The following is a 72,089-nucleotide window of genomic DNA, read 5'->3' as shown; positions in this document are numbered from 1 at the left end:
CTCCGATGTTATCACAGTCGTCGAGTTCGGAAACGCTCCTTTATGGCAGGAGATCTGGTCCTCCGCCTTCGACAGGTGAAAGACCATAAGCTGCAATCTCCATGGGAAGGACCCTTCGTCGTTAGCAAAGTGCTTCATAACGGGTCGTACTACCTTGTTGATTTCCGCGAGCTAAGGGATAGACCTGCTAACTGGCACCGGAAACGCAAGCGTGAGGATCCGGATGACATCTACGATGAAACAGATCGCCCTTGGAATATCGCACAGCTACGTCCTTTCTACACTTAGCATATATTTTTTCCGAGTTCTAAACTCTGTAATAGTTATACATGATCAATGAAATAAAGCTTATGGTTCACTCTTATGAGTCTTTTACCTCCTTTACTTGTTCATTTTAGATCGTGTATGTTTTTTCGACTAAAACCGCAGAGCTGGATATTTCCGCCTAGGCGTGTATGAAAGTTGTGATTTTCAAAATCGTCCTTTAGGACGTAAGCTTAAGTTTTCTGATTAAGTTGTTATCTGTTGCGAACTCGTGGATTCCTAGTAGCGATTTCCGGCACCTATGCCTGGGGGCTTGTTTCCGCGGTTATGGACGGACTGCCATTGGGCTTCGTCGCCGCTGGCGAGCGTTTCCGGCTAAGGTTTTCCGGCTCGTGGAAGGTCAAGCGGGCAAGTCGGAAAATAACGAAGTCAGCACTTGCTTTCCGACATAAAACGAAACATGCACATAATACTTAACGGATAGCAGGATAAGTGTTTCCGCCCCATGCATAATCGTTTCGTTCCTAGCTACTTAAGAATTTAAAGTCTTGTTACAAACCCTCGCTGGGGCCAAAATGATGCAACTTGTTTCATTGTTTCAAACAGGAACTCTACTCGGAGTCCTCCTCTTCAGATTGCTGGTAGCTGGAGCCGTCGTCGCTGCCGCCAGATCCGGCTTCAGAGTCGTCTCCAGAGTTTTCTCCGGAGTGCTCGCTGCTGGACCCGGATCCTTCCCCATAATACTCTGGCTCGCCTGCTTCCTCTGCATCGGAAAAACCTTCGGGCAGATTGTGCTGCTTGTACCAGAACGAGTGATCCACTCGCCTGACAAACAGCTCTTCATAGCCTTCAGTTTCCGCGAGGAGGGCGCTCATGTCGGAACTCTCGGGGGCTCCGCGTGCAACTTGCGCCAGGTTGAGTGAGGGGAAGAAAGCCTTGCAGGTGGCCAAGACTAAGGAGGCGGCTCCGCGTGCTGAAGACTTCTGCCAGTCCTTGATGAACTCCGGCACCTGTCGCATGAGTTTGGTCATCGTGTCGATGACACTGGTTTTGGCCTTCTTCAGCGACAGAGCCGTGGCGATTCCGCGACAGGCTCCAAACAACGCATCAATTGAGATCCGCGCTTCATCGTACGCCTCCGTCCTCGTCAGGTTTGAGTCCTTTGTCCACTCAAAGCCGAGGCTTGCTGTGAAAGAGAGAGGTTCAGTTCCGTCAGAGAAAACATGCAAGGTGGTCGGAGCAACGACGCGGAAAAATGCTTACGAAAGATAAGCTTGTCAATGGCTTCCGCCTCCGCTTCTAGGGCTTTGTTCTTGGCAATTATGGAGATCACGCGGCCTTGGCTTTTCTCCAGCTTGTCGATCAGTTCCGCCTTCTCACGGGCATGCTTCTCGGAGAGCTCCTTCCTCGCCTCAGTCTCTTTGCTTGAAGATTCTTTCATGAAGTTTTGAAGGGACTCGTTCTCCGCCTCAAGCACCTTGACCTTGGCGGATAGTTCATCAAGCGAGGAATGCTTGGCAGTTTCTTCTGAAAGCAGAATTGAACATGTTATGCACCCTGAACAACTGACAGCACAAAAAAAAAGTAAAGATCCGGATCTCGTACCTTGAAGTCGGGTCTCAAGCAGCTGGATAGCCTTTCGGCTATTTTCCGCGTGTTCGCGCAGTCCCTCGATCTCCTTGATTTGCTCCAGCACGTGAATGCGCAAATCTTCGTGCAGTTTCCGCGTGGACTGAGAAGCAGCAGATAGTTAGTCGGATATTAAAATCTGGGGGGCTGGCGAAGATTTCAAAGGCTTGGATAAACATTTCAAATTTCCGCCTAACAGTACATTTGGAGAAAGCATCGGCTAATACATGTTACACGGAACTATATCACCCAATGCTTGGGGGCTAGTATTACCTGCCGCACTTCCTTGTGCTTGGCGAAAAATTCCTTCAGGCTGTCCTCCAGTTCCGCGAGATAACCCACCTCCTCTTCCGGCTTCCCCCATATCTTATTCAGCATGGCGGAAACTTCCGCGTGACGCTCGGCGAGGGAAAGTTTTTGGAGGGATGGAGTTGGCTCGAGGCTGACTCGGGTCGCATTGGTAACTTGGAGGAGCTTGACCTTTTGCTCTTGCTCTTCCTCAGTAGGTCCCGCGAAAGTGGAACTTGGTTGATCTGGTGGAGGAGTGGGTGAGGTCCCCTGGGCGGAGTCGCCATGGTGGGCAGGGTCTTCCGGAAGGTCATCAAGGTCAATGATGTCCTTCGGATCCGGCTTGCTGGCAGATGAAGCTTTAGGCGGAACTTCCACCTCAGGAGTGATAGGGAAGGAAGCCGGAGATGGTTTGGTTTTCTTCTTAAGGACCCTTGGGGCCTTGGGAGGCTGGCTTCCGGAACTTCAGGAAAACATACAAATATAAGAGCGAGTGTTAAACCAGAACTTGGGTCTCGGAAGAAGACGCTTACCCGGAAGGCTTGAAAAAGTGCTGGATGGCAGGCTGCCCCTTGTTGCTGGTATTAATCAGCGCGAGGCGCTTCTTTTCCGCCTCAGCTTTCCGGGTAGCCGCGATGCTGAGCGTTTCGCGGGGGCGTTTCGCGTGAGGGCTGGAAGGGGCTGGCTTCTTCCTCTTCGCGGGACGTGGAGCTTCAGGAGCTTTCGCCTCTGACGTGGCTTCCGGATCCGCGTGGCCGGTGGATGGGACTCGGAGGAGAGTTCCGAGTTGATTTTCCTCAAGCGCCTCGAGCTAGTTCAAAATTACACTTAGCCAAAAGTTTGAAGAAAAGCGATAAACCAAAGTCAAGACGACGTACCGCAGTTCCGGATCCCTCCGTGTGGATGTCTTTGTTGCATACGTGAACGTGTAGTTCACGTGGGATTTTGATGAGGACCCGGATCCTCTTGTCGATGGCGTCGGCGGAGAGATTATCCTTGGTGGCGCGCATCGGATCGTCGCGCCCTGTGTATTCAAACATCAGGCGGTCCCAATGTTGCAGCGGCTGGATCCGCTTCGTGAACCAGGAAAGGGTTAAGTCTTTCCCTGTCAGCCCCTCCTCCGTAAGCTTGCAGATCCGCCTGACAGCGCGGGTCAGCTGAGACGAGTCGGAGAAGTGGGGGCAGTGCGTCCATGACGGAAGCTCGGTGGCGGGGCAGTTTTTGAATGGCGGCAGTTTCCTATCGCTCGCGGGGTCGGAGACGTCTTTCAAGTAGAAGAAACCCCCAGACCAGTACCTCGCGGATTCATGGCGGTCGGTAGGGGGGTAGACGCGACCCGGGCGGATTATGAAGGTGACGGATCCGCAAGTCGCCAATTCGGAAGTTTGGCGGATCTTCTCTTTCTTGACAGAAAAGTAGTATTGGAAGAGAGGAAGCTCTGGAGTTACCCGGAGGTGGCCTTCGCAGAGAGCGACGTGGTTGCTGATGGCGAGCAAGCTATTCGGAGATATGTTATGGGGTTGGAGCCCATACGTCTTCAGAATCTCCCGGAAGAAGTCTGAAGGCGGAAATGAAAATCCGCGCTCCACCAGTGCCTTCGTCAGCACCATCTCGTCGTCCCTTGGAGCCGGAGCTGGTTCGTTTGGAACTGACCTCCAGCTTCCGGGTTGCAGGAAACCTTCCGCCTCGAGGTTCTTCAATTCCATCTCGGTGGTGGTACAGGGCCACCACTTTCCCTTAGCTTCGGAGTCGCGCTTCCGAGCTTTCGATTTCTTGGCAGCCTCTTCCGCCTGCTGCTCCGTCTGACCCGCCCCGGAGGTTTTTTCCGGGTGAGCTGAGGTCCCCTCAGTCTCCTTGCCGGAATCCTTTGAAGGATCCAGCCTCACTGGAGCGAAGGGAGGAGGGGCGGAGGAGATTGGCGTCGCCATGATCGGTTCCGAGGTCGGAGGCGGAGTTGTTGAAGACATCTGAAGAAAAAGAGTTTGGCGGAAACTTTCCTCAGTCGGATCCCACATCGTCTTCCCCAGGTTCACCCCTACCAACTACGGCGCAAAAGTGAAGCTCGAAGCTTACCGTAATGGCGTGTGCGGCGGTCGGAGTTGCTGGCGGCGAGTTTTTCCGCGCGGTGGCTCGCCGGAGTTAAGAACACGAAGAACACTGCGGCGGAGGGCTCGCTCCGGCGATGCTCCGGTGACTTTCCGGCAGGTTTCGGCGCGGCGGAGGAAGGGCTCACGGGCGGCGCTCGGAAGAGAGGTGAGAAGGGGGTGAATGAGGGGTAAAGGGGTCGACGGCTGATATTTATAGGCTGATGGGATAAGATTCGTGTTCCGCATCCTGTGGTCGGAACGCAAGCGTCGCGCCGTTGGATGCGTGACACGTGTCCCAAACCCTAGCGGTAAATATGGCTAGAGATAAGTTACCGCGCGAATCGCGCGAAAATGGCGCCAGAATTGGCGGAACCGTTTGAGTCTTTTAAGATTCCGGGTAACTGCGTGAAGATAAGTTGGCTCTCGTTCGCGAGCAGGGAGTAACCCGGAAATGTTCTTTGGAACGTCGATGGATGAAGTCCCGCAGGATGAGAGCATTTTCCGGCTGTAAGTTGGAAAAAGAAGAAAATGCAAAGTTGGAGCTCTTCAAGTTTCTCCGCGTTGCCGACGATGCCGGAAACCTAAGGAGCAAGCATGGCGGAAACTGCAGGCGAAACTCGGAGAACTCTGGGGGCTACTGTTGTGGGTATACTTCATGGGTGTACCATCGACAGTGCCTAGATCCGGCAAGCCCGGGTGGCCCACAGACGGTGATGAGGCATGTGGCCCATCGGGCGGCCCAGTTGCTGTTGATCATGAAGGAAGAAGTCCAGCCCAGGATCAGTAGGCCGGATCCGCACCGACGTAGGAGTGACCCGGATCCATGGAGGCCCATGAGGGACCCGGATCCAGGACGACGAGTATGGAAGGCGGATCCGTGGCGTGCACGGCAAGATATTGTACCGTAGCTAGGCTATCTGTAATCCGGCTAGGACTCTCCATGTAAACCCTAGATCCGTGCGCCTTTATAAGCCGGATCCTGGGAGCCCTAGAGGCACAACCACAACTCATTGTAACAACGCGAAAGCGCCCAGATAATTCCAGACAAGCAGCAGTAGGCCCTGTCATCGTGCAGGTGTTCCGAAGCTGGGTAACTCGCGTACCACCGTCCCGAGAGCACTCCGCCCTATGGCCCCTACTTCTTCTCCCCCTCGTGAGGATCCCTCCTCCGAGGTACCGTCGATTAGGCAACGACATTATGTTTCTGCTGACAACATCCCTTCCACATCCAGTCTAAGGCAGGCATTGCTCCCACATCACCCATGAGCTTCTTATAAAATTTTGAAACTTGGAATGAAGAATTGCCAAACATGGTCCATGAATCATTTCCTGCATGTGGGGTTAAATCTTGCAGCAGTGCTTGGAACAAGTTTAGCTGCACCAATGCTTCCTCAGAGATGGGTAGATGAAATAAATCTGGAATGTGTGGAGAAGCAAGAGCCTCTTTGATGGAGATAGACTCATTCTTAACAAAGGAGAATAAATGAGGCCACTTAAGTTTCAATGGGATATCTGACCAAGAATCCTGCCATAGGAGAATTGAGTTCCCCTGCACAAAGGAACAGATAGCCAGGTTTTTATATGTGGGCAATTTCTTCAGACAATCTCTCCACCAGAAAGAGACATCCCTGAATCTTGCTGGAGGCAAAGCAGAGGTATAATAGAGCTCCCAAGCAAGATGGACCCAAGGCAGATCAGCATGATTGTAGAATTTGTGTACATGTTTCATAAGAAGGCAGTCATTCTGGACAGTCAAGTTAAGAACTCCAAGACCTCCCTGTTTTTTAGGCTTACAAACAAGATCCCAAGCTGCTAGAGGAGGGTTTTTCTTCTGTAGATCCTTATCTCTCCATAGACAATGCCTCATATATTTTTCCACTTCAGCTAACACCCATTGGTAGAGTTTGAGGGAGCAAAGGTAGAACATAGGCAAAGAGGAGAGAACTGAGTTAAGCATTCTGAGCTTACTGCCATAATTAAGATACATGGTACAAGCAGGTAACCTCCTTTGAATACATTGGATCAGGGGCATAAAAAATTCCTTCCTTGGCTTGGTAGTACTCAAAGGAAGCCCCAAATATGTGAAGGGCAGAGAACCCAGCTGACAGTTCAGGGTAGAGGTGAAGAGATGAACCCTGTTATCTGGTATATTAATAGGAATAAGATTAGACTTTGTATAGTTCACTCTCAGGCCAGTGGCATTTCCAAAAGTCTGTAGAATCTCAGTGAGGTGTTGTAGCTGTGCAACATCTGCTTCCATAATAACAAGGGTGTCATCAGCATATTGAAGTATGGGGAAGGAGTGTGAGCTTTTGCTTTGGCTGAGCTGATTAAGTACCATTGTGTTATACTCCGCTACTCTAGTAAGTATTACTTGATCATGATGTCTTTACTAGTGTTGGTCTTCACCTATATCAGTAAATTAAACATGCACTTGAGATTTCACGGGAACTAACAGATCACGATTTGAATGAGCATCCGGTCAAACTTCCAAAAGCTCTGTTTTTTATACGCCCATTTGACCCTCTAAACTATCTTCCGTAACCTTGTTTTGTTGGCCGGTTTAAGGAGTTTTGCACCGTTTGAGGGTTTAGATATGCCACAAATCACATCGACATGGAATATTGGAATGTAGGGATTAAGGTGGGCTTTAGGAGTTGAAGCATCACCTTTCTCGGTCTCTCCGACACCACCCCTCCTCAATCTCTGGCTTCGCCTCATCCTGCGAGGGAACATAGACGTGAAATTTGACTGGGGTTGAGGGTTATCGGAGTCGACCACACTCATCTCTCTTGTAAGACATTTGTCATCCGATTTCCCACCAATTTCTCATGTAATTTGTTACTAATTAAGCCTGTGGTTTTTAAGTTTTTTTGTATTATGTTAATTAAGTTATAAAAAAGGGCGTGCACTTCTAAACTCTCGAACCGGTGCAGAATCAGCTAAACCATTTGACAAAGCATACTTGGGGGAGATACATGTTTTGCTTCAGTTAAGTTTAGGGGTTCAAGTAAAAAAAGAGTTTAGGGGTTACTTATATATATTTTATAATGAGTCTACGTTCGCTCAGTTGACAACCCAATCTCAGTCCTTTATGTTTTCTTCTTTCTCATCTATAACATTAGATTTCACTATGTGCACACACAAAGTAAAAGAGAAAGTGTTATGTGCACACACAAAGTAAAAGAGAAAGTGTTATGTGCACACTGGAAAAACCAAGCAAACTAAAACCAGCACACTGCGAACTAGTTTCGGCAATATGAAACGATCTGTAGGTCAAACCATTTGCCCGATTTGCAGTCTGTATTCAAGCTTGTCTTCATAGCGACAAGGCTTCAAAATTAGATGGCATGTCCTAAAAAAAGATTGAAACGTGCCAACATGAGTGTCTAGTTTTGAAGATCACATAGAGACAAAGCAAACGGTACATTTGATCGATAAAACATTTTAAATACTCAGGGCATCTCCAGCGGCGCGACGCATTTTAGCGTCTGCGCGCGTCCGTTTGCGTCAGCCGAAATGGTCGAAATCGACCGCGCGTCCGTTTGCGCCGGGGGTGGCTCCAGCGGCACGACACATTTTTTTTGGCAGAATCATTTTTTTAATACATGAAACATAATTTACATAGCTAAAACATGAAAAAAAAGACCCTAACGCCTACTGCTACTCCTCGTCGCTGTCGAGCACGATGAGCTTCGGTATCACCCACGGCCAATTGCCATCCGGGGGAGCGTACGCCGGGCGCGCCGGAGGTGCTGGAGGTGGAGGCGCCCAGAGTTGCGGTTGTGGTGGCGGTGGAGGCGCCCAGAGCTGCGGCTGTGGCGGCTGTGGAGGCGCCCAGGGATATGGTTGTGGCGGCGGTGGAGGAGGTGTGAGTGGAGGTGTGGGGGAAGGAGGAACGCGGCCGGTGGTCTTTTAAGGGCGGCCGCGCGCGGGATACGATGCCATTGAAGGCGGCGCAGAAGCCCAGCCGCCGCCCGCCAGTGCGCGTGCAGAACAGGCAGCCGCGCCATTGATGGCGAAGGCTGCGGTGCAGACGCGGAAGCGCTGACCGCCGAAGCGATGCCCTCGATGCAGACTCGCTGCCAGGCGGGCCCGATGGGGAAGTGAGCGGACACTTTGCGTGTCCTCCGAGCGTCCGCAGAGACGCAAACCTGGCGCATATTTGCGGCAGGTTTGTGTCTCCGTGGACGGTCCGGTCACTTTGCGTCCGCTGGAGAGGGTGCCAGACGCATTTCCGGTCCATGCGGACGCAAACGGTCGGAGATGCCCTCAGTTTTGCAAATGAAACTTGACAACATCACCACCGCGCTAAATAGAAAATGTCAGCATGTCGGCTCCCTATTAGCCTAGTATAATATAGGAGGTTATGAGGAGAACCGACCTAGCAACAAGCACGTGATTTTCGGCCCATATCGTAAACACACAATGATTGTTAGTCATCTAGGTTGTAGAAAGATTGCTTCATAAAGCATGTGTTGTGGAGATCAAACAACACATGGGCGGTCACAGGCTGCGGCCAAACGTTAGATATTTGTAACTACACCCTCCATTTTAAATTTAGTACTGTAGAACATTTAGTTGTAGTAGCTCAGCTCATGTCAAAATGCTTTGTCCTACAGAGCTAGCTCTTCAAAACTTGGAACTTACAAAACTTTGTACTGCTCAGTGTGATCTAGTTCCTTGTTCAAAACAAAAGGCAGCGACGGAGCACGGCAAGATTTCAGGATAGTACCCAAACTCGAGAGATTTTACCTATCACCACTTACTCCTGCCACTGTCATCATACTGTTGCTTCTATATGCATATGATTTGAGTGTACACACTGTTAGGACTTATTTATTACATAAATAAGATCCTCCGCTTGTAATTAGCAATACGGTTGCTCTTTCGACAACCGTCGCGTGTGTTTCTTCATCGCGTTTACACGCTCCCGACCCCCATGATCGGACGCGTCTGTTACTCGGGTCCGCTCACCTTGTATTTATACCTTGATCATCGATGGAATAGATCATCTATTGGAATCATTTGTTCGATTTCCCGATTCAACTCTAAGCACACACAACTTCTGTTCGTATACGATGCCTCTGATCAAACTGGCGTCGTTTTGTTTCCATTGTGAGTCCACATCGGCAAATAATGGAGACCATATTAGTGAATGGTCAAATATCAAGTGAGTCAATGCCCCAACAAAAATAAATAAAAACCATAGCTAGTACCAAAAGGGACCTTACTGACGTAATAAATTCCAGGCCCACTCAACTACTCATGCAAATTCGGGAAAAAATAAAACTCAACTACTCATGCTAATTATGCGACTAGTCGGGTTTTCAGCTTAAGATACAACACAAAATGTGAACCACAAAACTTTGATACAATTTATGTGGGTCACAAAAAGAAGTCTTACTGTGCTAATAAATTTAAGCATGACTCAGATACTTGTGCCTTGTACCTGTGGCGCAACGAATCATCTGGTGACCAGAATCAATGTGTTGGCAGGATTTGCACAACCCTTAAATTGTCATGCAAAAGTTTTCATAGAGGCTAACAATCTCTCACCACGAAAATTCTTCATCACAATTTGCGATAACAGCAAATGCATCACTTTGCAATAACATGTCTATCGACATTCGAGTTGCAATTTAATATGGACTACTATATTGTTGTTGGGAAATTCAATTTATGACACCCCATGTATTCAAGTCACAAAAAGGTTACATACACATATAGGTTGCACGCAACCAAACAGACCCTAACATAGCACATATAGGTTTATTTATTTCCCAAAATCTTAGTTAGGAATTTTATAATTTGGAAGAAAAAAGTATGTAGCCCCGAATTTCCGGCAACTTCGACACATATTTTTTGCTCTCATTTAGCTTGGCCCGCCAAGGAATTTCTTTGTATCTCTGCCCCTTCTTGCAAGGTGAATGAGGTGACGGATTTTTTTATTGATTGCATATGTAGTATTTTATGTGTGTCGATCCACCCGTTGCAACTTCACATTTGGTATGTTTTAACCATGATTAATAGACATATTATTTGTGTTATTGTTGATCTTTTATCAACATTTTTATTTGTTGTACAGGCTCATCCATCCCTCTGCATGTACTATCGTTGGATTGAAACGCAGATGCTGGATTGGTCAACGTGTGGCATTCGTGAAAGGAGACACCATGCATACAAAAATCATATACATGTAGGAGGGTGGGGGGAAAGTAGGCCATTCTACAGGGTGATTCGGAAATTGCGGAAGCTTTGCAACGCTGGAGAAAGCGGAGCAAGAGACGGTTCAAAAAGATAGTGATGAGCAATAATGGCGTTTCTTTCATGAGTTATCAAGGAAAAACGTGGAAATTAGGCTCCCCACGAAGGAGGAGGAACGTAAGCGCGAGGAGCTCCATGTGGCAGATAAAGAAGTAAAAGGCTCGTGAGGCCAATGCAAAGAAGCTGATGATGGAAACAAGAACACTAGTGGAAAACAGGGCTTTTGTCGCGGGTCGTAAGGACCTTTTGTCGCGGGCGGCCATCCGCGACAAGGAAGGCGCGATAAAAGGTCCATCTTTTGTCGAGGGTCGCTTACCACCCGCGACATATAGTCCACCACGTGGCAGGCGCGAGGCGCGCAGGGGACAGCCCTGAATGGATCGTAGCGAACAAGAGGGGGGTGAATGGTTGCTACGTCAAGTTTTAATCTTTTTCAATTTTAGTGCAACGGAAGGTAAAGGTGATTGCTTTAGTGGTGTTGGTGATCCTACAATGATCCTAGAACAAGTGCAACAAGCAAAGGAACAATCACAAGATAGTAAGAGTAAGGAGCGGGACAACCGGAGGGCGCGGAGACGAGGCGAGGTTTGTTTCCCGCAGTTCCTCCCACAAAAGGGAGTACGTTTGCGTTGAGGAGGTGCTAGCCTCACACAAGAGGCTAGACGGCCACACCACGAAGGAACGCCTCACCTTCTTCCTCGAGAGAGCTCCACGAAGGTGCTCCCCCTTCTCCATTAAGACACCGGTCGAGGCGGTGATTCCTTCACAAGGTTGGGGCGAGCTCCACACCACAAGGAGGCTCCCAACAACCCATGGAGCTAGTACAACACCAAGCTAGCCTCCATGGATGCACTTCCTCCAATGTCCCACAATAGGAACCCTAACACCAAGATCCACTAAGGAATAGCAAGTATTGGTGAAATCTCTCTTGGTAGAAATATAGATCGGGGTCTCCTCCACCACTCCTCAAAATTTGAGCAAGATTGGTTGGATGGTTGGGGAGATCCTCGAGGATTAAGCTCAGCAACAATGGAGGAGAGAGAGAGAAGAGATAAAAACGAGTTGGGGAAGAAGGGGCCCTTATATAGGCTCCTCCAAATCCAACCGTTATGTCCAGTTTTCGCCTAAGCGGTACTACCGCTTTTGGGAAGCGGTACTACCGCTCTGAGTTCGAATTCCCCAGATCTGGTCCACGTGGACGCAGAGCGGTACTACCGCTAGAGGTACCGCTCGAGGTACCGCAATGGGGTCCAAACCTTACTGGATCCAAAGCGGTGCCGGAGCGGTACCAGAGCGGTACTGCCGTAACTAGTTACGGTACCTGGGCGGTACCATGGGCGGTACTACCGCTCCAGGTACCGCAGAGGTACCACAACTCGTACTGTGGGACAATTTCAGCGCAGAACTCAGAGCGGTACCATGGGGCGGTACCTATAGGGGTAGCGGTACTACCGCTACAGGTACCGGTAGTACTGGCCTGGCTAAAACTGGTTTTCTCCCCTTTTTCTCTCCAGCCATGTCTCCTCGCGATACACACACAAAACCAAAAAACCTATAACTACGCTTCAGTCCTCCGATCTTGACGTGTCCAGCGAGGTCACCGTGCACTTGCAAATCTAGCAATGATACTCTAGGCACACGGTGAGATAACTTAAGTGTTGTCATCAAAACACGGGGTTTAGACTTTGCTCTTTCAATCTCCCCCTTTTTGGTGTTTGATGACAACACAAGACTTTTCAAAAGCATATGATATTATGATGAGATTCTTAGATTTGCAAAAGCTTGACGGAGCTCCCCCTAAACGTGTGCATATTTTGAATATGTATTTGAATACAAATACACACGTCTTAGAGGCATAACTCCCCCTAGATTTTACAAACCAAGCACACATGCAACAAGGATACAAGATCATGTTCAAATAACATATGCGCAATATGGAGGCAACATAAGATCATGTAAGGAGATTTGGGTGAAGTTATCATACCATAGCCTTGAGAATACCCAAACTCACCGTAAGATACCTCCATAGAGTTTTTGATGTAGCCACAAGACAAGATAAGCAACCAGGATCACAAGGCTACAAACAACAAAGGTCCCCATCCACATAGGAACTACTCCCCCTTTGGCATCGGAACACCAAAAAGGAGGGTAAAGAAACTAGAAGGATGGAGAAAAAAGAACATACAACCAAGCTTGCAAAAACCAAAAGGGAAAACAAGCTTGAATGAGGTTCTCCAAAAACATGAAGAAAAAGATAGCAAAGAAGAAGGACAAAAAGAAGATCACAAAGAAACACAAAGAACCAAAAAACTCCTCAAAGAGGAGGTTGGTGGCCGAAGCCACCGTGTAAGAGTGTAGTAGTGTGAGGTCGCGTAGATGTATCTAGGACTCACGGACTACAACTCAACATGAAGCTCATAAGTCACTCAATTGACGAATAGCATATGTTTTGGATTTCTTTATGCATTATGGGGGGAGGATAGCTCAATAGATTTAAACCGCACTCCCCCTATGTTCATGCGTGCCTTTCATCTAGATATATAGTTTGAGAGTGGTGTGTGCGCACGATGGTCAAGCAAAGTTCGACGGATCAATGATATTTAGCTCATGCCTCAACTCAATGAAACGCTTCTCGTCCAAGGGCTTCGTGAAGATGTCCGCCAATTGCTCCTTGGTGCCAATGAAGGATAGAACAATATATATCTCCACGTGCAATATGGTCCCAGATGAAGTGGTTCCTTATCTCAATGTGCTTCATCTTGCCATGAAGAACCGGATTGTAGGCGATCTTGATTGCGCTCTAATTGTCACACAAAAGAGGCACCTTGCTATACTTGAGTCCATAATCCCGCAAGGTTTGCCTCATCCACAAGATTTGAGCACAACTACTTGCCGCGGCAATATACTCGGCTTCCGCGGTGGAGACGGAGACACAATTTTGCTTCTCCGAGGACCAACACACCAAGGATCTTCCAAGAAAGTGACAAGCTCCGGATGTAGACTTCCTATCAACCTTGTCGCCCGCCCAATCGGAGTCGGTGAAGCCAACCAAAGCAAAGTCCGTGTCCCTTGGGTACCATAGTCCGAAATGTGGGGTATCAACTAAATATCGAAAGATCCTTTTGACCGCCACAACGTGGCTTTCCTTCGGGCTTGCTTGAAATCGTGCACACATACCAACGCTTAACATTATATCCGGGCGAGAGGCACAAAGGTAAAGAAGCGAACCTATCATTGAACGGTAGAGCTTGGGATCCACCACCTTGCCGGTCTCGTCATGAGAGAGTTGACACTTGAGATGCATTGGAGTTCCAATCCCCTTGGCGACCTTCATGTCGAAGCGCTTGAGCATGTCTTGGAGATACTTTGCTTGATTGATGAAGGTGCCTTGTCCCATTTGCTTGATCTCAAACCCAAGGAAGTACTTGAGTTCACCCATCATTGACATCTCAAACCTATTTGTCATCAACATAGCAAACTCATCATTGAATTTTGTGTTAGTCGAGCCAAATATGATGTCATCTACATAGAGTTGGCATACGAAAAGCTCCCCATTGACTTTCTTAGTAAAAAGAGTGGGATCGATTTTCCCCACTTCGAAACCACGGTCTTCAAGAAACTCCTTTAGATGCTCATACCAAGCTCTAGGAGCTTGTTTGAGTCCATATAGGGACTTTTTGAGCTTGAAGACATGGTCCGGGAAATGGGGATCCTCGAATCCCGGGGGTTGCTTCACATACACCTCCTCATGTAGAGGACCATTAAGAAAAGCACTCTTAACATCCATTTGTTGCAACTTGAAGCCATGATGAGAGGCAAAGGCCAAAAGGATACGGATGGACTCAAGCCTTGCAACGGGTGCAAAGGTTTCACCAAAGTCCACGCCTTCGACTTGAGAATAGCCTTGTGCCACCAATCTTGCTTTGTTGCGGATGACCATGCCATGTTCATCTTGCTTGTTCTTGAAGACCCATTTGGTGCCGATAACATTGCGGCAATGATCGGGTCGTTTCATGAGAGTCCACACATCATTCCTCTTGAAGTTGTTGAGTTCCTCTTGCATTGCATTCAACCAATCGGGATCTTCAAGAGCTTCATTAACTTTGAGTGGTTCCACCATAGAGACAAAGGCGTGGTGCTCACAAATGTTTTCTAGTTGCCTCCAGGTGGTTACTTTGCTCTTTAGATCACCAATGACATTACTCAAAGAATGGGACTTGAGGCGCAAGTGTCTTGCAATAGGATCTTCACGGCAAGTGACGGCTAAAGGAGTAGATTCTTGTGGGTCCTCTTGGCTTTCATCACGGTTTAGGTCCTCGCCTCGACCTTCATTGTTGTTGAAGTTGGCATCATCATCATGAGATCCGGATGACTCGGGGGTACTAGGAATGGTATTGTCCATAAAGATCATCCCCGAACCATTCAGAGAAGAACTTGAAGCTTGGCCTTGGTCACTTGATGTCGGTTGTTGTTGTAGATGAGCTTGTGGTGAGTGTTGTTCTTGAGCTTGTGGTAGATGTTGTTCTTGAGCTTGTTGAGGTGAGCTTGTACTTGATTGTTGTTGTAGATGTTGAGGTTGGACTTGAGGTTGTGGTAGAGGTTGGCTTGCATTTGTAAGATCAACGGAAGAAGCTTGGCCTTGTGGTGTAGATGGCTTCACTTGGGTGGAACTTGGTCCTTCCCCGGTACTCATAGAAGGTAGCTCTTGAGGTCGGCGAATGCCAACACCCATCCTTCCTATGGCATCCGGGGGAATTGCATCTCCTTTCTCACAAGAAGCACTTCGCTCCTCCAAAGACCTATCATCTTCATCGAATGTCACGTCACAAGATTCTACAACCCGCCCATTTGACTTTTTGAAGACTCTATAGGCGTGAGAATCCGTAGCATAGCCAACGAAAATTCCTTCTTGAGCTCTTGAATCAAACTTGGATAGACGTGTGTCCTTGACAAGCACATAGCATTTGCATCCGAAAACCTTGAAGTATGACACATTGGGCTTGTTGCCGGTGAGAATCTCATATGGTGTCTTCTCTAGGCCTTTGTGAAAGTAGAGACGATTAGTAGCATGGCATGCGGTAGAGATAGCTTCCGCCCAAAAATTGTAGTTAGACTTGTACTCCATCATCATGGTTCGAGCTGCTTCGATCAAGGTTCGATTCTTACTTTCGGAGACCCCATTTTGTTGGGGAGTATATGGCGTGGAGTATTGGTGTTGGATTCCTTCTTCGCCGAGGAAGTCATCCAAAGTATAGTTCTTGAACTCCGTTCCATTGTCGCTCCTTATTGTGAGGATCTTGTTGTCGTACTTGCGTTGAACTTGATTGGAAAACTCCATCATGGTCCGTTGAGTCTCACTCTTGTACTTGAAGAAGAATACCCAACAATAGCGTGAATAGTCATCAACAATGATGAGGCAATACTTATTTCCTCCAAGACTTTCATGAGACGGTGGACCGAAGAGATCAACATGTAAGAGCTCCAAGCATCTTGTGGTAGAGATGATAGTCTTGGCCTTGTGAGGAGCTCCATGCATTTTTCCTTGTACGCAAGCCCTACAAACACGATCTTTACAAAAAGAGACATCTTCTTTTAGTCCGAGAATGTGGCCACCCTTGTGGAGACTTTGCAAAGTCCTCATGTTGACATGGGCTAGTCGGCGATGCCATAACCAACCCTTGTCACCTTTGGCGAATAGGCAAAGAGCGGAAGATGTTGTCTTTCAGGGGAAGTCAACAACATATAATCCGTTCTCTACATATCCAACAAAAGCTACACGGAGTGTCTTGCTCCACAAGAGGACCACCATATGTTCATCAAAGAAAGTACATAGACCCATGCGAGCAATTTGATGGGCGGAGAGTAAGTTGTAACCAAGGGTCTCGACAAGGAGGTGATGCGTGCAGTTAACACACGTCCGTTGGGAACCCCAAGAGGAAGGTGTGATGCGTACAATAGCAAGTTTTCCCTCAGTAAGAAACCAAGGTTATCGAACCAGTAGGAGTCAAGGAACACGTGAAGGTTGTTGGTGACGGAGTGTAGTGCGGCGCAACACCAGGGATTCCGGCACCAACGTGGAACCTGCACAACACAATCAAAGTACTTTGCCCCAACGTAACAGTGAGGTTGTCAATCTCACCGGCTTGCTGAAAACAAAGGATTAACCGTATAGTGTGGAAGATGATGTTTGTTTGCGAAGAACAGTAAAGAACAAGTATTGCAGTAGATTGTATTTCAGATGTAAAGAATGGACCGTGGTCCACAGTTCACTAGTGGTGTCTCTCCCATAAGATAAATAGCATGTTGGGTGAACGAATTACAGTTGGGCAATTGACAAATAAAGAAGGCATAACAATGCACCTACATATATCATGATGAGTACTATGAGATTTAATCAGGGCATTACGACAAAGTACATAGACCGCTATCCAGCATGCATCTATGCCTAAAAAGTCCACTTTCAGGTTATCATCCGAACCCCTTCCGGTATTAAGTTGCAAACAACAGACAATTGCATTAAGTATGGTGCGTAATGTAATCAACATAAATATCCTTAGACAAAGCATTGATGTTTTATCCCTAGTGGCAACAACACATCCACAACCTTAGAACTTTCTGTCACTGTCCCAGATTCAATGGAGGCATGAACCCACTATCGAGCATAAATACTCCCTCTTGGAGTTACAAGTATCAACTTGGCCAGAGCCTCTACTAGCAACGGAGAGCATGCAAGAACATAAACAACATATATGATAGATTGATAATCAACTTGACATAGTATTCAATATTCATCGGATCCCAACAAACACAACATGTAGCATTACAAATAGATGATCTTGATCATGATAGGCAGCTCACAAGATCTAACATGATAGCACAATGAGGAGAAGACAACCATCTAGCTACTGCTATGGACCCATAGTCCAGGGGTGAACTACTCACACATCGATCCGGAGGCGCTCATGGCGATGAAGAGCCCTCCGGGAGATGATTCCCCTCTCCGGTAGGGTGCCGGAGGCGATCTCCTGAATCCCCCGAGATGGGATTGGCGGCGGCTGCGTCTCTGGAAGGTTTTCCGTATCGTGGCTCTCGGTACAGAGGGTTTCACGACGAAGGCTTTAAGTAGGCAGAAGGGCGGAGTCGGAGGGCTGACAGGGGCCCCACACGCTAGGGCAGCGCGGGCCCCCCTTAGGCCGCGCGGCCCTAGTGTGGCGGCGCCTCGTCTCCCCACTTCGTGATCCTTTCGGTCTTCTGGAAGCTTCGTGGAAAAATAAGACCCTGGGCGTTGATTTCGTCCAATTCTGACAATATTTCCTTTGTAGGATTTCTGAAACCAAAAACAGCAGAAAACAGCAACTGGCTCTTCGGCATCTCGTCAATAGGTTAGTGCCGGAAAATGCATAATAATGACATATAATGTGTATAAAACATGTGAGTATCATCATAAGAGTAGCATGGAACATAAGAAATTATAGATACGTTTGAGACGTATCAAGCATCCCCAAGCTTAGTTCCTACTCGCCCTCGAGTAGGTAAACGATAACAAGGATAATTTCTAAAGTGACATGCTATCATAATCTTGATCAATACTATTGTAAAGCACATGAGATGAATGCAGCGATTCGAAGCAATGATGAAGACAATGAGTAAACAACTGAATCATATAGCAAAGACTTTTCATGAATAGTACTTTCAAGACAAGTATCAATAAGACTTGCATAACAGTTAACTCATAAGCAATAAATTCTTAGTAGAAAGCTTTGAAGTAACACAAAGGAAGATATAAGTTTCAGCGGTTGCTTTCAACTTCAACATGTTTATCTCATGGATAATTGTCAATACAAAGTAATATAACAAGTGCAATAGGTAAACATGTAAGAATCAATGCACACAGTTGACACAAGTGTTTGCTTCTGAGATAGAAAGAAGTAGGTAAACTGACTCAACAATAAAGTAAAAGAATGGCCCTTCACAGAGGGAAGCATGGATTACTATTTTTGTGCTAGAGCTTCTCATTTTGAAAACATAGAAACAATTTTGTCAACGGTAGTAATAAATCATATGTGTTATGTATAAGACATCCTATAAGTTGCAAGCCTCATGCATAGTATACTAATAGTGCTCGCACCTTGTCCTAATTAGCTTGGATTAACACGGATTATCATTGCATAACATATGTTTCAACCAAGTGTCACAAAGGGGTACCTCTATGCCGCCTGTACAAAGGTCTAAGGAGAAAGTTCGCATTGGATTTCTCGCTTTTGATTATTCTCAACTTAGACATCCATACCGGGACAACATAGACAACAGATAATGGACTCCTCTTTTAATGCTTAAACATTCAACAACAGATAATATTCTCATAAGAGATTGAGGATTGATTGTCCAAACTGAAACTTCCACCATGGATCATGGCTTTAGTTAGCGGCCCAATGTTCTTCTCTAACAATATGCATACTCAAACCATTTGATCATGAAAATCGCCCTTACTTCAGACAAGACGAACATGCATAGCAACTCACATGATATTCAACAAAGGTAAAAGTTGATGGCGTCCCCAGAAACATGGTTACCGCTCAACAAGCAACTTATTAAGAAATAAGATACATAAGTACATATTCTTCACCACAATAGTTTTTAAGGCTATTTTCCCATGAGCTATGTATTGTAAAGGCAAAGAATGGAATTTTAAAGGTATCACTCAAGTAATGTACTTTGGAATGGCGGAGAAATACCATGTAGTGGGTAGGTATGGTGGACACAAATGGCATAGTTTTTGGCTCAAGGATTTGGATGCACGAGAAGAATCCCTCTCAATACAAGGCTAGGCTAGCAAGGTTGTTTGAAGCAAACTCAAGTATAAAATGGTGCAGCAAGACTCACATATGAACATATTGTAAGCATTATAAGACTCTACATTGTCTCCTTGTTGTTCAAACACCTTAACCAGAAAATATCTAGACTTAGAGAAACCAATCATGCAAACCAAATTTTAACAAGCTCTATGTAGTTCTTCATTAATAAGTGCAAAGTACATGATGCAAGAGCTTAAACATGATCTATATGAGCACAACAATTGCCAAGTATCAAATTATTCAAGACATTATACCAATTACCACATGAAGCATTTTCCGTTTCCAACCATATATCGATGAACGAAGTAGTTCAACCTTCGCAATGAACATTAAGAATAAAGCTAAGAACACATGTGTTCATATGCAACAGCGGAGCGTGTCTCTCTCTCATACAAAGAATGCTAGGATCCGATTTTATTCAAACAAAAATAAAAAATAAAAACAAACAGACGCTCCAAGTAAAGCACATAAGATGTGACTGAATAAAAATATAGTTTCACTAGAAGTGACCTGATAAGTTGTCGATGAAGAAGGGGATGCCTTGGGCATCCCCAAGCTTAGATGCTTGAGTCTTCTTAAAATATGCAGGGATGAACCACGGGGGCATCCCCAAGCTTAGACTTTTCACTCTTCTTGATCATATTGTATCATCCTCCTCTCTTGACCCTTGAAAACTTCCTCCACACCAAACTCGAAACAAACTCATTAGAGGGTTAGCGCATAATTGAAAATTCATATATTCAGAGGTGACATAATCATTCTTAACACTTCTAAACATTGCACAAAGCTACTGAAAGTTAATGGAACAAAGAAATCCATCAAACATAGCAAAACAGGCAATGCGAAATAAAAGGCAGAATCTGTCAAAACAGAACAGTCCGTAAATATGAATTTTTCTGGGGCACTTAACTTGCTCAGATGAAAATGCTCAAATTGAATGAAAGTTGCATACATATCTGAGGATCGCGCACGTAAATTGGCAGATTTTTCTAAATTTCCTACAGAAGGGGCTGCTCAATTTCGTGACAGTAAGAAATCTGTTTCTGTGCAGTAATCCAAATCTAGTATCAACATTACTATCAAAGACTTTACTTGGCACAACAATGCAATAAAATAAAGATAAGGAGAGGTTGCTAAAGTATTAGCAACTTCCAAGACTCAAATATAAAACAAAAGTGCTGTAGTAAAATAATGGGTTATCTCCCATAAGCGCTTTTCTTTAACGCCTTTCAGCTAGGCGCAGAAAGTGTGAATCAAGTATTATCAAGAGATGAAGCATTAGCTTACTTACCAGGGGTGTTGGGAGTTTCCTCAACAATGCATTGTATCTTATCTATGTAAGTTTCAGAGGCCCCCTTTTCATTACTCTTAGGCTTGCTATTCTCATCAAACAAATTTTCAGGAACAATCCAACCATAATTCTTTTCTAGTGCCTCGAACATTCCTAAGAGCTTGCAAGGTATTGATGTCTTAATCTCCCCTTCACAATTAACTTTATTAGTGTACTTTAATCTATCCTTTTCCATTTTTTCAAAGGTATTAGCAAAATTGGTATAAAGGCCAAGCATCTTATATTTAATAAAGACTTTTCTAGCTTCTCTTGCTACATCACCAAATTCTTTAAGAAGGGTTTCTAAGACAAAATCTTTCTTTTCTCCTTCCTCCATATCAGAAAGTGTAAGAAACATATGTTGTATTATGGGGTTGAGATTAACAAATCTAGCTTCCAACATGTGTACTAAAGAAGCGGCGGCAATTTCATAAGTAGGAGCAAGTTCTACCAAGTGTCTATCTTCAAAATCTTCAGCTATACTAACATGAGTGAAAAAATCTTCTATATTATCTCTTCCAATGATAGACCTTTGTCCTACAGGTATATCTTTCAGAGTGAACTTAGGAGAAAACATGATGAAATAAACAAAAGGTAAATAAAGTAAATGCAAGTAACTAATTTTTTGTGTTTTTAATATAGAGAACGCAAACAAGACAGTAATAAAGTAAAGCTAGCAACTAATTTTTTTTTGTATTTTTGATATAGAGAACAAACAAAGCAGTAAATAAAATAAAGTAAAGCAAGACAAAAACAAAGTAAAGAGATTGGAAGTGGGAGACTCCCCTTGCAGCGTGTCTTGATCTCCCCGGCAACGGCGCCAGAAAAAGTGCTTGATGCGTGCAGTTAACACACGTCCGTTGGGAACCCCAAGAGGAAGGTGTGATGCGTACAGTAGCAAGTTTTCCCTCAGTAAGAAACCAAGGTTATCGAACCAGTAGGAGTCAAGGAACACGTGAAGGTTGTTGGTGACGGAGTGTAGTGCGGCGCAACACCAGGGATTCCGGCGCCAACGTGGAACCTGCACAACACAATCAAAGTACTTTGCCCCAACGTAACAGTGAGGTTGTCAATCTCACCGGCTTGCTGAAAACAAAGGATTAACCGTATAGTGTGGAAGATGATGTTTGTTTGCGAAGAACAGTAAAGAACAAGTATTGCAGTAGATTGTATTTCAGATGTAAAGAATGGACCGGGGTCCACAGTTCACTAGTGGTGTCTCTCCCATAAGATAAATAGCATGTTGGGTGAACGAATTACAGTTGGGCAATTGACAAATAAAGAAGGCATAACAATGCACCTACATATATCATGATGAGTACTATGAGATTTAATCAGGGCATTACGACAAAGTACATAGACCGCTATCCAGCATGCATCTATGCCTAAAAAGTCCACTTTCAGGTTATCATCCGAACCCCTTCCGGTATTAAGTTGCAAACAACAGACAATTACATTAAGTATGGTGCTTAATGTAATCAACACAAATATCCTTAGACAAAGCATTGATGTTTTATCCCTAGTGGCAACATCACATCCACAACCTTAGAACTTTCTCACATCCGTCCTGCATTCAATGGAGGCATGAACCCACTATCGAGCATAAATACTCCCTCTTGGAGTTACAAGTATCAACTTGGCCAGAGCCTCTACTAGCAACGGAGAGCATGCAAGAACATAAACAACATATATAATAGATTGATAATCAACTTGACATAGTGTTCAATATTCATCGGATCCCAACAAACACAACATGTAGCATTACAAATAGATGATCTTGATCATGATAGGCAGCTCACAAGATCTAACATGATAGCACAATGAGGAGAAGAAAACCATCTAGCTACTTGTCGTGGTATCGTCACGGCATATGCCATAGGGTGGCTAATCGAAGTGGTTCCTGAGGGATCTCACGGCGGTATCCGGATGCGGGAATGGGCACGAGCGACACGGCGACGTACCCAGGTTCGAGGCCCTCCGATGGAGGTAAAACCTCTACTCCTGCTATGAGTGTATATGATGATCACACAGTACAATGGTGCTCCTAGAGCTGTGTCCGGCTGCTCCTGAGAGGCTAAGGAAGACTATGGTCTCTCTCACAGGGCAGCTCTGTAGGTGGGTGAAAGCAATAAATGATCGATCCCCTGCACGAGAGGGGGTAGTGCGGCTTATATAGGCACCGGCACTTTACATATAAGACCCTATAGTTTACTGGCCGGCTTGGCCGGCTCCGGCTTCCGCTCCTTCCCGAGGCGGTGACGTCAGGAGTGGTTGAGGCACCGTGGCCTGTCCCATCCGGCTGCCACGGTCAGCGGTATGGAGGAGGTGTCCCTGTCGCCGTCAGCCACTGTAGCCAGTACGGATCGTCGTAAGCCCTGACGGCCTGTCCGGCGCGTGGCACTATTGCTCCACAAAGGTGCCCGCGCTTACGGAAGATGGGGTCAGCGTGGACTTTGGGAACCCGGATCACCTACCCGGTTCCTTCCAAGGCAAGACTCGCCAGCCTCGAGTCGGTCCGAGGTACAAACCCCGGCCGGATATGGCTTGTAGAAGCCGGCCCAACTACAGCATTGGTGGCCGTAGCCAGGCCGACTAGGACCTAGAGCCAGCCGGCTTCCGGACCAGCCGGCCACGGCGCCAGCCGGCTGCTCCTCAGCCGGCCTTTGCCGCGAGCCGGCCAGTGGCCAGCCGGCTGCTCCGCGTCCATTGCCCTATCCGGGGTCTTCCCCCCGACATTAGCCCCCGAAGCTGGCAAGGTCCTGCGTTTAGAAGGACCTAGGCAGGTTTTCCTGGCTTCTCGAATGTATTAGACGGCACTTGGAGGGGCCGACTGAGAATTTCCATTCAGCCGGCTGCGCCCTCATCCGGCTCGTTCCTGCCGGCTGCTTCTAGCCGGCCGCTTTTTATACTTGTGCAGTTTCTGCTTTCTCGCAAGATCTGATGGCGCCTCCGCCTTGCTGATGAATTTTGGCTCGAGTGGAACTTCTTGTCCGGCTCCGGCTCGCTGCGCGCCGGAGTCTCCGCCGCCTCGGGTCCTGCGCCCGACTTGACCGGCCTGACGCCAGGGCTCTGCCGCCGGTTCGTCTGGTCACATCAATGTCCCTCCGGATCCAGTGCGGTAGTGGGCGACGTGGTGTGGCCGTTTCTGGTAACGGTAGCGGTCGTGGGAGGAGTTACGGCGCAGTAAATCCGGAGACGTGGCCCACGTCGGCCACTTGGAGGCCAACTGCCCGCCGCGGTCGGCTATAAATGCCGCGGGGGCGGTATCGAGGCGGCACTTGCCCCTTTCTTCCTCCTCGCGCTCCTGCCTCGCTCCTTCTCTTCACTCGAGTTCTTCGCTGCTCCGACGTCATTCCTCTTCCGTCCTTCTGGCGAACCTCAGCGAGCGGTCGCCCCGACGATCCTCCGCCGAGCTACCGCCGCAAACCCGCCGATCCGGCGCCACGGGGCCACGCGCATCGACGGCGCGCACTTCTCCACCGCGATCTCCTCCGGCGAGGAGCGGCTCTTCTTCGCCCTTCCGCCTCTCTTGGACCTCCTCTTCTTCTTCGTCCTCGATGGCTCAGCCGAGCGGCTCCTGGAAGGGTTCCTATATGCAGGACGACGACATTGCCCGGCTCGTGCGCCTCCGCCGCATCCCGGCGGGGGTGATTACCAGGGCGCCGGGCGCGGAGGAGGAGCCTCGGCCGGAGCCCGGCGAACGCGTGGTCTTCGGCGCGCATCTCGACCGCGGATTGGGTCTGCCGGCTTCCAACTTCTTCCGCCGGTTCCTCGATCACTTCGGCCTGCAGCCGCATCACCTGCCGGCCAACGCCATGATCCTCCTCAGCTGCTACGTGGCCTTTATGGAGGGCTACGCCGGCTTGTGGCCGGACGTGGAGTTTTGGAGCCGGCTCTTCTACATCAAGGCGCAGACGACCGAAGGCCGCCTGAGGACCTGCGGCGCCGCCTCCATCTATCCCCGTACGGGTACGTCCTTCCCGCGGATTCCGACTGTCGATTCTGTAAAGAATTGGCAGATGTCTTTCTTTTATGTGCGGAACGAGAGCCCGGCCTTCGACCGGCTTAACCTGCCGGAATACAACCCGGCTCCGCCAGTCGGCCGGATCAACTGGGGCTACAACCCCAAGTCCTCGGACCCGGACGCGGAGGTGAACCTCCTGTGGGACTTCCTGGGCGCGTGCGTCACGGGGGGCCGGCTGAGTGCCGAGGACCTCCTCTGCACCTACATCTCGCGCCGGGTCATACCGCTCCAGTGGCGCGTCCACAAGATCGGCCACATGTCCGGCCGGCTCGACCCGACACGGACGTCGAAGTTGGAGCTCTCCAAGTCCCAGGTGGCTCACCGGGTGAACAACATCACCAAGGCCAACATGCCGGACAACTGGGACTGGGGGCTGGCGCCTTACGATCGGGAGCAGCCGCCTGAACTGGTAAGTTTGATGTTTTTCCGTCTTCCGACTTGCGGCAGCATGGCCGACTCGATATTTGTCTTGTTTTCAGCTTTTCACCCGCCAAGGCATCGAGGATGGCGACTTGGCGACGAAGGTCTGGACGCCGGATCTCGTTGACCCGGCTGACTTAGCCGGCGACCAAGCTGGCGACGACGATCTGCCGGTGGCGCAGGATCAGGGCGGCCAGGGGGAGCATAACCCGCCGCCTTCGCCTGAGCATGGGCAGGAGCAGGAGCAAGAGCAGCCGCAGGCGGAGCCGGCCCAATCCGGCACGGGGCCCATCCCGGCGGTGCCTCTGCGCGCGGCGCCGCCTACGAGCACGGCGACTTCTGCGCCGAAGGGGAGGAAGCGGGCCGGCGTCGGGTCCACGGCCGCTTCGGAGGCAAGGGCCAAGAAACAGCGCCGGCTGGCGCCCAAGAAGGTCCCGGAGAAAGCCGGGTGAGTTCTTTTTCCTCTGTTGTTTGATTCCTTTTCTTTCCTTCCTCTGTACTTATCTTTTCTTGCTTGTTCGACTAGGGCCGCGATTAAGTTTACCCAGGGAGGCGGCTCTCGGCAGGCTCCTCCCGTCACGTCGCCGCTTCAGCGGCAAAGGAGGGAGCCAACCCCGCAACCTTCAGCACGCGCGCGCACGCCGCCGGCTGCTAACGTGCCGCCTGCGGCCACGCCACCTTCTGCGGGGGCGTCTTCTTCTGCCGCGCCTTCTGCGGCGCCTGGCGGCGGAGACCAGGGTCAGTCGGCGCGCCGGCCGACCCTAGACGATATGTTCCCGCGCCGCGCCCCGTTTGTGGAGCGGGCAGCCGGAGCTGGCAGGGGCATGCCATCTGTGGCAGGAGCTGGAGCTGGTGGGGCTGCGCCGCCTTCGACCGGAGTCGGCGGGCCCGCGCCCAACGTCGTGGTGCTGGAGAGTTCTCCGAAAGGAGCGCCTCAAGCGCCGGATGCGACGGCTCCCACCGGGCCGACTGCCGACCGCGCCGCCTCGGCCTTCGGAGTCGACGAGGAGGAGCCGACCGGGAAGGAGCCGGCGAGGGGGAGCCGCGCGCTCAAAGGACGCCGACTCCCGGCTCTGGTGAGGACGAGGGCCCGCCGGGCCCAACCGAGGGCCTTCACGTGGCCAAGGGGGCCCGGCTGCTGCATGTGCCGTCTGCCTCTGACTCCAGCCTTGGCTCGGCTGGCACCATGGAGGCTGCGTGGCATACGGCGGATTCTTGCGAGGTGTTCAACCGGGAGGGGCAGCCTGGTACGGCGCCCATGAAGATGGTCTTCTCCGGCTACCGGGCCGGCCTTAAGAACAAGGCCGCCGAGGCCCTTGCCCAGCTAGCAACGCTGGAGGATGCTGACAAGGTAGGTGTCTTCTTGTTTTTGCAATTTTGTTATTATCCTGGTAGCCCTCCGAGGCATGGTCCGGCTGCTTGGAGCCGGTCCGGGTTTCGTCTGGATATCTGATTGTTTCTTTCAGGCGGTTACGGAGCGACGCACCGTCTTGTACAACAAGGTGGTGACTAGCTACCACAAGGCCAAGATCGAGCGAGCCGGCTTGGCTCGCGAGCTGGAGGCTGTCAAGGGTGAGGCCTTCTCTCTTTGCCTTTACTCTTTTTTACGCTTCTGTTTTACTGACGGCTTGTTTTTGCCGGCTTGCAGCTGAGGCCGCCCGGGTCCCGCAGCTTGAGTCGGACCTCCGAGTTGCCCGCGCTCAATGCGCCACAAGTGAGGAGGCGAACCGGGCTGCTGCCGCCAAGCTGAAGGTGGCTGACGGGGAGCTGAAATGGCTGCGCCTTCTTGAGGCTAACCATCTCAAGGAACTTGCCGCCCTCAAGAAGGAACAAGAGGAAAAGCTGGGGGGTCTGAGCAAGCGGTTGGAGGAGGTGGAACGGCAACGGCTTTCGCTCCAGCAAGAGGTGACCACCAAGTCCAACGAGCTGTCGGCCACCACCAAGCGGTGGTTGGAGGAACTTAGCGCGCTCGACCGCGGCTTGGCGGGTGAGTCTTTTGTCTTATGCCTTCCCCTTTGCCGGCTTTCGGCCGTCGGCTGCCGGCTTAGGTTGGCAGCCGGCGGCAGAAACTTGATTTTTTCGATATCTCCATCTTCGGGCTGGGGGCAGTCGGTTCTTGCCGGCTGTCGCCAGGCTTTCTTTAGAACTTTGGAATCTCCATCTTCAGGCTGGGGGCAGTCGGATCTTGCCGGCTGCCGCCAGGCTTACTTTAGGACTTCGAAAATTTGCATTTTTCAGCTTATTTCGGCTTTGATGGCTTCTGACATGCTTTTCTTCTTTGCAGCGGCCTTCCCTGAGGCGCAGGAGGAGGCGTTAGCGGCTGTTGGCAGGGCGCGGGAGGATCGCCGGCAGGCCACTGGGGAGCAGAGCTCCGACTGCTTCACCATGGACGACTATCTGGCGTCCATCGCCGCCCGCGTGGAGCCGGTCACCAAGCTTGGCTGGGAGCTGCGGAAGGCGGCGGAGGAGCTGATCCGATCGCCGTGGCCGACGGAGACGCTGCCAGAAGATCTCTCCAAGCTCATCGCTTGGCTGGACAGGGCTCCCGACCGCTTCTTGGACTGGAAGGAGTCGGCCACGCGCGCCGGAGCCGATATGGCGCTATCTTTTGTGCTCTCCTGGTATAACGAGGTTAGCCTCGACCAGTTGGAATTCCGGCGCGCCGGCGTGGAGGACAAGCTCCCGGCGGAGAACAAGACTGCTCGGCTTGCCCGCGCCTGCGCCATTGCCGACTTCGTCGACAAGTCCATCTTCATCGCGGACCCGAATCCGCCGTCTGACGACGAGGAGGAGGCGGCTGAGGACGAGGAGGCAGACGATGTGCCCGAGGATGACCCGGCGGCCGGCTCGTCGATGCTCCCCGGCTGGTTACTGATCCAGCCGGCGCTTAGCTTTTACCCGTTTCCTTATGCTTTTGCCAAGACAATTCGTTAAATCCCGGGATGCCGGGTGCATATGTAAGACAATGTTATTATCCTTTTATTAAGGCACGCTTTAATGTGTTTGTTAATCATCTGTGTGCCGAGTTGCTTTCTTTCGACTCGTTCGCTTTTTCCCATCCGCCCCACTCTTTGGCTGTGCCCTTGCCGGTCGTACGTCCGACTTGCGATCCGTCGCCGGATCAAGAGCGGGCCGCTGGTGAGGCCGACAGTATTTCAGTCGAACGAGCTGAATTCGGCAATCCGGCACTTTTATGAAAAGTTGCAAGTCAACTCGCTTTTACTCTTTCCCTTAGTCGTTTTCGCGTGCCGGCTCCCTAGGCCTTACTCCCGCCACCGGACAGCCGGGTTGCGGTCTGTAGCTGGATCGAAGCCGGCTGTCGGAAACCGGATCACGTTACTGAGCCGACCGCGTGAGAGGGTTCAAGCCAATTGGCGAAACAAGGTAAAGTACGCGAAAAACTTGTCGGAAACAGCGCTCTTGGCGCAAGCTTTTTCATAACTCACAAAAGGGATACAAGGGATACATACATTCCTGCTCTCATGTGTAAAATGGGCGGAGTAACCTGACATTCCAGGGATGTTTAGTCTCCTCGTCAGCCTTGTCCGGCTTGTTTTTCTTAGCCTCTTGGGCATCTATGAGATAGTAGGAATCATTGCCTACCGCCTTGCTCACGATGAAGGGACCCTCCCATGGGGATGATAGTTTATGCTGTCCGGCTGTCCTCTGGATCAGCCGGAGCACTAGGTCTCCCTCTCGGAATGCTAAGGGCTGGACCCTCCGGCTGTGATAGCGTCGGAGGCTTTGCTGGTAGATAGTAGATCTAGACTCAGCCAGCAGCCGGGCCTCTTCGACCAGGTCAACTCCATCTTCGCGAGCTTCTTTGGCTTCGGCTTACGTGTAGAGCTTGATCCTTGGCGCGTCATGCTCGATATCGATCGGCAAGACGGCTTCGGCCCCGTATACGAGGAAAAATGGTGTGAAGCCGACTGAGCGGTTTGTCGTTGTGCGCAGGCTCCACAAAGCACATTGGGCAGTTCTTCAATCCAGCAGCCGGCTGCTCGCTCGAGCGGCTCCACCAGCCGGGGCCGGATGCCGGCTAGGACTAAGCCGTTAGCCTTTTCCACTTGTCCATTGGACTCTGGGTGTGCCACAGAAGATAGGGCCATCCGGATCCCCATTTCCCCGCAATAGCGAGAGAAGATGCCTTGGGAGAAGTTGGTGCCGTTGTCGGTGATGATGGTGTGGGGGTAGCCGAATCTCACAATGATTTCCTTGAGGAATGTGACGGCTGTGGATCCGTCCAGTTTCTTGATTGGCTTGGCCTCGATCCACTTGGTGAATTTGTCAATCATCACCAAGAGGTGTGTCATGCCGCCTCGCGCTGTTCTGAATGGGCCTACCATATCCAAGCCCCATACGGCAAACGGCCATGTGATGGGGATGGTTTTCAAGGCGGAAGCCAGCTGGTGTCTTTGCTTTGCGAAGCGCGACAGCCGTTGCACTTCTTCACCAAATCTTCGCGTCTCGAGCGCGATCGGCCGATAAAAACCGTGCCGGAAGGCTTTGGCCACTATGGCTCTGGATGAGGCGTGATGTCCGCACTCTCCTTGATGGATTTCCGTAGGAGTTCAATCCCTTCAGCCGGCTCGACGCACCGCTGGAACACCCCACTTACGCTGCGTTTGTACAGCTGGTGGTTGATGATGGTATAGGCCTTGGCCCTTCTCTCAATCTGCCTGGCCTGGACTCTATCATCAGGCAGCACACCGTCGGTGAGGTAGGAGAGGAATTCTTGTGCCCATGAAGGTACGCATCTTATCTCGAATACGCTGACCAACAGGGCCTCCTGCGTGGGAGCTTCCGGATTCGACTGCATGGTCGCCGGGTTCGGCTTGCTAGCCGGCGGGTTCGGCTTGCTAGCCCCCGAGTTTGGCGATGAAGCCCCCGGGTTGGACTGAGAAGTCCCCGGGTTCGGCATGCTAGCCGGCGGGTTTGGCTTGTTAGCCCCTGACTTGGGCGATGAAGCCCCCGGGTTTGGCTGAGCAGCCCCCGGGTCAGCCGGCACGAATATTGAATCCGAGTCCGGTGACGGTATGATGGACGGCTTCTTGAGAACCGCCAAGGCGACACCCGGCGGAATGGCTTGCCGGGTTGAGCCAATCTTGGATAAGGCATCAGCCGCTTCGTTATTTGCTCGTGGCACATGGTGGAATTCGCAGCCGTCGAAGAAGCCGGATAACTGCTGGACATGGAAGCGGTACGAGGCCATGTTGGCGTCCTTCGCGTCCCAGTCGCCAGATGCTTGCTGTATGACCAAGTCGGAGTCGCCGAAGCAGAGTATGCGACGCACGCCAATCTCCTTGGCCAGCTTCAGCCCATGAATGAGCGCTTCGTACTCCGCCACATTGTTGGAGGCGGCGAAGTGGATCTGCAGGACGTAGTCCAGCCGGTCTCCCTTGGGAGAGGTGATGACGATGCCGGCTCCCAAGCCGTTGCGCATCTTCGAGCCGTCGAAGTGCATCTTCCAATGCGTGGAATCCGGCACAGGCGGCAGGTACTGCATCTCAGCCCCGGCGACCAAGAAGGCCGCGCGGATCTGCGACTGGCTGGCTGTGCGTGGCTCGTAGAGGATGGTGGGGGCGGCGAGCTCCAGGGCCCACTTGGCAACCCGGCCGTTGGCATCCTTGCTGCCTATGATTTCTGCCAAGGGCGCTGTGGCAACCACCCTGATGGGGTGCTCTTGGAAGTAGTGCTTGAGCTTCTTGGCCGCCATGTAGACGCCGTAGGTGACCTTCTGGTAATGGGGGTAGTTTTGCTTCGACTGGGAGAGCACTTCGCTAAGGTAATAGACTGGGCGCTGAACCAGCTGCTCCCTGTTGCCGGCTTCTCTGCGCTCCACCACCAGGACAACGCTAACCACTCGGTTGGTGGCTGCGATGTACAACAACATCGGCTCCATTGAACCCGGCGTTGCAAGGATTGGCGCGGTTGAGAGCACGCGCTTCAAGTCACGGAAGGCCTCATCCGCCTGCGGTGACCAGACGAATTTGTCCACCTTCTTCATTAGTTGATACAGGGGCAGTGCCTTCTCCCCCAGCCGGCTGACGAAGCGGCTCAAGGAGGCCAGGCAGCCAGCAAACTTCTGGACGTCCTTGAGGCACTGCGGCAGTTCCATCTTCTCCAGGGCACTGATCTTGTCCGGGTTGGCTTCGATCCCTCGCTGAGAGACGAGGTAGCCAAGGAGCTGGCCAGACGGCACGCCGAATGTGCACTTGGCCGGGTTGAGCTTCATCCGGAACCTTCTCAGATTGGTGAAGGTTTCTCTCAGGTCATCAAGGAGGGTAGTCGTCTCCTTGGTCTTTACAACGACATCATCCACATATGCGTGAACGTTTACGCGATTTGATCCTGCAAGCATTTTTGCATGCACCTTTGGTAGGTGGCGCCTGCATTTTTCAAGCCGAACGGCATAGTCGTGTAGCAATAAGCCCCGTACGGGGTAATGAACGAAGTCTTTATTTGATCAGCCGGATTCAAAGGAATCTGGTGGTAGCCTGAATAGGCATCTAGGAAAGACAACAGTTCACAGCCGGTAGTCGAGTCTATGACTTGATCTATGCGCGGCAGGGGGAAGGGATCCTTTGGGCACGCCTTGTTCAGGCTGGTGTAGTCGATACACATGCGCCAGGAGCCGTTCTTCTTCAAAACCAGGACCGGGTTCGCCAACCAGTCCGGGTGCAGCACTTCCATGATGAAGCCGGCAGCTAGGAGCCGGGCGATTTCTTCACCGATGGCCTTCCTTCGTTCTTCGGCGAAGCGCCTGAGAGGCTGCTTCACCGGCTTGGCTTCAGGCCGGACGTGGAGGTGGTGCTCAGCCAACTCCCTCGGCACACCCGGCATGTCTCTTGGAGTCCACGCGAAGATGTCCCGATTCTCACGGAGGAAGCTGGTGAGCTCGCTTTCCTATTTCTTGTTCAAGCCGACACCGATGGTGACGAACTTGTCCGGCTGCGCCGGGTCCAGCAGGATCTTCTTGGTGTTATCGGCCGGCTGGAAGTGAGTCGTCCCAGCCGGGTTGCCCGCAGCCGGCATGTCTGTCTGCGCGGCTTTGGCGAGGGCGACGGCGTCGTGGATGAGCTGCTTCTCGGTGGCGATGACCAGCGTCTGGGCCATCTTGAAGCTCTGCGTGGCGCAGTCCATGGAGCGGCGATAATCGCCGGCTACGGTAATGACCCCCTTGGGGCCAGGCAGCTTCATCTTCAGGTACCCATAGTGGGGCACCGCCATGAACTTGGTCAGGGCCGGCCTGCCCAGGAGCGCGTGGTAGGGACTCACGAGGTCCACCACCTCGAAATCGATTCTCTCGGTGCGGAAGTTGTCCGGCTTCCCGAACATCACCTCCAGCGTGATCCGGCCGATCGGCTGGCAGCAATGGCCTGGCACGATGCCATGGAAGACGGTGGGGGTGGGGTGCAACTCGGCCTCCTGGATGCCCAGCTTGCGGGCGGTGTCGCGGTAGAGGATGTTGATGCTGCTGCCGCCGTCGATGAGGACGCGCGAGAAACGCACGCTGCGCCGGGTTGTGCCGATGGTGGGGTCGAGGACCATGGCGTAGCTGCCCGGCTTTGGCAGGACAGCCGGTGTGTCGCGGCGATCAAAAGTGATGGCCTGCTCGACCGGGTTTAGGTACTGGGGGACCGGCGGTATGACCGCGTTGACCTCGAGGGAACGGCGCTCTTGGCTCGTCCTGTCCTCGGGCTCGGAGGTGAAGATGATGTAGGTAGCATCTTCGGCCAGATACCGGCCGGCATGGTGCACTTGGTTAGCCTCGTGGTGCTCGAGGTTGGCGTTCTCTGCGCCGGCTTGGCCACCCGGCCCGCCGGCTGGTGGAGGCGGGGGTGGAGGCGGTAGAGGTTCACCGCTTGTCAGCCGCTTCATGAAGTGGCAGTCGCGGGTGGTGTGGTTGGAGGGGTTCTTGCCGCTGTGGTACTTGCACGGCGAGTCGAGCATCTGCTCGAAGGTGTACTTCGGCTTCCACTGCCGGTCTTGTTTCTGGCGGCGGCTGCCGCCTGCCGCGTTGTCTGCCACGGCGGCCACGTGGGCGGAGCCGTACCGGCGGTCCGGCTGGTCGCTGTGGACGCTTGCCGCGGTAGTTGTCCCGCCGGCTGCCGTGCGAGGCGCCCTCGGCCGGCTTGTTGTTGTCCCGTCTTGCTGGGGCCGGTGAAACATCAGCCGGCGCCTTGCCGGCTTCCTCTGCCAGCGTACTTGTCTGCGATGACCATCAAGGCGGCCATCGTCTTGGGCTCGCTGCGGCGTAGCTTGTGCCACAGCATGGTGTTGGGTCGGCAGCCGCCCATGAAGAAGCTGATGGCTTGCATCTCGTGCACGCCCTCGCAAGAGTTGCGCATCTCGCACCAGCGCGTCAGGTACGCGCGGTCCGTCTCGTCGGGCCCTGCTTGCACATCTCAAGCTGTTGAGGGCGACCCGGCCGGCGATAAGTGCCGGTGAAGTTGCTGATGAAGGCGGCTTCGAAGTCCAGCCAGCCGTTTATGCTGCCGGCTGGCAGGTTGTTGAGCCACGTACGGGCGGAGCCGAGTAGCATGAGGGGAGTAGCGCACAGCCCGGCGCTTGTTGCCCTTGGCGATGCCGACTGCCGTGGAGTAGTCCAGCAGCCAGTCTTCCGGCTTGGCGGTGCCGTCGTACTTGGGGGTGTCGCGCGGGAGCTGGAAGCCATCGACCATGGGCTCGTTGAGGATCCGCGGCCCGAAGCACTTTGGGCCGGCTGGCCCCTCTTCTTCCGCGATGCGGGATTGAACCAGCCGGTCGAGGCGGTCTCGGCGTCGGCGGGCTCGATGCGCGGGCCCAGCCGGAGTGTGCCGGCCGGCGCGCACCGCTTGCTTCGGAGCCGCTCGGTGATGACGGCGGGGCCCGAGTCTTGCTCCCGGTTCCGGCTTGGAGGGGCCGGCTGCGGCTGCCGCCGCTCGGCTGGTGGCTTGGCCGGCCCGAGCCGTGCGTGGCCCGGGAATCATGGCGCCGGCTTGGCGCTGGGGAGGAGGACTCGGCCGTGTCCCCGGCGCCTTCCTGTCGTTGCTGCAGCTCCACGAGCGTGAGAAGCTGGGGGCATTGACATACCTGGGGTCGGCGATCTGCCCGTTGGCTGCGTTGAGCAGCTCATCACCCGCCGTGTCCGGGGCGGCGTAACTCTTCGCCTTCGAGGCGGTTCAGCTCTTCTGCGGCGGCACGCCGCGCGCACGTTCTTGTCGGGGGTGTTGTAGACGGGGAGCTCCGCGGACGGAACCGGCGAAGGAGCGCCGCCACGGGCGATCTCAGCGCCAAGGTCGCGGCCCTCGCGGCGGATGTGGCCAGCTCGGCTTGGCTCGTCGCCGCCCGGGAGTGAGGCCGTGGGCGCGGTTGTACTCGCGCCGGGTGATCTCCATCCGGCGCTTAGCAGCAGCCAGCTCTTCGGTTTGCTTGAGGAGGAGCTGGCGGTGCGCCTCCAAGTCCGCCTCGATGGCGGTGGGGTCTCCGCCGTGCGTGAGCGGGGTGCTCAGCTTTGCCCGGACTGCATCCAGCCGGGACGGTGGTGGTGGCGCTTTCGGGCCCGAGCCGGAGGCGTTGGGGTCGATGTTGCGCTCCAGTTGGGGCCGCGCATGCGCGGGTTCTGGTGGGGAGCTCGCCGCCAGCCATCATGACTTGCACGACGGCGGGGCTGGCGGGAGCGCCGCTGCCGGCTCGCGGAGGAGGGCTAGCGCAGCGCAGCACCCGCCGCGGGTAGCGCGGCGGTGCGACGGTGGCGACGTAGACGTCGAAGCCGCCGAAGGAGATGACGCTGCCGCCGGCTGGGAAGGGCCGGTCAGCGAAGCAGCCAGCGTTGTCGCCGACGCAGCCGAGGGAGCCGAATCTCCGCATCAAGCCCGAAGCGACTCGCTCGCCGGTGGTGGTGGTGAGGCCCGTCCGGATGAAGACACCGGCCGAGGATGCTGAATGCCCCACGGTGGGCGCCAAATGTCGTGGTATCGTCACGGCATATGCCATAGGGTGGCTAATCGAAGTGGTTCCTGAGGGATCTCACGGCGGTATCCGGATGCGGGTATGGGCACGAGCGACACGGCGACGTACCCAGGTTCGAGGCCCTCCGATGGAGGTAAAACCTCTACTCCTGCTCTGAGTGTATATGATGATCACACAGTACAATGGTGCTCCTAGAGCTGTGTCCGGCTGCTCCTGAGAGGCTAAGGAAGACTATGGTCTCTCTCACAGGGGCAGCTCAGAGGTGGGTGAAAGCAATAAATGATCGATCCCCTGCACGAGAGGGGGTAGTGCGGCTTATATAGGCACCGGCACTTTACATATAAGACCCTATAGTTTACTGGCCGGCTTGGCCGGCTCCGGCTTCCGCTCCTTCCCGAGGCGGTGACGTCAGGAGTGGTTGAGGCATCGTGGCCTGTCCCATCCGGCTGCCACGGTCAGCGGTATGGAGGAGGTGTCCCTGTCGCCGTCAGCCACTGTAGCCAGTACGGATCGTCGTAAGCCCTGACGGCCTGTCCGGCGCGTGGCACTATTGCTCCACAGTGCCCCGCGCTTTACGGAAGATGGGGTCAGCGTGGACTTTGGGAACCCGGATCACCTACCCGGTTCCTTCCAGTGCAAGACTCGCCAGCCTCGAGTCGGTCTGAGGTACAAACCCCAGTCGGATATGGCTTGTAGAAGCCGGCCCAACTACAGCATTGGTGGCCGTAGCCAGGCCGACTAGGACCTAGAGCCAGCCGGCTTCCGGACCAGCCGGCCACGGCGCCAGCCGGCTGCTCCTCAGCCGGCCTTTGCCGCGAGCCGGCCAGTGGCCAGCCGGCTGCTCCGCGTCCATTGCCCTATCCGGGGTCTTCCCCCCGACACTACTGCTATGGACCCATAGTCCAGGGGTGAACTACTCACACATCGATCCGGAGGTAATCATGGCGATGAAGACCCCTCCGGGAGATGATTCCCCTCTCCGGCAGGGTGCCGGAGGTGATCTCCTGAATCCCCCGAGATGGGATTGGCGGCGGCTGCGTCTCTAGAAGGTTTTCCGTATCGTGGCTCTCGGTACAGAGGGTTTCGCGACGAAGGCTTTAAGTAGGCGGAAGGGCGGAGTTGGAGGGCTGACAGGGGCCCCACACGCTAGGGCGGCGCGGGACCCCTTAGGCCGCGCGGCCCTAGTGTGGCGGCGCCTCGTCGCCCCACTTCGTGATCCTTTCGGTCTTCTGGAAGCTTCGTGGAAAAATAAGACCCTGGGCGTTGATTTCGTCCAATTCCGAGAATATTTCCTTTGTAGGATTTCTGAAACCAAAAATAGCAGAAAACAGCAACTGACTCTTCGGCATCTCGTCAATAGGTTAGTGCCGAAAAATGCATAATAATGACATATAATGTGTATAAAACATGTGAGTATCATCATAAAAGTAGCATGGAACATAAGAAATTATAGATACGTTTGAGACGTATCAGGAGGACATTCACAAGTGAGATGTCGGGTGTTACCACCACCTTGCCAAGACCCAATACCTTAGAGCACGTGTTGTCGCCATATGATACGGTAGAGTAAGAAGGCTCGAGGTCGACAATAATATTCTTGCTTCCGGTCATATGACTTGTGGCTCCACTATCAACCACCCATTTAGCACCACCGGAAGCATAGTCCTACAAGGAATCAAGTCTTGGATTGAGGTATCCATTTTTCAATGGGTCCTAGCATGTTAGTAACAAGGGGTTTGGGAACCCAAATAGTACAATCAACATTGTCCTCTTGAGGACCAATAAAGCGAGCACAAATATGTCCATAGTAATCAATAAAAAGAACATGAGAAGGGTTGTTAGAGCCAGCGAAACCCTTCGAGGCGGAGTTGGGTACTCCATCCCTTCTTGAGCTAGCATTGCTCTCCTCAAGGTTGATCTCCATGTTCTCATTGTTCTTCTTCTTCTTGGTCCTCTTATTCCTCTTCCTCTTTGGCTTGGTAGCCACTCCTCCTTCATTGCAAGAGCCCTCTTTGGCTCCAATGACCCCTTCTAAGTACTTGGTTTGAACTTGGAGTCTATCAATCTTGGCCTTCAAACGATTGACTTCATCTTCACGCTCCGGGTGTGGATGACAAATATCAAACACTTGGACTTCCTTTGCTTTGTTCACCCGAAAATGTTCCATCAAGGCTTCTTCTTGGAGAGCATTCATCTTCATGAGTATACGCTTGTCACTCTCCAACTTGGCAATGTCACTTTCATGAGTGCCACACGCACGGTCCTTGCTCAAAGGAGAATACTCCTTCAATGCTTCCTCTTGCATGGAATTGACCTCCATGAGCTTGGCTTCCCTCCTCTTCAAGGAGGTTATTTCTTCCTCATGATCACAACAAGTGGCCTTCTCCTTGCTCATGCGGAGACATTCCACCAAAGACTCTTCTTGCATGCTACTCAAACTCAATAGCTTGGCCTTGGTGGTCTCAAGAGTGGCAATTTCTTTTTCATTGTTGCAACCTGAGGTCTTCTCTTTGCACAAGCGGTAATATTCATCCAAGGCTTCTTCTTGAAGAGCATTGACCTCCAAAAGAAGAGCATTGTGCTTTCTCAAGGAAGCAACTTGATCAACAAGCTCGTCATGGCAAGAGTTGGGGTCTTCATCATCTTTCTCTTTGTTAGCTTCCTCGAGAGAGAGCATCTTCTTTTTGAGCTCACCCATCAAACCAAGAGCATGGTCTCGGTCCTTGATGAGTTGGGAGACAATAGCCTTGTTGGAGTCTTCAAGGACGATGACACTAGCTTCAAGAGACATGCGCAAATTTTGTTCATCTTCAAGCTCTTCTTTGAGAGAGGCAATCTCATTTGCCGCTTCCCTTTCCAACCTCTCCTTCTCCTCTATAAGGTCTTGTGCCGCACCAAGTTGGCTCAAGAGATCCCCAACATGAGTCTTGGTATCCCCTTGCATGTTAGTGAGAAAAGAATCCAAACCCATAATCTCACGTTTAACGGTGAGACTAGTGGCATCATCAATATATAGGGCATTAGTCAAGGATGATGGTTTGGAGGGGGATTTTACCTCCGTGGATGCCTTTGCCATAAGGCAACGAGCATTGTTGGTGGCGAGGTTCTCATTTGGAGAGTCGAAGAGGGAGTGGTAATGGCGATGGCGGCCACTCCCTCTCCTTCCTTGTTGGAGCTCTTGTCCCCACGTTCTTCATCCTCATCGGAGGAGTATTCTTCTCGAATGATGAATGCTCTAGGCTTCTTGGTGAAGGAGACCTTGTCGTCATCGGACTTGGGGGAGAACTTGGAGAATCCTTTGGAGAGTGACTTGAACTTTTCCTTGCGGATAAGCCTTCCACCATGATCTTCTCTTCTCTCAAACATACAATCCGCGACAAAATGATTCTTGTCGCCGCAATTGTAGCATGTTCTTCCCTTTTGCCCCTCCCTTGGGCTCTTGGAGAAACTTCTTGGAGAATCACGTGATCTTCTTGGTCTTGTGCTTCGGGACTTGTTTCCATCCCAAAATTTCTTGGCGGCGAGAGCCATGTGCTCATGATAATTGATCTTGAGATCATCCGGTCCCCACTCAATGGGATCCTCATCGCTTTCACTAGCCTCATGTACCTTCATCTTCAATGCAAGGTTGGGCTTGCGTGTGTTGTGGGCGCGAGCAACAAGATCCTCCGCATTCTTCTTGGAGATGTCCAAAGCGATGACTTTGCTAAGAACTTCATCGGATGTCATAGAACGGAAGGAGGCGTTTTGGCGGATGGCTGTCAACTTCACTTCCTCATAAGGGAGGAGAGCATTGTAGAACTTGCGCTTAATCCAATGGTCATCCACAAACGTTGCTCCAAGATATTGCATTTGTACGGCAAGAGCGATGAGGCGCCGGTACATTTCTTCGGGGGTCTCTCCTTCAATCATGACGAAATTGTTGGCCATGTTGTTCACTTCATCGAAACGAGAGCTTTGGATGCTCGCATTTCCGAGGAAGATCTTGTCGAGTTTATCCCATGCTTCCTTGGCAGTCTTGAGCGAGCGGATATGAGCGCGGTCCTTTGGAGTGACGGCCATGTGAATCATGTTGATTGCGGTGGCGTTGAGTTGGTCATCCACCACATCTCTTCTTGTCAAGCTCTTTGGGTCTCATGGTGAGTAGCCTTCCTCAATGATGCGCCAAAGCTCGGTAGATGCGCTGCGCACATGTGAACGCATTAAGAATTGCCAATTTTCAAAGTTATTTGACTCAAGTAACAGTGGTGAACCATGCGACAAGATATGTGGCATAGGTATTGGAACATTTATGGTGTAATCACTTGGTGGTGGCACCTCATGATAACCCCCTAGACGTTCCGCAACTGGTGTCTCATCCTTCCCCTTTGTTGAAGTGCCGGTCTCCCCAAGCCCTTTCTTTTGTGGATCTTTTGTCGCTTGCGTGACAAAATCAACAAGAGGAAAGGGGTTAGCTTTTGGTGGGGGATCCTCGGCACTTGCTTTAGGATCAACACTAGGGTTCGGTTTTTGAGCAACCAACTCCATCATCATCGCCTTCATTTGGTTAACGATGGATGACTCCAATTTCTTGAGGTCATCCAACGTAGCCGTTGTGGTATCGACGGGAGATGATGGAGCGGGTGGCACAAGGGAAGGTGACCCATTCGCCACACCCACATCTTGTTCGGCCATTTCTTAGGCGGTAAAGCCGGAGCAAGAAAACCTTGCTCTGATACCAATTGAATGGATCGTAGCGAACAAGAGGGGGGGTGAATGGTTGCTACGTCAAGTTTTAATCTTTTTCAATTTTAGTGCAATGGAAGGTAAAGGTGATTGCTTTAGTGGTGTTGGTGATCCTACAATGATTCTAGAACAAGTGAAACAAGCAAAGGAACAATCACAAGATAATAAGAGTAATGAGCGGGACAACCGGAGGGCGCGGAGACGAGGCGAGGTTTGTTTCCCGCAGTTCCTCCCACAAAAGGGAGTACGTCTGCGTTGAGGAGGTGCTAGCCTCACACAAGAGGCTAGACGGCCACACCACGAAGGAAGGCCTCACCTTCTTCCTCGAGAGAGCTCCACGAAGGTGCTCCCCCTTCTCCACTAAGACACCGGTCGAGGCGGTGATTCCTTCACAAGGTTGGGGCGAGCTCCACACCACAAGGAGGCTCCCAACAACCCATGGAGCTAGTACAACACCAAGCTAGCCTCCATGGATGCACTTCCTCCAATGTCCCACAATAGGAACCCTAACACCAAGATCCACTAAGGAATAGCAAGTATTGGTGAAATCTCTCTTGGTAGAAATATAGATCGGGGTCTCCTCCACCACTCCTCAAAATTTGAGCAAGATTGGTTGGATGGTTGGGGAGATCCTCAAGGATTAAGCTCAGCAACAATGGAGGAGAGAGAGAGAAGAGATAAAAATGAGTTGGGGAAGAAGGGGCCCTTATATAGGCTCCTCCAAATCCAACCGTTATGTCCAGTTTTCGCCTAAGCGGTACTACCGCTTTTGGGAAGCGGTACTACCGCTCTGAGTTCGAATTCCCCAGATCTGGTCCACGTGGACGCAGAGCGGTACTACCGCTAGAGGTACCGCTCGAGGTACCGCAATGGGGTCCAAACCTTACTGGATCCAAAGCGGTGCCGGAGCGGTACCGGGCTGCATCGTCTTGCGTAACTAGTTACGGTACCTGGGCGGTACCATGGGCGGTACTACCGCTCCAGGTACCGCAGAGGTACCGCAACTCGTACTGTGGGACAATTTCAGCGCAGAACTCAGAGCGGTACCATGGGGCGGTACCTATAGGGGTAGCGGTACTACCGCTACAGGTACCGGTAGTACTGGCCTGGCTAAAACTGGTTTTCTCCCCTTTTTCTCTCCAGCCATGTCTCCTCGCGATACACACACAAAACCAGAAAACCTATAACTACGCTTCAGTCCTCCGATCTTGACGTGTCCAGCGAGGTCACCGTGCACTTGCAAATCTAGCAATGGTACTCAAGGCACACGGTGAGATAACTTAAGTGTTGTCATCAAACACACAAAACACGGGGTTTATACTTTGCTCTTTCAAGCCCCTTTTGTCGCGGGCCGTATTACGACCCGCGACAAAAGGACCTCTACGTGGCGCGCGCAGAACGCTGCTGCTTTAGGGTTTGAGTACGTGGTGCAGCACACCACCACCCCCCGCCACCGCCCCCCCCTTTTATTTCATTTTTTCATTTCAAAATAAAAGTTGCATATATTTATACGCTACTACAAGTTGTACACGTTCATTCATTATATATAGATCGAGCAAACAAATATTGGAAGGAAAAGTCTATTCATAGATTCACCTTACACATATACATGGAGCTTACTACTACCGGGACATATACATATACATGGAGCTCCCTACTGCCGACGCCTCTTTGGACTAAACCGGCCGTTGTCGTCTATTACTTCTATCAAAAGATATGCCGCCAGTTCCTCTGTAATTCCTAGTATGTGTTCATGTGGTTGGAGTGTCTCCCGCATGTAGTCGACCTATATATATATATAGGAAAATGAGATGAATATGATTATATCAATCTTGATAACGAAGTATTGACGATAATAAATTAAAGTTGTGAATGTTATTGCTTACGCTAAATCTATTATTGTTGTTCTTCTCAGTGGTTAACATGCGAATGGACTCGCAAACATAGTATCCACATAGATTCGTCCCCTGTGGCTGCTGGGCGCACGGTACAATAGTAAATGTTAGCTTGTCTGCGAAGTGCTCACCCGTAATAACCTCCTTGAAAGATTTCCAAACCCTTCCAGGCAAAAGAATGATAGAATGAATGGATGATTAATTGATATCTCACGAAATATATAGCACGACAATGATTGAAATTACCTCTGGAGAATCTCCTGCAAGTCGCGGAACCCATCCAGGCCTCTATTCAATGGGTCGCTTACTTCAACAATTCCCTTTTCAACTTGAATGTTTAGCAGAATCCAGTGGAAACTGCACACATGTTTATATTGACGCCATGAATTAGACTTAACATCGAGTAAGAAAAAATTAATGTGCACAATAGATCAGTAAGACTCTCACCTGTAGTTGTAAGGAAAGAGTATTGAACAGAAGCTTTGCTCCACTATAAACCTCGTTAGGTTTTCCACCGTTTTTTCGATTTTATCCTTTACGGTTTCATGATGTACTTTATCTGGGTCAACAAACCCAACATTGTACACCTTATTATGGCTGCATTCAAGCATCTTCAGTCTGCATATATAAGAGAACACATATGATATAATGAGTATATGCAATGAACACATATGATATAATGAGTATATGCAATTAAGCCTTGTTTTCCACTAGTCGAAAATATGGATACTGGACTCAGTAGACTTCTATCCTAGTATCTTAATTGCCATGACCCGTTGTAGCTTAATTAAAGTAGTAGTATTTTAAATTATGTATTTGTATGTATCTTAATTCCAGTTGTACCGTGTTAAAATGGAAAAATTGTAGCTTCGTAATAAAATGTGTTGTATGCACTATTTTAATTTCATCATCGAGATGTGTGCGTTCATTTACTATTGGAGTGTGTCACAATATTTATTGTGTTCAAGCTTATCCTAATGGGGATTTCCAAAATAGTAGTATTTAGGAAGTTTGAAAGGAACATGGATAGAAAAAGATAGAAATATGCCGCATACGTAAATAATGGTTCACACATGCATGGAGAAAGTCTAAACCTCTCACACATAGATAAAGTTATCACGCATGTCAATGAGGATGGATGTGGCTTTGCCGAGGACTAGAAGACAACCTACGTTCTTGAGGGGGATGAGCTTTCTCCGAAAACCTTGGCCATAGGCGGCTCGTCATCCTTTGTTTGTGTCTCCTGCTTGAGTGGCGGAGTCTGTGAAACGTGTCGAGATCCTGACTCCGGAGGAATTATACTCGGGCATGTGTTCATTTGGTCAAAGCCAAATAACTTCAAGTAATTAACTGTTTAAATAGAAATGAGCTGATTAATTGCGTCGTAACAATTTTTCATAAGTGGACTAGCATAGAAGTTCACCTGACAAACATCACTCATTAATTACAACCTAGTTGAATTGGTATTGAAACTTAGTTAAACCCACACATGCAAAACCAATTTTTCATGCAATTTGAGGTCACCAGCTGCACTACCGTCCGGACGCCACCTGGCCTAAAGTCGAGTTCCACGACATGTCACTCCATGGAGTGCACCCTACACCAGATAAACCTCTCCTCGCCGTCTTCCATGGTGGTGCCGCCCCTCAAAGACTCCTCTGGCAGGATCTCATCATCGCTGGTTGTGAAGCCGAGGCTCTTGCAGAGCATGTCAAAGGAAACACTAGTAGAGGATCTTGCAGAGCATGTATAGGGATGGGTTGACTTGGAAGTCGCATGTCCCCCGGAAGCTTTGCCACGACACCAACCTCGTGCACTAATTGAACATGAAGTGCCTCCTTACGGGGTGAACGTATCGATGTTCGGTCGTGTAGGGACACACACTATCCGATAGGACTCACCCAAACCGCATCCTCTTTTCTTTCTACCCCGATTCCACACTCTCTCAGTTTTCCATCCCACCCACCCTACCGCCGAACCATCTAGTAAGGAGAGTTGCCAGCATCCACATATGCTCATCGAAGACGGCAAAAAGCGATGGGGAGTATGGTGCGAGCCTCCATGCAAGCCCTAGACTTACGGGTGGACGGTGGGGGCCTACCATCGCCATAGAAGAAGCTTCATGCCGGGAGGGGGGAGGGGGCTTTATAAGTTGAGCCACGGTGGCGATAGACCGGCGGAGGCGGCTAGGTTTAGTCTTTCAGGTGTGTGGGACTGGGTGCTTTTTTCCGGTTATGTTGGTGTGATGTAATCATATCTCGTTAAAAGCTTTTAATTAAATATGGGCTCACCTTTCAATTAAAGGTGGACTCTCCTCTGAGGGAGTCTTCTTATAAGAAAAGTACAAGAGAATCCTTTAATCAACTAATTAGCACCATGTCTGGCAATGCGGAGTGCTTTAGGACTTCACATCATCTAGAGAAGACGATAAATATTAGGTTACAATGCATTATCTCTTATTGGAGAAGGGAAGACAAGTCGTACAATGGGGAAAATAGATTTCTCTTATTTCATAAAAGCTCATCTTTTAGCTAAGGGTAGACAACCTTCTCTTTCTTCCCTCTTTCTCCTCCAATTAAGCAGAAATTCGACGTGGCAAGCCTAAGGGAAGGTTGGCGTCACCCCATTGTACATGCCCTAAGCACCCGACGAGGAAAGTTGAGTCGACACAAGCGTTAATCCTGGGCTCAAGTGGGAATTGTAAACCCTAGCGTCTAGCCTAAGCGCCACATTGGGATGCCCTAATGGCACTTACATGTTGGTCCTACCTGTCATCTATACTTGACATGACGTAATGTAAGGGTATTATGGTTTACTTGAATTTTCTTTTAGATCAACAGGTGTACTATCCCAGTATTTGAGACGTTTGCGGGGTAGAATTAGAAAAGGGATGTGCATTGCATCGCAAAACTAGGGAAAATTTTGTGCTTAATTGCATAAAACCAAAGAGGGACCAAGTTTCTCTCTCGACACAAGCTAGGGTTAGGGTTTCGAGAGTGCGACAAACTTGGACATGATCTCTTCTAGATTAGGGTTTTGAGAAGAGGGGAAACATTTGCATCTCATATTTTAAGTTGTGTGATTGAATTTGAAATGAGTTTGAATTGAAACTCAAACTCAAACAACACTAAGAAAATTCCCAATTCAAACAATAATATTATAATATGATAATACAAATAAGAAAAGAATGCAAATATCTCATAAGAAGCTCATTAGGGAAACATTGAGCTTTATTGATCACCACACACAATATACATTGTCTTTACAAAATTCAAATGGAATAATTATTACAAGTTGAGGGAGTCATCCTTGATCATCTTATTTGATCCCTGCATAAACAAAAATAAAACAGAAAAACCACATTATGCCAAGTGGCAAAGCCACTTGGCAGATTAGTAAAGAAATTGGAAATTGGGGGATAATATCAACCAGGCCGAGCTGATCCACAGCTCACACAAGTATCAACCATGAGCAGTACAAGCAGCTCACAAGGGTGAGTGCATGCTCACCAACACACACACACAGGGGGGAGTCACCACACCACAACACCTTGTTGTCGATCAAGGAAGTAACCAGGGGAGGTATAAAACCTTTTCAATCACCAAACCCTAGGATCCATCGACACAAGCTCCAGCAGGGTAAGCACAACAAGAACATCAAGAACAGGAAGAACACACAGTAGCTAAAACCACCCAGCATCCATTCCACCAAGGATTGATAGCTGTTGAGCAAGAAATGGTGGAGTAGCACCAGCACAAGCCAACAAGGAGGAGCAGGGCAATCACTAGCAACCACACAGAAGCAAAACCTCTACAGCAACACCAATCTAGGAGCTAGAGTGAGGTATACATCAAATCATGCGCAAACCAGATGGTTTTGTCCATAATCTTGCACAAGCATGACACACACAAACACATAAGGGGTGGAAAAGCATGTTTGATCATCATTTGGTCATAGAGCAAGTGATTCTGGTGAAAAATGGCAAAGCATCAGAGGTGAATCAAACTACTATCCATGGTTATGCCAATCATTCACATGGTAGCATCTTCCAAATGGAAATATGAAGGAATTCATCCCAGACAATTAAACCATAACTACCAGACTACACTAGCACTTTTAAAACCATCAGAACAAGGCAGTATATATGTTTCTCCCAATATTTTTCAACAACAAAAGCTACTGGCAATCCAAAATGGATCACCCAACAAGCATTTATCCATTCACAGCAAGCCAACAAGGTAGGAGATACCAAAACAGCAAATATATGCTGCTAGGGCCAACTCAACTACTTAAAAAGCATCCAAGCAGCTAACCAAATACTTATATCATCACCCAGAAGGGTTCAAAGAGGAGCTAGGGTCCCCAACAGTTGTTGGCATCCCTTTAGCTCAATCATATCAATCATAAGATTCATCACTGCAAGCAGTTGATCTCATTTATCCAATAATTCATGATAAGCTATTCAGATAAATGAAGTAAACAAGCAACCAGTAATAAAAACACTTGCAAATGATCCAGTAGATCACTGCAAGCATAAGCACATGCTTTATTAAGCATTAGCAACCACCAGTACATGGTGAGGTGCTACATAGGCACAAGAATCATCACCAGCAAAGCACAGATAGGAGTACAGTAAGAAACCATCAAGCAACTGATGATCATATGATCATCAGAGCTTGCTAGAGCCTGCTAGAGCCAATCATAGCATCAGTAACTCATGCTAGTTACTGAATTAGTATAGCCAAGCTATAACTGAATAAATAGAAATTGAAATATGACTTTATAATTGTATCAAGAAGTACATCAAGGAAATGATGTACCACTGAATCAAGATACACAAGGATGGCACAGAACCACACTTCACACATCACTGGCACTTGCACATGCAAGGATTGCTCAAGGCAATCAAGCCAGAGAGGGAATATATGAATACACATGAATAGGCAGTAGCACAACAGCAGCTGGCGCAACATGGCAAGGCCATGAGCATCACAACATGCTCATGAGCATGAGCCTCACAATGGTAGCATTAGATAACAAAGACATGAGAATTACAGTAGCAGTAAGAGCATGGCATGAATAGCAGCAGTAGGCCAAGCACTAGAGTTAGCATAGCAGCAACATCAAGCATGGCAAAGAGAGCAGGAGCACAAGCATAAGCACAGGGACACAAGCATGGTAGTAGGAGTAACGCTACTGGTGAACTGGCAAGTCCAGTGCACCAAGGTGGAGGGTGCTAAGGCATCTAGAGGAGGAAGACGAGGTAGCACAGGTGAGAGAGAGGAGAAGGGGATAACTACCTGGAGCAGAAGCACCACGGCACCACCGTGGCGGCACGGCGGCACAGCCTGGCAATGGCAACGCCAAGCCGCAGCCAAGCCAAGCGTTCGCTGAGCACGAGAGCCCCAGCGTAGCACCAGCAAGGCACACGGCAGCCCCACGGCGTCCAGGAACGCCGGCGTGTAGCAAATCGCCGCCCGCACCGCGCAAACCCTAGGCGTAGTAGGATTGGGGGCGAGTAGGGGACGCCACGACCTCCAGATCGACGCAGACCACCAGGTGCGCCGTCGAAAGGTGAGGCGGATACGACTAATCTCATCGCCGGAGACCGCCGGAGATGGCCGGAGTAATTCGGCGACGGCGATGGCGACTTCGGTGTCGCGAGAGCGAAGGGTTAGGGTTAGACACGCGGGGACGAGGAATGAGACGAGTGTGGCCGAACGGGCCGGACCAGGCCAAGCTGGTCCGACCTAACCCTCTGGGTTCGCCCTGACAGGTGGGCCCAGGGGTAAAATGGTCTTTTCACAATTCAATTTAAACAGAAACTTTGACATAAATCCATAAATTGTAAATGACTCTAAAAGAATAGGGTAAAATATGCAAACCACTTAAAAAATTATTCCCTATCATAAATAAATATTGAATAGAATATTTGAACCAAGTGAATATTAATCATTATTAAATCCAAAGAATAATGCATTAATAAAGCCACTAAAATAGACTTCATATTTTTAACAATTAAATAAGTCCATAAATTATTTTGGACAAAAATAAATCTTGGTGATATTCCAAGAAACTATTTTCACTCTTAAGGAGTATAAATAATTGTTCTTATTCGCCACATCCGACATTAAATAATTAAGCATCGGGAAGGGGGGAAACAAACCCTAAAATTCAAAAGCATGCATATTTGAATCTTTAACCATTGCCCTTATCGGAAAATGATGCTATCTTTCAGAAACAGAGGACCAAGGTCAGTCCAAACAATACAACTGCACTACCTTGCAGTCACCAGGCAAGTTCATCACTTGCTCATGTCAATTTGAGTATTTTTATCAAATTACTTGCAAAGTATTATACTTATCACTCTTGCATGAAAAACAAAAATTCTAATTTCATAACTATGAATATGACTATGTGGTGGGCAATGGAACCATGGTATGAGTATGGTGGAGGTTCCATTGCACTGGGTGTATATCCATCTAGGATCAACAACAAATGTCGTCCAGTGATTCTTGTGCCGTAAGACCCGTGTTAACCATAAGATCTGGAGTGGGACGGAGTAGTCAGTTGTGTTTCTTCCTCTCGTACATCAAATTATGCGCTTACCGTAGCAGTTATGTCTTGCGAGAACAACCGGTGGGTGGGGATCCCATTCTAATTCACCACGGTAATGCGGTCTATGATGGGTTGCAACGACCGACGAAGGTATCGAGGTCGTGATACCTAATAGTAGTCGAGGTTGGATGGTATCCAATGGATACGCTGACCGGCGAGGATCCAAGGTCGGAATTGCAACAAAGGGTGGGTGTGCGGAGTCGCGGAGAAACATAATGATTGACTAGGACCTTATACCGGGCCTCACACCATGGAAGTGTGGACGGGAATGCTGCCCGGTTGGCACCATGGTTAAGATCTTTTATGGGTTAAGCAACACACCTCTGCAGAGTGTAATGAATCGTGACCTGTCACTCCTTGTTTCGGGTTATGGAACTGTGAACGCGGCCGGAAAGGAGCTCCATGAAGTTCTAGACACCCGGTGAAGGCTGACGGACATAGCCCTTCCAAATAAAAGCAACCTTTTGAAAAAATGCTTATAAAAACATGCATTGGTGTTTGAATTTCTGGTCTAATGCCGTAGCTAGTGCATAAAACACCTCTTTCCTATAATGAACTTGTTGAATACGCTCGTACTCATATCTCTTATAATCCCATGCTTAGATTGTCTGAATCACCTAGAGGAGGCCACTGAAGGACAAGAAGGAGCAGATGGGATCTGCTATGAAGAACCAGACCTCTCTGGTGGAGTAGAGGGGATTGACTACCTAATCGTGTACGGAACAGGGGAGGTTCCATAAGAAGACAACGCTTAAGAACACCTAGTAGTAAATGTAGTGAGCAGCACGAACTCTATAGTATTTAGCTGCTCGAGTAGAATAATACTAAGCCTGCTTAGACCTATATTGTATAAGTTAAGTAGGGTTCACCTAGAACCTAGGAATTATCCTCTATGGACCCAGGAGAAGCTCCAATGTGATGTATATATATGGCTTGTAATCGTAAGTGACTGAAATAAAGACCAGCTATGTTTCTGTTGTACTACTCTGAGAGATGTAATATTTGCGGATTGGTACTTCGCACATGTTATGTCAACGACTGGCATACTACAACATGTAGTGGTATGCAGGGTCACCACAACAGGCCACCGTCCCATTCCATTTCCATATAAAATAAAATGAAAGTAAGAGACAGCAGTTTGAGTTCACACACACTCCAAGCTAAAACCAGGACAAATTCCAGGAAACATAACACAACAAAATGGACACCCAGTTTACAACTTTGGCACAAAGACCGTTCTTCGCAGCTTTTCCTTTTCAACCATAGGAAGTCTTCCTTTTTAGCGGTGCCTGCTAGCACCCGCGGCATCAACGCATCTGGTGTTCTTAGGCCAGCCACCAATAGTATCTTACGATTCTTCAGTTGCTTGTAAGAGCTAGGGCTGCCACCATTTTAACTTCCAATCGTTTCACGCATCCATCCATGAACTCCAAATTCTTTGCTGGACATAGAATTAGCCATCTCTTCAGTAGCTTCACCACACGCATCTAGAGGACCTACATCCTAGACCAAGAGCACCGCCCAAACAGAACGTCATTTCGATGTTTCCAAGTTGACCACACAAGTGCAGCAACAATCATGTTAGTAAGGACATTCCTTTTATTGCTAATCCAAACTCTGGCAACACTTTCAAAGTTGACCCCAAAATTCTTCGCAAGCCAGGTTTAAACTTCTATCCACATGATTTTCATAATATCACAACAAAAGAACAGATGATTAACAGTTTCATTTTCAGAGCATAAAGGCAAGTTTTATCATGAATTTTCTGCCTTTTCACAAGGTTGTCACGGGTAAGCAATTTATTGTGTGATAACAACCAAAGAAACACTTGCACCCTAGGGGGCACATTCAGCTTACAACCGCAGGGATAAACATCGGAGTCACCCCACGATAATTAAGAACCGCATACAACTGTTGTGAGCTACAAACACCGGAGCTATGAAGCTTCCACACTGAACTATCTTCCACATCTGAAAGTCTGATAAAATAAGCAATTTGTTCCGGTTGATACCACTGATCCATCATTTTTTGGTTGAAACTCTCTAAAGATTAGTTTCAACACATTTCCATCCCACACTTTTTTAATTGTACATCTTGTTGATTACACACATAGTAAAGGTCCCAAAACATGATAGACAAACTCGTATTACCTAGCCACTGATCTTCCCAAAACTGAATCTTGTTTCCATTACCAACCGACCGCTGATATCCTACTTTTGCAGCTCTAGCGGCCCATATAACTCCCTTCCAAAAAGGAGAAACAACTATTTCTCTACAGCTGAACACATTAGGACTCAGTGTCATACTTGAAGTCAATTATTTGATTTCATAACTTGTTGCCATCTAAACCATACCTCCTGATCCGCGAGGTCAGAAGACAGAGATTATGCTATCTAATATTAGGGATGCCCAGACCGCCATACTCTTTTTTTATAGTGACCAACTTCCAGTTAGTAAGGTGATACTTATAATTCCCCACATAGTTATCCCACAAGCGGTGTGACATTCGAGAGTTGATTGCTTTTATCGCCCAAGAAGAAAACTTAATGTCGGATTTCTAGGTGTTGAGTGGTAGCTTCGGATTTTGTGATGTATGATCTTGACAGTTTCTTTGTTTGAATTAATAAATAAAATTCTGTATGCATCGCATTAATGCAGAGGGGCTCCCCCATTTCAAAAGAAAGAGAAGGAAACTTAATTGCTGAAAGTAAATAGACATGGATACTTGCCAGACAGGATTGTATCAAGGTTATTCTAGCAGCATAGGACGGAAGCCTACCCCTCCAACGAGTAGGCCTTTTGAGAATAAGGTCAATCACAGGCTGCAAATATTCTTTCGTAAGCTTACTGGAATGAAGGGGAACACCTATAACCGAAAATTTGGGAAAGGATTTTAGTTTGTTTTTCTGGAACATTAATAGGCACCAGATCACATTTTTCAAAGTTAATCCTCATACCAGATCAACTTGTGGTTATCTGAATTTTGTATTCAGGAGTTCGGTGATGCATCGATCCCAATAGTCGTTGCCCAGTGTAATTTACTGATATACTGTAGCAAATATAGTCGGTTATTGTTGCTTCCTTCTCCCATCTTAGTTTGATTTTCCGAATCATATAAGTGTAGCCAGAAATCTTTTGTATACTCTGCACGTCCTTGGGAAATCAGATCCTCTGTTTGTGTTGACTCGTCAGACTTCAGTGCTCAAACTATTGCTGATCTTGTCACAGTAGCTTTCCCCAAAAGTGACTTCACTTCATCTACTCATCTCAATCTCTGAATCGCAATTAAATATATAGTCGTAGTCTGCTTTGTACACTCGTCTTCACGTCCTTGGGGGATACTGAACCTCTGTGCGTGTTTGGTTCTTGTAGAAGCACTTGTATTTCTAGCCAAACCTACAAATGTTGTTACAACTGATCAAACTGGTTAGTTTGTGCAAGTTTGCAGGCTCACACTCCATAAAACATTGGACATCTAGTTTACAAACTAATACCGATTATTCAAAACTTAAAGTGTGTCTTTTTTGTTTATCATATCAACGGGTGGAGGTCGGCCATGGTTGCTGCCTGCATCGTCGCCTCCTCCGCCTTGGCCTCCACCGCTGCCGCTTCCATCGCCGCCTCCTCCACAAAGGCCTCCGCCTCCGCTGCCATCGTCTCCGCCTCCAGCTTCTCAGCCGCGTACGTGGCCGTCTACTCTGCGTCGAACGCCTCCGTCACGTGGACAGAGGCGAGGTCAGGATCATCGAGGAAGATGCCACGAGCCATGTGAACAATGCGAGCGCAGGTGCGGTTGTGCTCGCCCGTGGATGATTTCTACGGTTGGGTCGCTGGTCGGGGTGTGCGCTCCTTGACCTTCGGCCTACACCATATATAGCCACGGCGGAGCGGGAAACGCCGACCGCGCGTAATCCATTTCCCGCGTGCGCTAAGCGGTGGCGAAATGCGCCAATGTATTGGCGGCGGGCGGGAAGCAACACCTTTGCGCGCGAACTGGTAATTGCCGGCGGCAGACCTTGATGGGACGTTAACCGCCATTACTGATCTTGACGATGTCAGCCAAAAAAAAAATACGTCGGCCCATGGAGATGTCCCCAAAGCAAATGGTCACTGTGGCCCTGTACAACCATTTTGTTGTTCGTGGACCGACCACTTTGGTCATCTGATATGCGTCAGCCCGTTGAGATGCCCTTAGTACTACTTAAATAGGTAAACGAGCGGTCCAAGCTACATTGAGAATATTGACATCCAATAGATACAGGAGGACCACTTTGTTTTCTGTGTTTTTGTTGACTAAAAGCCGCTTTGTTTTTCTGTATTTTATTGGCTAAAGCTATAATTTAAAATATTTCAGAACAAATTTTTAACTTAGAATGTAGAGTATTTCAGGAGAGAGTATGTCCCAATTTCTACACCTGACAAAAACAATCGTGTGCAACATCTTTTCGCAATAAAATACTAGACACTATCGACCTCAAAACGAAAATAACCACTAGACACTATCACACTAGGCAGAGCCACAGAGATAACAACATCATGCATCCCGAACGCTCTCCTTGCGTAAGAAGGCAGCATCGCTGGCGGCTTGCAAGCGGGCAACTCTCTCCTCGTAGTCGTCCGGGACCCTCACGTAGCCCGTTGCCTCATACTCTTCACGGACCTTCTGCTGGAACCTGATGAGAACCTCCGTGGAAGCAGCAAGGTAGGCGAAGGCCTCCCTATCCTCAGCCGTGATGAAATCGTCGTCGTCGTCGTCATCTTCGAAGGGGTTTGTAAAAGGATTCTTCTCGGCATAGGTCCATGACAGGATGTAGTCCACGGTGTCCTGGTGATGCACCTTTACCGTAGAAAATTCCTCCTCGTCGCTGGAATCAGAGACGACGGTCGGCGCCACAAAGTCGGCAGGCTTCACTGCCTGTGCGTTGGCGGCCGCCTCCAGAACCTGCTCGGCAGCCATGGCTTTGATCCACTCGCTCGCTCCTGCCCTCACCGAGCTGCCCGACTGGAAATTTTCGCCCAGAGTAAATAACAACCCTAGCTTTCGACCTGGAGCGGCGCTGCGTTGATCCCAACTTCTTATAAGTAGGCTTTTGAGGGATCGGAACTCATTGTTGAGTTGGGGCCGGACGCCGGAATCGGAAATTCCTTTTCGTTGGGCCTTGGCCCGAAAGGGGAGAAGACAACGGCCCTAATTGCATCGCTCGTGCTCTTCCGTTGTCAATTGTTTGGCCCTAATTGAGTTGGAGACTTTTCACTCACAAAAAAAAAAAAACGTTAAAAGAAAAACACCTACTGACGATTCTGCAGAATTTGGTCCCTGTTTGGCGAACATCTTGGCGATCCTATCAGCAGAACAAATGCTCCCAAAACTTAGTACGAGTACCACGCATTAATTTTGGCGTGAATTTATTTTTTTGGTTCTAGCATTGCTAAGTTTTTTTTTCCAAAGTATTCGAACCAAACATGGCGGAGGAGGCGGCGGCTGCCTCCGGTGGACACGGCCGCAGGGGCGGCGGGCGGATCGACCGGCTGGAGATGGAGAACTTCAAGTCGTACAAGGGCAGGCAGACGATCGGTCCCTTCTTCGACTTCACGGCAATCGTCGGCCCCAATGGCGCAGGCAAGTCGAACCTCATGGACGCCATCAGCTTCGTGCTCGGCGTCCGCTCCGCGCACCTCCGCGGCGCGCAGCTCAGGGACCTCGTCTACGCCCTCGACGACGCCGACAGAGATGCCGCCCGCAGGGCCTCCGTCCGCCTCGTCTACCGCCTCCCCGGCACAGGGCCCGCCGAGCTCCACTTCTCCCGTTCCATCACCATCACCGCCGGCGCCAGCGGCGGAAGCGAGTACCGCATCGACAGCCGGCTAGTCACCTGGGAGGACTACAACGCCAGGCTGAGGTCCCTCGGCATCCTCGTCAAGGCCCGGAATTTCCTCGTCTTCCAGGGCGACGTGGAATCCGTCGCCTCCAGGAACCCCAAGGAGCTCACCGCGCTCCTGGAGCAGATCTCCGGCTCCGACGAGCTCAGGAAGGAGTATGGCGAGCTGGAGTCGCAGAAACGCACGGCCGAAGAGAAATCCGCACTTGTCTACCGCGAGAAGAGGACCATTGCCGAGGAGAGAAAGGAGAAGAAAGCAGAAAAGGCAGAGGCCGAGAAGCATCTGCGCTTACAGCAGGAACTTGAACTGTTGAGAACAGAGCATCACCTGTGGCAGCTCTACACCATCCAGGGAGACATTGAGAAAATCGAAGCTCAACTCGAGGAGGAGAGACGGTCTCTTCGGCAAGCAACGGATGAGAATCAGTCCTCCGGCCACCATCTCGCCGCAAAACAAAAAGAGCAAAGCGCATATCTAAAGAAATTGATCTTATGCGAGGAGAGTATGGCCAAGAAGAAGAACCTTGATATCGACGAGTGGCAACCTCAGCTTCTTGGATTGGAAGAACAGATCTCTCGCCTCAAATCCGAGATCAAAAGGTGCAACTGGGAGATTGACACAAAGAAGGATGCCAACAAGAAACATTTGGAAGAGACAAAGAGGCTGCATGGTGCTTTGGTTGATTTGACAACAGCTCTTGAAGAGTTGAATGAGCAAGGCCGAGATAAAACTAAAAGCGGTGAATTGCAGTTAGCTCATCATCAATTGCAGGAATACCATAAGATTAAGGAGGATGCAGAAACAAGGACCGCAAAGCTGAGAGACGAGAAGGAAATCTTAGACAAAGAACTAAATGTTTATGCTGAAGCAAGAAAGAATTTAGAGGAGAATATGCAGCAACTGCGTAACCGTGTGGATGAGATAACGTCTATGGAAATTGAACTGCAGACTAGTCTTGATATGATTCTTAATTCAATCACCACGCATAAGGATGAGCTCTCATGCTTACACGAGGAACATGATACAATTGTAAAGGAACGGCAATCTTCAGGGTGAGTTCCTAACAAGCCAAAATCTTCTAAATCCTGATAGTGTGCTTGTTTGAATCAATTTCATGCTCCTTAGTTGATGTTAGTTATGATGTCTAACATACTATCTACCAAAATTTATGCAGAGCTAAGTATCAAACATTGAACCAGAGGGTGTATGAGATAGATGCACAGTTGCAAGAGTTAAAAGCTAACAAGCATGAAAATGAGCGGGATGCTCAATGTTCAGAAACTGTTAGGAGTCTTAAACGGCTATTCCCTGGAGTCCATGGTCGCATGACTGAACTTTGTAGGCCTTCGCGGAAGAAATACAACCTTGCTGTTACTGTTGCCATGGGGAAATTCATGGATGCAGTAGTAGTGGAAGATGAAAGCACAGCAAAGGAATGCATTAGGTATTTGAAGGATCTACGCATTCCTCCTCAAATATTTATTCCCTTACTATCAGTCCGTGTGAACCCATTAACTGAGAGATTACGAACCCTTGGGGGATCTGCACAGTTGGTCTTAGATGTTATTCATGTCGACCAAGCATTGGAGAGAGCAGTTTTGTATGCTGTTGAGAATACACTTCTCTGTGATACGCTTGATGAAGCTAAAACGTTAAGTTGGAGCGGGGAAAGGTACAAGGTTGTCACTGTTGATGGGACTCTTCTCACTAAATCTGGCACGATGACTGGCGGAGTAAGTGCTGGAGTGGAAGCTAGGTCAAATAAATGGGATGGCGACAAAATAGAATCTTTGAAGAAGAAAAAAGGACAGCTGGAATCTGAACTGTCAAGACTTGGCTCCCCAAGAGAGTTGCAGATTAAGGAGCTTGATGTATCTCAGAGAATCACTGGATTCGAGAAAAAGTTAAATCACTTGAATGTTAAACAGAATCGCCTCAATAAGAAGCTACACGAATTGTCATCGGAGAAGCGTAACATTGGAGAAGAAATTAGTCGTCTGGAGCCAGGAAAGGAGGAATTGGAAACCCTTTTTGCTAACAAAGAAAGTGAGGTAAGAAACCAGGAGAGGAAAATAAATGAGATTGTGGAAACGATTTAAAAAAATTTCAGCATGTCAGTTGGTTTGAAAAACATCTCTGAATATGAAGCAAGACAACTGAAAGATGCTCAAGCACTGCAAGAGAGGAAGCTAAGCCTAAATAATCAAATGTCAAAATTGAAATACCAGCTGGAATATGAACATAATAGAGATATGCAAGGACCAATTGTGAAGTTAATGAAAATGAATGAGTCCCTAGAGAAGGAACTGATGGGCTTACAGGGTATTGAGTCTGGTGCTAAGGCTGAAGCAGAACAAATTTCAAATAAGATAAAAGAGCTGAAAGCTGAGGCTGAAGACTGGAAGTCCAAGTCAGATGAATGTAAGAAGGCTATTGATGAACTGAAGAAGCAGAATGGCAGAGCGGCTGCGGCATTGGCAAAGCTGGAACGCCACATAAAGTCACAAGTAGGTTTATCTGACAGAAGTTACTTTTTCATCAAATAAATCGGTAGGCAATTTTAGCAGAGTTGTGGCTAGAGCAAAATCGGTTTTCTTTACCCTTTCTTTATTGCGTGCATAGATGAGATGTTGTTATCTGGATAGTAGGCAAGCTTATTTTGACGATGCTACTGTAACAAAACTATATCTGTTCTTGCAGGAGGGGCAACTCGTGCAACTTAGATCACGCCAACGGGAGATTCGTGAGAAGTGCGAAATGGAGCAGTTGAAGCTTCCTACAGTCAATGATCAAACAGATAGAGGATCATCCTCACAAGAACTGGTCCTTGATTATAGCCAGCTTAGAGAAATATACCTGCAGGATATGCAGCTGTCCGAGCGCGACAAATTTGAGGCAGAGTTTAAACAGAGAACAGGTACACTAGTTGCTAAAATTGAAAGCACTGCCCCAAACCTAAAAGCACTTGACCAATATGAAGCACTGCAAAGAAAGGACAGGGACGCTACCGAAAAGTTTGAAGCAGCTAGGAAAGAACAACAAGAGATAATTGAAAAGTATAACTCTGTCAAAGAAAGAAGGCAACAACTGTTCATGGAAGCCTTTGATCACATATCTAAAGGCATAGACAAAATCTATAAGCAGTTAACAGAAAGTCACACACATCCACTTGGAGGAACGGCATATTTAAACCTCGAAAATGAAGATGATCCATTTCGATATGGAGTAAACTACACAGTTATGCCACCTACGAAACGCTTTAGAGATATGGAGTTGTTGTCCGGTGGGGAGAAGACAATGGCAGCACTGGCATTGCTTTTTGCCGTTCATAGTTTCAGGCCATCGCCATTCTTCATACTGGATGAAGTCGATGCAGCTCTGGATAATTTAAATGTTGCCAAGGTTGCTGGATTTATCAGATCAAAGTCATGCGGGCATGTTGGCGAAGAACAAGATTGTGATGGAGGCTGCGGGTTTCAGAGTATTGTCATATCGCTGAAGGACCGTTTTTATGACAAAGCTGAAGCACTGGTTGGTGTTTACAGGGACTTGGAACGAAGTTGCTCAAGAACCCTCACCTTCGACCTGACAAAGTATAGGTCTTGATTATAGGTCAGCTAGTCACTAACCTGCACACCTGCACAGGCAAGCTATTTTGAGAAACATGTGCATGGTAAAAGTTTTAGGAGATGAAAATTTCTTGAAATTACGAATAGAAAATTTACAGTCGATAACATGCCTTGTTCTTGCACATGATGGAAGCGGTGCTTGTGATTGCAGAGAATGCAGTTAAGCTGTACTCCCTATATGCCAAAATGTAGTGCCTATAAGATCTTTTTGAACTCAAACCATGTAAACTTTGACAAAGTATATACCGAAAATATCAACATTTAGAATCTCAAATCTATACTATCAGATTCATCATCAAGTATATTTAAATATGGTATACATTCGGTGTTGTAGATATAGATAATTTTCTCAATGAACTTAGTCAAAGTTAGTGAGGTTTGACTTTTGCGGAAACCAATGTGCACTATATTATGGCAAGGAGGGAGTGCATAATATTTTTGTGATACTGATTCTACTCCAACATACTTGTGGTATAATGGTTTCATAGTACAGCTAGAGAGGACATGACTTTATGATTAAGAATGACTCCTCTGGCTACTCAATAACCAGTGAGCCATGAGCTATTTTGATATACATTTACACTTAAAATTCTACTGCAAGCTGAGAGCTTCCTTTTTGTATTTGATTTTTTTGTTAATATCGATTGTAATGTCCATCTAGGACTGTTGAGATGAAGATAGATATTTTTCTGGTACTGCTGCCATTTTGGGTATAGATTACGAGAACATACAAAAATTTGATTATCAGATTACAAAGAAGAATGGTCCTCCATCTGTTCACTGTTTGGTTTACAAAATGTAGATGCCTCTTTTTTCTCTTGTCAAAGCGTGCAGAATAATTGCAGAGAGGCCTCGGATACATGAACCCTTAGCAACTATATGTTCATACTTTGGAGAGTTTGCCTTATTTGTGAATACATTTGAGGTCTCTGCAACAAGTGCTCCAGTTTAATGCTCCGTACACCCTAATGGCTTACTTTCTTTTTTTTGAAAAGGGAAAAACCCGGCTTCTGCATCGTGATGATGCACACAGCCTTTTATTAAGAAACCAGTAATCGTTGTTCAGTACTTATTACATCTCAAGAATCGCCTAAAGTCGATACAAAAATCAACAAGCGAAAAAAGGAAAACAGCAGGAGCCGACTATGCATCCTCTAGTCGACTAATATGCTGCCAGCCAGCCCGGCACAAGATATACTGAGCGACCGTCTGGAGCCGTGTGCATCCAGAAGCCATGACATCCCGTTGCTCTGGTGGTGAGAGGAGAGCCCAGAGTTGGATCCAATGCACCATGGTGAAGATAACCTGTAAAAAATTGAAATTTTTCTTGTTGTTAAAGATTATATCATTGCGGCATCTCCATATTGACCAACATAAGGCTGATACACCAATGCGTATTAAAACCTTGGATTGTTTGTCAACTCCTTTTAACCAATTTCCAAACATATTTGTAATATTGGTTGGTGGAGGGAGATTATGAGTAAAATTAACAGTTCGCCATATTAGTTTAGCAAATGGGCATGTTAGGAATAAGTGTTCTACCGTCTCTTGTTCTCCGCAAAAAACACATTTAGTACACCCAGTCCATTGTCTCTTTGCTAAATTATCTTTTGTCAATAGCACCTTATTACTCAGGAACCACATAAAAATTTTAATTTTTAGGGGGATTTTCATTTTCCAAAGATATTTCCGCAAGTATGTTGTATGATCATTCATAAGATCCTCATACATAGATTTGACTGTAAACAACCCATTAGTTGTTAGTTTCCACATAAAACAGTCTGGTTCATTATTTAAATTGACCATCATTAATCTTTGGCATAAGTGTAGCCACGCCGTCCATTTGTTACCAGATAGCACACGTCTGAAACCAATGTTTAGTGGTGCTTGTGCCAATACATGAGCCACTAACACATTCTTATGGTTCACAATATTATATAAAGATGGGTATTGAGTAGCTAATGAGGATTCTCCTAACCAAATATCTTCCCAAAATCTTGTCGTAGCACCATTTCCAATTTTAAAATATCCTTTACGAAAAAAATCGTCTTTTACCCGCATGAGTCCCTTCCAAAAAGGGGAATCAGTCGGTTTTGCCTGCACCTCAGCAAGGGTTTTTTGGCTGAGGTATTTATTATGTAGCAACTCTTGCCACACCCCTTCCTCATTTAGTAGTTTAAAGAGCCATTTACTCAATAAACATCTATTTTTGAGTTCAAGAACCTCAATACCTAAACCTCCTTGATCTTTTGGTCGGCAGATTATGTTCCATCTTGTGAGTCTATATTTTCTCTTAGCTTCATCTGACTGCCAGAAGAATCTAGACCTATAAAAATCAAGACGCTTCCTCACCCCAACGGGTATTTCCAGGAACGATAACATGAACATTGGAAGACTTGCTAAAACAGAATTGATAAGTACTAATCGATCGCCATACGATAACAATTTTCCTTTCCAGCATCCCAATTTACCTTCAAATCGGGTCTCCACTGGATACCAATCTGAATTTTTAAGCTTCCTAAAATGAATTGGAATTCCTAAGTATCTAAAAGGTAACTCCCCAATATCACATCCAAAAATTTGTTTGTAATGTTGCTCTTCCTTCTTGGCTTTTCCGAAACAGAAAATCTCACTTTTATGAAAATTAATCTTGAGGCCCGATAATTCTTCAAACAAACATAGAATTAGCTTCATATTTACCGCTTTCTGCAAGTCATGTTCTAAAAACAAAATTGTATCATCAGCATATTGTAGGATAGACAGTCCTCCCTCGACAAGATGAGGAATAAGACCTCCCACTTGGCCATCCTCCTTTGCTCTTTCGATTAAAATAGCAAGCATATCTGCTATTATGTTAAAAAGCATTGGAGATAATGGGTCACCCTGTCTGACTCCTTTTTTTGTTTGAAAATAGCGACCAATGTCATCATTTACTTTAACACCAACACTTCCTCCTTGCATAAAATATTCAATTAACTTACACCATCCATTATCAAAACCTTTCATTCGCATGGACTGTTGCAAAAAGGACCACTTGACCTTGTCATATGCCTTCTCAAAATCAATTTTTAAAAGAACACCATCCATTTTCTTACTATGTAATTCATGAATTATTTCATGCAAAATTACCACCCCCTCTAGAATGTTACGACCCAGCATAAATGCCGACTGAGTAGGTTTTATCACTTTTGGGGCAATCCCCGTAATGCGATTTGTCGCTACCTTAGTGAATATTTTGAAACAAACATTTAGAAGGCAAATAGGCCTATATTGTTGAATCTGAAATGTGTCCTATATCTTTGGAAGTAAAGTAATAACACCAAAATTCAGTTTGTACAGGGGCAAATCCCCTGAAACAAGTTGATCAAATAGTGCCATAATGTCAGTTTTAATTACTTCCCAGAACATTTGATAAAACTCCGCCGGAAAACCATCCGGGCCAGGAGCTTTATTGTGTTCCATCTGTGAAATTGCATCGTACACCTCCTTCTCAGTAAAAGGAGTTGTTAGGATCACATTTTCCTTAGAAGATAATTGTGGAATATCATGTACATAATCCTCCATCAAAGATACATTAGTCGACTCCGGAGGTCCGAATAATTTTTTGTAGAACTCAGTAATATAAATTTTTAGATTCTCCTGGCCAACAATGGTTCCCTCTTGTTGTTCTAATTGAAAAAATTTCTTTTTCCTATGCTTTCCATTAGCAATTAAGTGAAAATATCTAGTATTATTCCCCCCTTCTTGAATATGCCTTACTTTAGCTCTCTGAGCCCATTTTGTTTCCTCATCTCTTCGTAATTTCCTAATGCTGTCATTTGCCTTGTTAAGTGCCTCTCGTTCAGCAACATTTAGCGGTTGTTTTTCAGCTTTTAAATCTAAACTATCAATTATAGAGAGCAACCTCTCTTTTTCCTTTTTATATTTTCCGCTCAAGTTCTTTGCCCACCCTTTCAGGAATCGCCTAATATGACGCAATTTATTTAGCCATCTATCCATTGGAGAGATTCCAGTCATTACCGAGTTCCATTCTTTCTCGATCATCTCATAGAAACCTTCTTGTCGTAACCAATACAATTCAAAGGAAAAATCAGCCTTATTTCCCAAGTGTGCCTTCACACCTGAGTCAATAAGAATTGGAGTATGATCTGATTCAGCTCTAGATAGGGCTCTAACCGTAACCAAGGGAAACTTCTGTTCCCAAGAAGTACTCGCAAGAACTCTATCTAGTTTCTCATATGTAGGCGTGTCCCTACGATTAGCCCAAGTGAATTGTCTCCCCGAGAGATCAATTTCTCTCAGATTGAGATGTTCAATGATAGCATTAAAAACAAAGGGCCAGCGGGCATTGAAATTATCATTATTTTTTTCCTCTCTTTTCCTAATAATATTGAAATCACCTCCTACCAACATAGGGAGTGGTTCATGTTCACATGTCCGAACCAATTCGGCCAGAAAATCTGACTTGTGCATCTCTTGGGCAGCCCCATATACACGCACAAAAATCCATTCAAAACCATCATTCTTACATTTAATATGCAACTTGACACAATAGTCACCATTGCTCACTTTTAGCACCTGCAAAGTATCTGAGTTTACACCCACTAGTATACCTCCAGATCGACCATGAGGTGGTAAACAAAACCAACTGAAATTAAAGCCAGCGGCTAACTGATTTAAAAAGGGTATGGAAAAATTGGATCTCCCTGTCTCCAACAAAGCAATGAAATCCAATTTATGTTCTCGAATAGCCTCTTTAACAAATAAGTGTTTAGCCGTATCTTTGAAACCCTCACTATTCCAATTTAAACCTTTGATATTTTGCATTAAGAATATTGTTTTTTGATAATTTTTCTTGTACTCTTACGGACATTGGAGAGATCATAAACCTTCTTTCTCCTCTTTTTTTTTCTTTATTAATCGGTGTTGGCTGTTTAACATGATCTACCAGATTTGCATGTATTTCTTCATCATCTATAAGATCTTCACATAAATTGGATGCTTTTGAAACAATAAGTGAGGCGAGGCCTTCATTTGAAATTTCATCAGCGTTTTTTTTCAGAATTAATAAAGTTCGTTCACCCTCGCGGTTCTTTATCCCATTTATACTACTCGCAACTTCATCAAACGATTTTCCTAAAGAGATTCCCATGCGGTCCGCTCTTTCCTTAATTTCTATATCAGGGATAGATAAAATAGAGAATTTAGGTACATGATTACCTGAGTTGACAGAATTACGCATTTGAGTATTCTTCATTGCACGCTCCATCTGCGTCAAGTCCGCATCCGATTGGGCACCAATACGCTTGCTAATCCGCACCTCATTTGCATGAGGACACGGTATTCCTCCAAAAGCTATCACTTCCTCGACGGATGGCTTTGATGAAACTGACACAAGCATATTATTTGTTACTTCAACAGTAACATTAGAATTCTTTGGCGCCAAATCAGAAATTGCATGAGACATACCAGAGTGGATGTGTTTGTTGATATCAGCATCATTCTCCTGACTTTTGAATAGGGTCGTCACTTGAGTTGCTGTCACTTGAGTTGCTGCCACATTTGAAATATGCCCTGTATGAGTAGTAAGCCTGTATTGCATAGTACATCCTTTTAGCTTTAATAAACAAGGACATAACCTCCACCCGCATCCATGACAAAGATCACTGTGAGGCTCCAAGTAGATTACGTATGGCTTATGATGTTATAATGGGATTTGCTACTGGGAGAGCTGTCATGCAACCTATATTCTGCCTGCAATATTTGGGTTGAGTTAACCATGCCCTGCTGGTCGCACTCGAAATTGAGGTCTAGGTAATTTGTTTGTTAATTGCTTCGTACACAAAAGAAAAAAGGTATTTTAGATTTTTTTCAGGCCTTGAGATGAATTATTCCTTAGATTGGATATCTTCCATGCTGTTTTGGTAGCAGTGGAGGAATAGCTTGCTTATAGTTCAATGTGGCACAAGTCATCCATGTAGAACCACAAATATTTTACTGTTGAGAGGTTTGTTTTTTCTGCTCATCTCTTATGTAATGCGAAATGAATGTCTTGGTTGTTTGAAGATTTAACATCAATTGTTCTTTCAAGGTTCTTGAAATGCGAAAGGTGGTTCTAAGCCAAAATACTTAGCTACACCTGAAGATTTACCTCAAAACCGTATCGTCTGATCCTTGGTTTCAGTTAGTGCCCAGAGCTAATACATCATGGGAAACTACATCACAAGAGATTGCATCAAATCCTGTTATTTATTTAGCCTCAGTACTTGGCTAATACACTTCTTCAAATTTAGGAGAAATTTTGGTTTACCATGGAGATGATCACTGGAATATATTCAATATATCTCTTATATAATTATATGGCTCACATCAGAATTTGGTCAATATGATGAGTTCTTGCATCTCAATTTTTGTTATCCATGGTCTACTTTCACTACTAAGCTGCAGGCTTCGAAGTGTTACACTAAGTCGAGCTGTATGGCAAGTTGTAAATTAGGGATCAAACGATATAGCATCCTTGTGCACTCTTTATGTCTAAATCATTTAGCCTTGTATGGGATGTTGCTACTCTATAGTGAATCTTAACTTGCTACCTTGATCACTGGACAGGACGCAGTGTGGTGTACATGGTTCTTCCTTATTGCTTAGTTGCTTGTGCTTGCCTAACACAGACAATAGACTCTGTTCTGTGATGTAAGAGACGCTTGGCGTGAACAAGCCTCGCTTATAGCAGAATATGCTTCTGATTTCCTCATTCCAACAAAAAAACGTTCATTGTTTGTCAGCTATAGCGAAGTGGGTGCAGCGAAGCACGCCATTCCCTTCTAGTGGTATGTAGGATGACTGGGAAGAGAGTTTGGCCATTATAACTGCAAATAAGACAAATGGTGATGACCTGGTTATTATCCATCTTGGAGATTGCGTTTGGGAAGTGGAAAATGAGGTTTGTATGTTTTCAGATATTTTTGTTCCGTATTCCTTTTTGTGACAAAGTATCTTAGAGATTTTGATACAGGTTGCAGCTGCTCATTCATGCTACTTGGTCGCTGAACTAGATATTAACACATACTCTGAAAGTGCTAAGTTATGTCTTGTTGGTGTAGACCACTTGAAACGTCCTCGAACATTTGCCAGCCCTGAAGCGATTCAGGTATGTTACAAAATTTGTTTTGTGAACGGATGTTACGAATTTCTTGTTGCCTGCAAAATTTCAACTTTCGTGAGAGTTCACTTCAAATATTTCTTCTGCTGTATATTGTAGAAAATTCCCTAAATCATAATGTGTTTGAAACGACCAATTATGTGGATACATAGGCAGTATCTTGCATACTCCATTACTTTTATTTTCTGTCATTCACTACCCTGGAGTACTCCCTCGGTACATAAATAAGTGACTCAACTTTGTCTAGATGAGGATGTATCTAGATACATTTTAGTTATAGATACATCCGTATCTTTAAAAGTTGAGTCACTTATTTTGTTACGGAGGGAGTATTATATTTGAAAGGTAACTACAGACAAAGGTTTAGGAATACCCTACATGCAAAGCTGCTTTGTATTTCTCAGTATACGCTTGCTACCCTTTTGGCCAGATAAGCTAACCGTGACAACACGGCCTCTTTTCAGTTTGTCTTACAAGCACGGAGAGTAAATAACAGATGTGAGCGTACGAAGCCATCAACTGGGATCAAGTGACATGTTTGGGTCAAACCCCAGGTCGATGTTCTGAAATTAAACACAGAAGTCTCTTTCTCTGCCCAAACAGCTGAATAAGATTCCATCTACCGGTCATCCTATGCCTCCCCTACCAGAATCTACACCTCTTCGTGATGCATTTGGAAAGCAAAAAATGACGCATTTTTTTGGGTGGAAAAACTCAACTCTCCTCAGGTGTTTGCAGCCTCCCAGGCCATTATGCAGGGAATGATGCTGGAGGATAAAATTAGCTCGAAGCCCCTACCTCCTGCCATACCGCACACAGATACTGTTCATCCCATTAACTCGGAGGCATCCATTCTAAGGGTTCTCTATATTTTGGAAAGTTCCCCTCCTACCTCTTCTGTGCTGCAAGCCGAAGCCCTTGCCTTGCAGCTTGCCATCAAGATTTGTGATCTTCAGGTGCAGGAGCCAAGGCTTCTCACAGACTGCATGTATTTGGCATTATAGCTGCTGCCAAGAACATTAGATCATTGCCGCAATTTTTGGTAGTGAATCCTTTGGCGTTGCTAGTACCCATCACGTTTCGAGAAACCTGAACTTCGCTGCTCACCATTGTGCAAAGCTGGCTAGTAGAACCCCATCATACGCAGGATCTTAGCTTCAGGTGTCTGCGTTCCTCTCACTGTGCTGGGATCTGTCCAGTTTGGGAGATAGTTTCATGTTACAACGTGCTTCCGTTCACGCTTCTCTGTGTAAAATGTTTCAGACTTTATAAATATATGCAACTGAATTTCCAAAAAACAAAAGAAACTGCTGAACCAAGAAGTAACTGACCTGAAGCCAGATGCTGTTATTCTTCAGGAATGCATCGATCTGGCTAGGGAGATTGATGAGGCAAAACTTTTGTTTTCTGTCCATGGGAGGCAAATGATGTAGCAAACAAGCTAACAAGTAGCACCAGGGATTATCAACCTGCAGTTTGGTTTGACGATCCACCAGGCTTTTCATTTGCCCAGCTTTGGTGCACGATGTAACAATCCTTGAATAATAAAGTTGGCTAATTCTCTCAAGAAAAAGTAAACAGATGATGTCAGGGTAGGTGTGTGTCGTTACTGGTTCATCACTTCAGCAACTTATCCATTTTAACAACAACAAAATTCAGGAACTTATCTCGGTCATTGCTAGAGCCCTACCTTTTTTTTTTGGTGGAACGGCAGAAGCTTTAATAAAGCATAATTTTTTACCTGGCAGCTGCAGTTGTTTTAGATGGCATCACTAACCGATTTGCTTCATGTCGCTCATGGCTGAACACAGCCTGGTGAAACTTCCTTCTCTGAGTACTAATTCCCTTCAAGATCATACAAATGCTCCCCCATAGATGGATCGCCATTGATGTCCTTCACGGCATTGAGACAGTCTGATGCAATGTAGAGCTTCTGTACTTGCAAATCTTCAGCTAATTTCAGCGTCTCAGCGCACACTTGAGCATCCGAAACTTCAGGGTTAGTGATGCCATCTAAAACAACTGCAGATGCACACCGCGGTCGTCGCCACAGATAACATCCACTGCTCATCTATTCTCCTGCTTTGCTACTGCAACATCCACATGGAATTTCACCATGCCGACGGGTGGGGGTGGGGGTGACCACGCCACATTTGTCCGTGATGCCGCAGCTGCAGGGTTCTGACTTCTGACTAGCTTGTTTCTTCTTCGCCGCTGACGGGTCAGCAAGACAGCGTCCAATGAGCACGTGCGTGGACAGTGGCAATTTAAATTCCCCTTCATGGATTAGCTTCCGATGATACCACCATATCGCCCAAAGGGTTACAAGTACTTCAATAAAGCTGTCTTGAGTCAGTGTGTTGCTTAGTGACGATCATGCGTCTTGTCGCCAAAGATTGGAAGTGCAACATCATCATCGTTCAAAGCCCAAACAGTCTTGACATATTGCAATCTAACAAAGAATGTCGCCAAGTATCGGTAGGTGCATTGCACACCGGGCAAACCGCAGTAGTCGCCATGTGTCTTCGAGCTCGAACCTCACCCATAGGCAGAGATGATTGGGCAAGCCGCCATCACTAAGTACAAAACAAGCCTTTACACATGGCTAAAATGATCCGTCGAACACGATAAACCTTACTATCGCTATGTAAGGGTGGGCGATGCGCCTCTACAGCGCAGGAGTTTATTTAACCGTATGTGAGGGGGTATCCATTCGCACACGCTTTGTTCAACAAAACCATTTGCGCTAGGGATGGCCATGGATCACAAACAATTTGTTGTACTCTGCCGTCACCGCAATCCAAGATCACAAATGACTAATGTTGAACTAGACGTTTTTAAGCAGAATCTATTAGTAATACATGCAAACGATTAATGTTGAACTAGACGTTTTTAAGCAGAATCTATTAGTAATACATGCGTACTTAGCTTTACCATGCAACATTTCAACAAAACATAGTACCAAAATTTTATTATATTCAATTTTACATTTAATACAACACATGCATATGTACATACATTTGATTGCTAGTTATACAAATAGATCATTATTTATTATGTCTTTGCCTTCTCCACATATGTACATACACATGCATATGTACATACATTCTTTATTCCTGTGAAAAGCTAGCTCACAGTCTTCCTAAGGCTCTTGTTTAGAGCATCTCTAACAGAGCCCGTAAACGGGCCAAAACCGAAAAATATCCGCTAGTTTACGGGTTCGGGCAGAAATTTGGCGCCGATCAGTTGCCGGGGACATGCCATGCCTTTGAACAATTCTTTTATTTGCCGGGGACATGTCATGCCTGTGGCAAGAGCAAAGATGTAACCATTGTACTTGAGGCCGTTGCATCACAAGATTTGTGGATTTGGCACTATTTTTTTGGTTTGCCGGGGACACTCAATGACATCAACGTCCTGCAAAGGTCTCATTTGTTTGCCAAATTAGCAAATGGGGAAGCACCCACTTGCAACTACAAGGTCATGAACAATGAGTACACAATGGGATATTACCTAGCCGATGGCATCTATCCGGATTGGGCAACTTTTGTTAAGTCTGTCAAGGATCCCCAAGATAGAATAGAAGCTGAATTTGCCAAGACTCAAGAAGCAGCTCGCAAGGACATTGGGAGAGCTTTTGGTGTTTTGCAAGCAAGGTTTGCTATTGTTCGTGGCCCAGTCCGATTTTGGGACAAGAAAACCCTTGTCAACATCATGACATGTTGTGTGATTCTTCACAATATGATCATCGAGGATGAAAGAGACTTGAGTTTGTCCTGCTTCTATGACAATGTTGGCACCCGAGTGGAACCCCAACGCAATCCGGGTCGCATTGAAGCTTTCCTTGAAACACATCGGCAGATTGAGAATGCCAATACCCATGCCCAGCTCGTCTATGATCTGAAGATACACTACTGGCAGCGACATGGCCGTCCCCTTTGATCCTACAATTCCATTCATTTGTTTGTCAATTGTATCATTGTTGAGACATCTGTGCATTTGTCCAATTTTTCCGAAGTTGTTGTAATTTGGTTGAGATATTTTACATTTGTTCAATTTTCCTAAAACTGTTTTAATAATTTGGTTCAGACAATTATTTATGTGAATGATTATTTGATTAATTATGATAGATTGTTGTATGTGTTGCATATCAATTCTATGAAAAACCCTGCCTTTACGGGTTCGGAACACGCATGCGCAGAACAGAGACCGTAAACCGAAACTGAAAAATAGGATATTCTGTTTTTCAGTTTTCGTTACGGGCTCTGTTCTGCGCCTGCCATTTTCCGACCCGTAAACACGAGTTCGGTGCACTGAACTCGTGTTTTTCGGTTCGCGTTTTTACGGGCTCTGCTAGAGATGCTCTTATATCACTTAATGAACCTTCTCCGCGGGTTTCGTGTTGGTTCATCGGAGAGGAACTTGGATGTGGTCTCCTAACCATAGGGCAACCGTTGTGATCATGCCGTGATATATGAAAGAGAGACATTTGACCCTATGGCACAATCTTTGAAAACTGCACAAAACATTTATCATGTAAGAATAAGAACAGAGAAAATGTAGAAGTGCATAATTCTAATTAAAATAATTAATGCACTTACTCTTGTGTCAAGCGAGTGAGAGGCAGTACCAAGTGCCAATTGGAGAGGATATCACGAAGAGTACCGTCTAGGAATATTGTAGGAGATGCAGTACTCCCCCCCCCCCCCCCCCTCTTGGTTACGTCTTTCTCTTATGTACTACTAGTAAGATTGCCCGTGCGATGCACCGGGAGGAGCAAAACAAAGCTGTGTTGCAAAAGGCAATTAGTTTTTATTTTATTTATTTTTTTAGCCAAAAAGTATTTTTGTTTAAAAGTTTCAGACCCTACAGAATTTGGGTACTTGAAATAGATTTTTGTTAACAAAATGAAGCGAATTATTAATGATAGAAATTGATTACTTGAAAAATTCATCGAGCATCTAGGAAAGAAAATTAGGGTAAAATTACTACGTACAAGATTCTTAGGAGGCCATGCTTGTCAGGTTGCCACGGGTCGCGTTGTCCTAAATCTGCTACAAATGTAGCAAGCTTTCGCCGATCGCCTCCATCAGTGGTGGCTACATGATTTCTTTACCTATCTTGTACGTGTTGAATCAATTGAATTACTCGAGGCAGGTAACCGAAGCAATCGGAGATGGAAAGGCACCAAGGTATTATTGATCTCACCTTGACTTCCGTTGAGTAAACATGTCCAGAACAATCAGCGATAACTCATGCAGGCTTCGTGGCCGAGCCGAGACGCGCGTGGTACGACTTGGTCGATCTTTTCCCGAGCATAGTGTGATCCATTAACATGACTTGGTAGTTGATGAATTCATTGATTAGAGCAATCTCTAGCAGACAGGTCCGCCGGGGTCAAATTGCGGTGCCGTGGGCGGGCCGCTTGAGCTGGATCCCTCAGTGAAGGTGAGGCAGCACGGCACGCTGGAGCTCGACGCCTCCATGTCGCAGGAGCTCAAGCGGCGCGGTGGCGGATCCCGCGATCTCGACACCTCGAGCTCGCGGTAGTACTACGACTCGCGCCGCGCGAACGTGCGCGGCGGCTTCAGCCCTTGGTGGAGCCAGCGGTACGACCCGAGTATGCGGGCAGCGTCGAAGGCGCACCGCTGGTGCTCGAGCTCCTCTGCGGTGGGCTTGCGTGCAGGGACGGATCCAGCGCCGCCCACCCTCCCTCCGTCGCGGCCTCCTCGTCCTCCGCCGGACACCATGGCGCGCGGATTCCTCGTCGGCGGAAGCGGAGCGGGCGGAGAGGTGGATGGAGTTCGACCCCCATCCGCGGCTGCCGAACGCCATATATAGCGGCTCGGTGAGGGTTTGGGCTGCGGCCTGGAAATTTTATCCGGGCTAGACCGGGCCAATATGAAGATCTGCTAGAGATGCTCTTAGACTTTTGGATGAGTGTTTTCCGATGGGCCTGCACGAGGTAGATGGAAATCTATTGCTGGTTAATTAGGTAACAGATTGATTGATCTATTACAATTTACAATCCTCGATATATGCGATGGATGGATCGAGCTAAGCTGTTCCTGCATGGCCTGCACCCGCAGCTTGCTAATTCCGGTCAATAATTTGTGCCTGCATACGTGATGCAAGTACCAGCTGAAGCTCTGACTTAATCCAAACTTCAGCAGAAGGACGGAGTCCTTGCCAGCTCTACCGCGCCGGCTGCCCGCAAAGCATATGGAGACTTGATTATGTTGCTGAAGTGACTACAATTGTCGTGCTTGCAGGGCTGTTGGAATCCGTGGTTGGCTGGCTTTTATCAGGTGCCAAATCGAGTACCACTCCCTTAATTATGCAAGCATCATCGTCTTCCAGCTTTGATGTTGGATCTTCACATTAATCTTTCTGCCATGTAGACTCTGATAGATTTACAGGGAAGCGCATGGTCCGTAGGTCCAGCCGTTGCTTCCATCGGTGCAATTCTGGGCACCAGCGACCTGGTGAACGGAGGGATACGGAGGGGCGCCCACCGCGCTACGACCATATCGGCAAAGGCAGCCCTGTACGGTGAAGCCTAGGGAATCACACGGGGGAGGAGCATAGTCGGGTGGTGCTGACCTGGTTTGCGGCAGGGAACGGAGAGGTGCAGCGGCCCCTTGTTTGCAGCGGAAACAACCTAGGTGGAGGCATCGCCTTGGCATATGATATATCGAACTGCTGATTCGGCCAGACCGGATATACGTACTCTATTCAAATACGGCCACATGATTAGCTATAGGACACCACATCCAGGGATCGGTCGCGTGATCAGCTAGGACGGCACGAGCGATCAATCAAAGGAAGGAAACGATGGACGAAACAAGCGCGGCAACCACGACGGACCAACGGACCAAACGGACCATACCACGGAAACGCTTTTGCTTTTATTATTAGGTATATAGATTTCCAAAATAATATCCCTATTATAAAATGCTATCTAGAGTTAAATATGTGAAACATGTACCAAAATAGTAACATAAACATATTTGTACATCTAGACCAGCTAGAGATAAAATGATACTCCCTCCGTCACATGAA

The 72,089-nt window shown here is 47.9% G+C and overlaps 1 protein-coding gene and 1 pseudogene across 1 annotated transcript; both read left to right on the top strand.

The window, feature by feature from the left end:
- Window positions 1–25,093: 25,093 nt before the first annotated feature.
- On the top strand, window positions 25,094–49,049 carry LOC139839244 (uncharacterized). The gene is made up of 4 exons (XM_071829296.1): window positions 25,094–25,153; window positions 26,971–27,151; window positions 27,449–27,705; window positions 48,978–49,049. The coding sequence occupies exons 1-4, from the start codon at window positions 25,094–25,096 to the stop codon at window positions 49,047–49,049; spliced, it is 570 nt and encodes a 189-aa protein (XP_071685397.1).
- Window positions 49,050–53,738: 4,689 nt separating this feature from the next.
- On the top strand, window positions 53,739–58,468 carry LOC127295268 (structural maintenance of chromosomes protein 1-like; annotated as a pseudogene).
- The last annotated feature ends 13,621 nt before the right edge of the window (window positions 58,469–72,089 follow it).

The sequence above is a fragment of the Lolium perenne genome, chromosome 4 (assembly GCF_019359855.2).
Source record: "Lolium perenne isolate Kyuss_39 chromosome 4, Kyuss_2.0, whole genome shotgun sequence".
NCBI lineage: Eukaryota > Viridiplantae > Streptophyta > Magnoliopsida > Poales > Poaceae > Lolium > Lolium perenne.
Note: the sequence above shows the minus strand (reverse complement) of the source record. Positions and strands in the feature narration are given on the sequence as shown.

Excerpts from the sequence above, each read along its gene's own strand:
- LOC139839244 (XM_071829296.1), top strand. The coding sequence starts at position 25,094 with ATGCCGGACAACTGGGACTGGGGGCTGGCGCCTTACGATCGGGAGCAG. Across the intron at positions 27,152-27,448 it reads GCTCGACCGCGGCTTGGCGG|CGGCCTTCCCTGAGGCGCAG; the intron begins GTGAGTCTTTTG and ends TCTTCTTTGCAG. Across the intron at positions 27,706-48,977 it reads TCATCGCTTGGCTGGACAGG|AGGAGGCCACTGAAGGACAA; the intron begins GCTCCCGACCGC and ends TGAATCACCTAG.